The sequence below is a fragment of the Castanea sativa genome, chromosome 8, assembly GCF_040712315.1.
Source record: "Castanea sativa cultivar Marrone di Chiusa Pesio chromosome 8, ASM4071231v1".
NCBI lineage: Eukaryota > Viridiplantae > Streptophyta > Magnoliopsida > Fagales > Fagaceae > Castanea > Castanea sativa.
In genome coordinates this window covers 25,789,580-25,850,527 of record NC_134020.1, presented here as the reverse complement: position 1 = coordinate 25,850,527, position 60,948 = coordinate 25,789,580, and the positions used below count along the sequence as shown (strand labels likewise).

The window sequence follows — 60,948 nt, the reverse complement described above, 5'->3', positions numbered from 1 at the left end:
ATAAATGCGCGCATTTTTGAAATTGAAACCACCAAGTGGCATCTTCTGGAACACGAAACGATCCCCACACGCGTAATTATTTACAAAACGTGCGGGGTAAGTTCTCGTTGGATCAAAACCCTATTTTTCTCCTCAGATGCTGAAAAATAGAGTTTTGAAGGGCTATTGGGGGGAGTAAAAGGACCCAAGCAGGCATTTGGGCCTTTGGGCTCTAGTAAGGAGGGTCGACCTGCTCTAAAATTAAAGAACCTGTTAGTACTGCAAATCGGCCCATACGCCGAGGGTCCGAGGACACATCCGAGAGTGAGTTTCTCCTCGGACAGACCCAAGAGAACTCGGAGATTCACTACGAAGGTCAAGGCAGAATTCCGAAAAGACCGCTGGTTAAGAGGGGGAAACCCTAAACCTTTTAGATACACCGGTGTTAGAAAAATATCATGAGCAAAGGCTGCCACCTCCACATTAAAGACTCTGCACCTATCTCCCTGGCCGCATTAATGGGGAAGTGACCCTTGAACAGTAGAACTGAAACTTTTGGTTACTATTCAAAGGCACTAAGAGAAGAAATATCTAGAGGGGAGGGGATTTGAGCAACACGTGGATAAAGCATCAAGAGAAGAAGTATTTAAAGGGGGTGAAGGCCAAAGAAAGAAAGGGTGGGATCAGTCAGTAACGAAGAAAGAAATTAAGAATTGTAACCTTTAAGAGAGAAAGAGAATTAATACAGAAGTGGTCATCGGCTTACGTCTGAGGAGGTCCATTTGCAATTATCATCTATTATTTACAAGTGTTTTCACACCTTAGCCTATCATCAAGTTCTCAGTACCTCTAACTTAGATTTTAAGCCCACACTCTACAAATTTCATTGTTTAAGGCTCATTGGGCCTGAGCTCATAATTTTCTTTGGGTCCAGGTGCAATTGTGCACTTACAGTAAATATTTTCAAGTGTAAAATGACAAGCAAAATTTTTCATACAAACCACCAAAATTCACCATCGGAGTAGTTGATGACTTGATGCATGTGGTCCAATGACCAAAAATGTTGTTTCAACCACCAATACTTTCAGTTCAATCATTATAATATTATATACAAAAATCGAACTTATACAAATTAATTATTATATTTTTTACTCAACTTGTTTAATAGTTTAACCCATAATTAAATTTTACCTTAACTTATTTACCAGATAAATAAGTTTAAATGAACTTCCTTTTGAGTTGAGTTAATATAATTGTATGGTTGAATTTAATTAAAGAATTTGGGTTACACCATATAAGAAGTTTAGGAGGTGTTTGGTATATGCACTTAAAAACTAAAAATTGTTATTTGAAAACATGTGTGGAAAAACGTGTGGGTGAAAAAATGTGTGTGAAAAAACGTGTAATGTTGTTTAAAAACTGAAAATTGTTTTTTGAGATGGTGTACCAAAAACCCCCTTGCCCTTTCATTTTTCTCATTTGGTTGATGTGATCATTAGTTATGTTTTAAAAATTATAACCCAATGAACCCACGGGGCCAAATCTATTCAACTCAGATTAATTGGTGAAAATGGCCAAATACCTCCATTTTTAGAAATTTGTAGCAATTAAGCACTGTTTCGGAACTAAATAGGAATCTACCACTTTTTAGGTACTCGAGCTCACTAAACTCAAGTTCCTAATTTCATTCCACTGTGGCGCTGCTGACCTGAAATTTGTGAAATTAAAAAAAATAATGTGGTACTCAAGCTTGGTAAACTCGAGTTCCATGCAACACAATACTCGAGCTTGATGAGCTCGAGTTCCTTGTAATATGGAACTCGAGTTTGCTAAGCTCGAGTTCCTTATAACCTTTTTTTTGGATAATCAACAAATAAACATAAACATAAAAATAAGTAGTTTGTTATGTTTTTATTTATTTAAATAGAAGCATTGTAAAATATAGAGATTTTATTTTCAAAATATGAATTTTTAGGTCACTCATACCCCTTGTTCATTCATTTTTAATACACTCATCAATTTCTAACTTCTCAGAAGCGTTATGGTCAAATTGGTTAAAATATTGGGGGTTACAATAAGAAATTAGAACAACATGTAAAAGAAAAATCTTACTCCATTTTTAACCATGGGCACACCGAAAGAAGTTTAAGCTACATCTGGATATGTAAGTTCTTGACTTGCAGCGTTTCTAAGAGGAATGTGAAACATTTTTTTATGTATATCTAAATGTTTGGTTGATGATGTGAAAGTCGCTTTGGCAACTTTTTTTCTTGGCGAGTTGTGGCACCCCATGTTTAGATATTGTTCATTGTTTTCTCATAAAAATTGTTCACTGTTTTTTACATAAACTATTTCTAGCATTCTGCATAAAATTATTTCTTGTTTAGCATTATTTAAAAAATTGTTCACTCTCTTTTCTGTATAAATTATTCTATATTCACTATTTAAAAAATTGTTCACTGTTTTCTCATAAAACACTTCTTGAAACTGTGTTCTCTAAATTTAAAAGTCAAATCTGAATACTTTTTCATATTTAAATTTCACAATAATCGAATTTATTTTTCTGTATTGATAAAATCTGTTTCTACATTAAAAAAAATTGCTCTCTGCACATCATGTTTACTGTATATTCAAATCTGCTTATTGCATTCATAAAATCTATTTTCTACATTAATTAAAACTATTCATTGTTTTCTTGTAAAAATTGCTCACTATTTTCTGCATAAACTATTTCTAACATTCTGCATAAAATTATTTTTTGTTCAGCATTATTTAAAAAATTGTTCACTCTCTTTTCTGCATAAATTATTATTTATTCACTATTTAAAAAATTGTTCACTATTTTCTCATAAAACACCTTCTGAAATGGTGTTCTCTAAATTTAAAAGTCAAATCTGAATGCTTTTTCATGTTTAAATTTCACAATAATCGAATATATTTTTTTGCATTGAATTGTTCACTGTTTTCTGCATAAACTATTTCTAGCATTCTGCATAAAATTATTTTCTATTCAACATTATTTAAAAAATTGTTCACTCCCTTTTTTGCATAAATTATTCTCTGTTCACTACATAAATTGTTTACCGTTTTCTTATAAAACACCTAGTGAAATCGTGTTTTCTAAATTTAAAATCCAAATCTGAATATTTTTTCATGTTTGAATTTTACAATAATCAAATCTATTTTTCTACATTGATAAAATATGTTTCGACATTAATAAAATTTGCACTCTGCACATCATGTTTACTGTTTATTCAAATCTGCTTATTGCATTTATAAAATTTGTTTTTTCATTAATTAAAACTGTTCACTATTTTCTGCATAAACTATTTTTAGCATTCTGCATAAAATTATTTTCTATTCAGCATTATTTAAAAAATTGTTCACTATTTTTTCTGCATAAATTATTCACTGTTCAAAGATTTTGAATAGTGAAGCCAAAGCCCAAAAAGCCATATAAAAAGCCTTAACCCAAAATAAATAGAAACAAATTCACATGCTTAGCTTCTTTTTTTTTTTTTTTTTAATAAATTGTTTACATGTTGATGGATTTTGCCTATGTTTACGTACTCATGCATTTTCCATGTCTGGACTATCTGTACATCTTATGTACGCCTTCACAATTTGCTACGTTAATTGATTTTCCATCGATTTTTTCTGAATTTGTAAATTCAACGAATTCAAACTTTTTTACAAATTAGAATGATCTGTACATTTAATGTAGACAATTTTATCATTGAATTTTCAAGATTTTGTACTTGCATTGAATTTTCACGTCTTCGTACATTCAACGAATTCAAATTTCTCTACTAATCCAAACAATCTATACATCTAAGGTACCAAATTTTTCATTGAATTTTCATGATTTTGTACATTCAACGAATTCGCCAGTTTTAAACAAATTCATTACGATCTATACATCTAATGTGCACAATTTTGCATGGAATTTTCATGATTTGGCATGTTCTTCAATTCTCCATCAAATTTTCACGATTTTGTACATTCAACGAATTCGAAGTTTTATACAATATCATACGATCGATACATATAATGCGCACAATTTTTCATTCAATTTTCACAATTTGGTACACTCTTTGATTTTCCATTAGGTTTTCACAATTTTGTACATTCAACGAATTCAAAGTTTTAAACAAATTCATACAATCTGTACATCTAATGTGCACAATTTTGTATGGAATTTTCATGATCTAGTATGTTCTTCAATTTTCCATTGAATTTTTACAATTTTGTACATTCAACGAATTTGAAGTTTTAAACAAATTCATATGATTGGTACATATAATGCGCACAATTTTTCATTCAATTTTCACAATTTGGTACATTCTTCGATTTTCCATTAGGTTTTCACGAATTTGTACATTCAACGAATTTGAATTCTTTTACTAATCCAAATGATCTGTGCATCTAATGTAAAAAAAATTTCATTGAATTTCACGATTTTGTACGTTCATCAATTTTCCATTGAATTTTCACGATTTTACACATTCAACAAATTTTGAATATCTGAACATCTAATGAACAATTTTCCTTTGAATTTTCACGATCTTTACGTCCATTGAATTTTCATGAATTTGCACTTTCAACAGAATCAAATTTCTCAACTAGTCTAGACTAGCTATACACCTTATGTACACCTTCACTATTTGGTACGTTCGTTGATTTTCCATCGATTTTTTCCGAATTTGTACATTCAACGAATGAATTCAAACAATGATTCCAAATTTGTTCTCAGGACTGGTTGCAAAAAAAAAAAATTTAGTTGAAAGTACAAACAATAAATTCAAATTCTTTTACTAATCTGAATGATCAGTATATCTAATGTACAAAATTTTCTAATGAATTTTCACAATTTGGTATGTTCGTCAATTTTCCATTGAATTTTCACTATTTTACACATTCAACAAATTCGAATTTTTCAACAAAATTTGAATATCTGTACAACTACTGTACAATTTTCGCTTGAATTTTCATAATATGTACTTTCGTTGAATTTTCACAATTTTGTACATTCAATGAATTCAAATTTTTAAACAAATTCATACGATTTGTACATCTAACGTATATACTTTTCCATTGAATTTTCATTATTTTGTACTTTCAATGAAATCAAATTTCTCAACAAGCCTAGACTATCTGTACATCTTATGTACACCTTCACGATTTGATACGTTCATTGATTTTCCATCGATTTTTCCCAAATTTCTACATTCAACTAATTTGAACTTTTTTACAAATTCAAATTATTCGAGGCATTTACCATTAGGTAATTTATACGAATCATTCATTTTTCTTTCATGGAGTTTGTCCATTATTCATATGATTACATATTTAAAAAAAAAACACAAAAACCAGTAAACATGATGTGCTGAGAGCAAATTTTATTAATGTAGAAACGTATTTTATCAATGCAAAAAAATAAATTCGATTATTGTGAAATTTAAATATGAAAAAGTATTTAGATTTGGCTTTTAAATTTAGAGAACACAATTTCAGGAAGTGTTTTATGAGAAAACAGTGAACAATTTTTTAAAATAGTAAATAGAGAATAATTTATGCAGAAAAGATAGTGAACAATTTTTTAAATAATGCTGGACAGAAAATAATTTTATGTGGAAAGCTAGAAATAGTTTATGCAGAAAACAGTGAACAATTTTTATGAGAAAACAATGAACAATATCTAAACATGGGTGCCACAACTCGCCAAGAAAAAAAGTTGCCAAAGCGACTTTCACATTATCAGCCAAATATTTATATAGACATAAAAAAATGTTTCACATTCCTCTTAGAAACAATGCAAGTCCAAAACTTACATATCCAGATGTAGCTTAATCTTCTTTCGGTGTGCCCATGGCTAAAAATGGAGTGAGATTTTTCTTTTACATGTTGTTCTAATTTCTCATTATAACCCCCAATATTTTAATCAATTTGACCATAACGCTTCTGAGAAGTTAAAAATTGATTAGTGTGTTAAAAATGAATGAACAAGGAGTATGAGTGGCCTAAAAATTCATATTTTGAAATTAAAATCTCTATATTTTACAATGTTTCTATTTAAATAAATAAAAACATAAAATAACTACTTATTTTTATGTTTATATTTATTTGTCAATTATTCACAAAAAAAGAAGTTATAAGGAACTCGAGCTTAGCAAACTCGAGTTCCATATTACAAGGAACTCGAGCTCATCAAGCTGAAGTACTGTAGAAAAAAAAAATTAACACAAACATAAAAATAAACATATTCGAGCCTGGTTTGCTCAAGTATTGTGTTGCATGGAACTCAAGTTTATCAAGTTCGAGTACCACATTTATTTTTTTAATTGCACAAATTTCAGATCAACAACGCCACGGTGGGATGAAACTAGGATCTCGAGTTTACTAAACTCAAGTACTATTTAGAACTCGAGTTTAGTGAACTCGAGAACTTAAAAAGTGATAGTTTCTCAATTAATTCCAAAATAGTGCTTAATTGCTATAAATTTCTAAAAATTGTAATATTTGGCCATTTTTAGCCCGATTAATTAGGTGTAACTAGTAGCAAGTGTTTCTTAAAAAAAAAAAAAAAGGATCAAGTAGCAACTGTAGTTTCTAGAGATAAGGATAAAGGCTACGATGGACAATGAAAAGTAATGGACAAGTATCTGTCAGGATTCTTGAGGACAAAGTGACAAACTCTACCTATTGTACCGGTACAGTTTACCCTACCATGTTTTACAAAAAAATATTTACTTTTATATTTTTAAACTTTTACTTTACTTTAAATCTTTTCTTAACTTTTTTTTTTTTAATTAATGGATTAGATTGAAAATTACTTTTTGCAACTATCCGTCTCAACTCTCCATAAAAATCGTATAAGGTGCAATTCTCAAATTTTAAACTAAAAAAAGAGTAAGGGTGGTTTCATAAAGTAGTTTGAGATGAGATTTTTGTAATTTTTTTTAATTTTTTGAAATATATGTGAATAAAAATTTATGTAAAAATGTATATAATATAAAAATGTGAATTTGAGATAGAAACCAGGAGACCCTAAAACACTGTGCCAGCCAGCAGAACTAGTTTACTAAGAGCATCCACAGCAGTGGAGCTAAAAATTTAGTAATTTTGCTCCACTAAAAGTTACTTTATCTATTTTACCTACACACATGCTGCAGCAGTGGATCTATTTTAGCTTTCAACACAATAAAATAATATAAACATCACAATAAAATAATATATCTACCACAATAAAATAATACATCTCACTACAATAAAAACACCACAATAAAAAAGGTAATGTGAACACAAAATAAAAAATTAATTTTTTTTTAGCTCTCATGAACAGTGCACATCTATCTATAGATGTGCACTGTAGCAATGAGCTAAAAAAATATAAATTTAACTCCACTGCTGCATGCTTCTTTTTGGTGTTTTGGTGGAGCTAAAATAGCTATATAACTATTTAGCTCCACTGCTGCAAGTGCTCTAAAATACTGTTAACATTTCCCATAGAATTTAGTCTTTATCCACAACTTCACTGTTATTGGGAGGCCAAAAGACGTTTTAGTCCTTGGCATCCCCACGTTTTGCTTGTTCAGTTGTTTCAAAAAGAAACTAACGTCTAACTTTGGTAGTCAAAAGAAGCGAGGTCACCTGTAAAAATAATAATAATAATAAAAAGTTTACTTTCTCTGTCCCTAGTTTCTGACCGACGTCTTTAGTTTCTTACATTAAAAAAAACGTTTCTGACCGACGTTGTACATATAGTACCACAAAAAGACAATAGTACACATATTCAAAAACCCAAAAAAAAAAAAGCCAACGTCTCTTATAAGTATAAGGGTAATCTGGTCTTTCCAGTCTTCAACCCAGTACTACTTCCTACTAGAACTACACCATTTTGCATAACATACCAAGCTCCTATAAAACCCAACCAAACCCTTCACTCTGTCTCTCACTCCCACACACACACACACACACACACGCACACACACACAGCTTCTGAAAATGGCCTCCACTTCCTTTCTCTTTCTCACTGCCACATTTCTTTTCCTGTGCACCCTCACCAAAGCCAACAACCCAAGTCTCACTCTAACCCTGGTTAACAACTGCCCCTTCACCGTCTGGCCAGCCATCCAGCCCAACTCCGGCCACCCCGTCCTCGAGCGCGGCGGCTTCGCTCTCCACACTCTCACCCATCACTCCTTCCCCGCCCCGACTCAACACTGGTCGGGTCGGATCTGGGCCCGTACCGACTGCAACTACGCCAACAACCGCTTCTCCTGCGCCACCGGCGACTGCGGCAACCGCCTCGAGTGCAACGGCTTAGGCGGCGCCACCCCAGCCACTTTAGCTCAGTTCAGCCTCCACCATAGCCACACTGACCTCTCCTCTTACGCTGTTAGCCTCGTTGACGGCTTTAACGTCCCCATGACTGTGACCCCACATGAGGGTAAAGGCCAATGCCCTGTGGTTGGCTGCCGTGCCAATCTGCTCGCCACGTGTCCTGACAAACTCCAGCTCCGGTCACCGCCGGGTCACGGTCCAGTTGTTGCTTGTAAGAGTGGGTGTGAAGCTTTTGGTACCGATGAACTGTGTTGTAGGAACCACTATAATAGCCCACAGACGTGTAGGGCTTCGACCTTCTCTGAGTTCTTTAAGCACGCTTGTCCTGCTACGTTTACCTATGCACATGACAGTCCGTCTCTCAGGCATGAGTGCTCGTCGCCACGTGAGCTCAAAGTCATTTTCTGCCACTAGACAGTAGAGAGACCACGAGATATGCATGCATGCCCATCTTAATTTCAGTCGCTTTAGTTTTTGAAATGGGAAAGAAAAGAAATATAAAAATAAATATGGTTTGGGTTATTATTGACATTTCGTTGTGTCTTTTATGTAATGGGCTTATATGTGCAGATTGCAAAGCCTCGTTTAGGATCGGAGTGGGGGAATGTAATCTTTTGGGGTTTGTCTAATGCATGAATAAAGTGTATGTGTAATTATTGGTGGCTTCTTTTCTCTCTCTTTTACCTAACGTAAATACAACATCATAGTGCTGAGCGAGTGGCAAATGGGCAAAAACATCTGATATCGTTTATCGCTTAAACACGGGGAATCTAGTTTTAAAATTGTTTTTGTTATAAAAAAAAATGTAGCTGCGGACGGGAACCAACCACAAAGACGTAGACGCGCAAAAAGCTGGGTCTGTCACTATCCAAATCCATCCTTAGCCTCATGCAGTAAAGTTCAAACTTCAGACATAAAGTGTGCGCTATCCAAACCCATTAAAGTTCAAACTTCATACATAAAAGGGTCTAAAAGGGTCCGTTTAGGATGAAAGACGAAAAGTTAGAAGATGAAAAATATTTGATTTTGTTTTCGGTTGGAAGTGAAAAATTGATATGTTAAAATTTTTTTTTTTGCAGAGAAAAATTGAATGATAGAAAATATAATATATATAAATGGACTATTATACTCTTGTCATATAATAATAGGTAAAAGTTAGATTTATTTAAACTTATTACATAATATAAAAATATAAAATTTATAACGTCATATATATAAATTATTATTTTTATTATTATAATGTAAAAATTAAATTAGGTAATGTTGGAAAAAAAAATGTTCAGGGCTAAAAAAAAGATTTCAATAAAAAAAGAGAACAAAAAAAATTTCAAAAAAAAAAAAGAGAACGTTGACCTGTTGAAAAAAAAAGGTGGAAAAAAAAATAGGTGAAAAAAAAATGTAAAAAAAATAGGTGAAAAAAAAAATAGGTGGGAAGAGGCTATTTTTGTAAAAATACTACCATTACACTTTTCTCTCTAAATTTTTTTTTCGATTTAAAAGAAAAAAAATATGAGTCCGAAGAGAAAATTTTCTCTCCAATTCTCTTCTTCCTATTTTCCTTCATCCTAACGAACAATGTAAAACAATATTCTTCATCCTATTTTTCTTCTTCTATTTTCCATCCTTTCCTCTATTTTTCACCCAAATGGATGGACCCAAAGTGTGCGCTGTCCAAATCCATTCTTAGCAGTAAAGTTCAAACTTCAGATTGTGTTTAGATACCGCTTATTTTGTTAAAATTAAAAAATTATTGCCGAAAGTACTGTAAATAAAATAAAAAATCAGTTGAAATAATACAGTGGGCTTATGAATAGTGCCAGCAGTATTTTGCTAAAACTGAAAAATTATTGTTGAAATTACTGTAAATAAAATAAAAAATTAGTTGAAATAATACAATAGGCTTATGAATAGTGCAAAAAAATATAATAGAGCTCATAAAGAGTGATCACCAAAAATAGTGGTCTCATAGCACTTCTCATATATCAGCTACCACTAAAAAATACTTTACTACTGTATTTTAAGGAATAAATTTTTAATTTTTAACAAATTAAACAATATTTAATCCCAAAAAAATGAATTTAAAATATTGTAATAGCAGCTGAACGGGTCTCAATAGTTATGAGTGCTTGTCCGCATGATCAGTTTTTCTGGACTGTGAATAATGTAACGTATGGTAAAGAGCAGAGGCAGGAAACAGAACGTTGGGAGTTTGTGCCTTGTGGTCTTTCGGCCGGTATTTCTCTCTGGTAAGTGGTAACCCTTTCTCTTCTCCCTAAAAATGCAAAAGAGAAAAAGTGAGTGCGCACTGCGCACTGGGAAATCTCTCACTAGCGAATATTTTATGAATATCTTGTGGGAACAGAAATCAGAATATTGCGAGCTTTTGAGTGACAGATCACATGCAGATGGTCAGGCATTTGAAAAGACCTGTCTTTGGTTCTTATCTCGAAATTTACCATCTTTTATTGTTCCACAAGCGTGCTTTTGCTGCGTCTGTTGCTTGTAGTTTGCTTTATAAAAAAGAAAGTCTCGAGAAACAAACTTCACCAAAAATATTTAAGCACCATTAATAAAGCATTCATTTTGTTATTTGTGTGGTTAAAAATCGCTTTTTAGATATGTGAATGCTCTAGGTGGCGGATTCAAATATGAATAAGTGAAAGAATGTTGTCAAATTTATATTATCAAACTAGATGTGTATGTAGCAACTTTTGTGAAGGAGTCAAGGAGGTCTTTCACGAAGCGATGAAATATTGAAATCTCAGATTTTGTGCTAGAAAATGGTTAGGTCTAGCCTCTAGTAGCTTGAGTGAAGAAGATGGTGATGTTGCGCTGCTTTACAGTGATTTTTTTCTTTGCGCTGAATATAGTTTTTCTCCAGCAGCTTAATAAAAGATGGGAAATGCTCAAAGTAAAAAATGCTAATGAATGTGCTTAATAATCTATTTAAAAAAAAATTTTATGAAAAAAAGTTAAAAAAAAGAAGAAGAAGCAATTAGGCTGTGTTTGGTTGAAATATAGCTCAAATTTCAATTTTTATCACTCATTTCTCTCGCACTAAATCCTGATTCAATTTTTATATCTTTTTATCTCTACTTTCTTCTGACTCATCTTTCTTTGCCTCTCCTCTATGTTTCTCCCTTGTCTTTATCTGCTTCTTAGTCTCTTCTTTCTCCTCAATTTTCTCTCTTACTTTAGCGCTCTCTCTCTTGGCTTCTCTTAGATTTTGCTTGAGTTCACTGATCATGGCTCAAATCTCCAAATATAAGCTAGATCAGAGACATGCAAGACCGATTCCACCCCTGTTCTATCCTTTATTTCTTACTTGTGGGTTTTGTTCGTGTTAGGAGAAAAAAATTTTAGATTGATTGTATGGATGAACATGTTTGTGGGTTTGTGTTTGTGTTTGTGTTTGTGTGTATGATCGGTATCATGTGTTTATGGGTTTGATTTTCTAGGTTTGAGAAATTGGTACCCATGTGTTTTTGTGAAGAAAAAAAAAAGCATTTTGAGTGAGTCTGTGAAGGAGAAAGGACAGAAAAAAAAAAATGTTGAATCTGAATTGATAGAGACAAGTCAGGAGGGTGGGTCTTACCAATTTGGTTTCTTTTACAACTTTGCCATCATAACTTATTTTCCATAATTTGAAAAACAACAAAATTTTGTTTTCATTTTCAGTCACTCAAACCCTGAGGAAAAAAACTAAGCCAAATAGATGCAGTTGATGTGAGCTCCACAAAAAGTGAGTTATGGGTGATGAGAATTGAGTGGTTAGGGATGAAAATCGCTCAAACCAAACAAGGCCTTAAAGTTATGAAATGATATCAAAATTTGGATAGTTAATTATTGCCCCTAACACTACTGCACACCTTTGGTGCGATAGTCACTTCACAAGTATAAGTGCTTATGGGGTATGGGGACAAGGGTCGGGGTTAAAGTTTCCAGGAGGAAGTTTTACATACATATACAATTAGATTAGGTTAAAGTAAAATTTTTGTAAAAAAAATAATAATAATAAAAATTAAAAAAAAAAACTATTGCCCCTAGCACCTGTTAACATAATCATAAAATATTAAAGAAACCAACATCGGAACCTGAACTGTGAAGGGATAACCGGATAAGATCTGAATTGTCAAGCACCTTTGTAAGGGTTGATTGTCTGTTTGCAAGAGCACGTCCTTGGTGGTGAGAGCATACTTCTATTAATGGGCCTTGAAGTCCAGCCCATATAGCAAAGAAAATATGAGCCAAGGCCTAACCCGTGTAATGAATTAATTGCGGGCCAAGAGCCCAATAACCTATGAAACAAAGAAAAATGCGCTTATACTTGTTGGCCCCAATATTTTATATCCAATCTATATATCTATATATATAATAATAAGTGAAACTGAGAAAAAATCTAATTAAATTTTAACTAAATTCTCAATGAATTCAATTTTACATCATGTGTCCTATCTAAATTTTTTAAAAATTTGTGCCAAAATAAATAATACATTAACACCAAATACAAAAACCAAGAAGACCACAAAAATAACCTAAACAAGAACATTTCACTTGGACACTTCTATGTAGACTCTCTCTCTCTCTCTCTCTCTTAAATGTTTCTCTATATATAATCTCAACCCTTAACCACTTGATACTATCGGCAAACAACTCTAAACAACACACCGCAAACCCCCCCAATGCACAACAAATAGATTTGTAAGTAAACTTGCAACCCCTCTTCTATTCATATTCATTGACTTATGAAACATTGTCAATTCCTTTTCTCACATATTTTTTTTAGAGCTAACAACTCTTTTGCTTCATAACTAACCATTGAATTTGACAATATCAACATTCAAATGTATAAATGAAACTTAAATCCTGTATGAAGACTAAAATAAGCAACCATACGAATTTTAAAAACATGGCTTTTGGAAACAATACTTCATTATAATGCTATTTGGAGATTTTATTTATTATTAATTTTGTTGTTGTCGTATGCCTTTTTTTGTTTTGGGTTGCATCTCAACAATAAACAAAGCCAGTAATCCAATTATTTGTGGTAAGAATATAAGGGTATGATTGGGCAAGACCAGTAGTTCTTTTTCTTCCAAATCCAATGTACATGACTTATTTTTTGGAGACACTAAGTTGAAAGTGGTATTTCTTGAAATTTTTCATATTGCATGAGATAAGATCTATAATGAAAAAATATATAGTTGAATTTAGTTATACAATTAGTAACAATGACCAGACTTTAATACAAGTTTTTTATAAAGTTAGGTAGATGAGATTTATCGATTAAAAATTTAAAATATATTTAGTTTCTCGATAGGGAAATATAGAGAGATCGTATTTACTTAGATCCAATATGGGGGATGGCACTCAAAAGCGGTAAATATTTATCAATAGCTAAAATATAGCATTCCATATGAGTGTTGTTACTTATCTTTGAAAAGATCATATCCAAAAACAAACAAACCAAAAAAAAAAAAAAGGAAAATTATAAATTCAACCCATTTTTAGATAAATTTGTTTAGTTTACGAGCTTCTATAATAGGGTTTTATTTTTTCATAGTTTGTAATGCTCTTTAAAGTATATACTTAGTTATGTGTGACCTTTAATGAAGTTAAGCATTGCTAGAAACAATGGTATCATATAGCCGAAAATATAGTGGAATAAATGAAAGCGCTCAATGAAAGCTATTTATCTGTCGTAATATGTGAGCGAATTTTGGTTTGGAAGATTCACATATGAATAAATCTGGAAATATTTCATATGAGAATCATATAGCATAATATAATAGTGGGTGAATGCCATGGTTGAGAGAGAAGATACTTTAAAGTTTGATTTGTGATCCAGAGGATAATAGTGGGTGCATGTCATTTGATAATTGTATCTTTGACCTTAAGTTTCGCAAATCAAATGTACATAGCTTAACCTTGACTCTTGAGGCATTGTCATTGTCCATAGTTCAAGGCAAGCTCTGAGTTTTAAATTTTTTAAGACAAAACTTTTTCTCCTATATGCTGTCATTCATGGTCATTTTATATCATGCTGAATTTGATATTAGAATCATGTATGAAGCATAGCTCCTACATGCACCCATGGAATGTGGCTTATAGTGTAGCTTATTCACCTTCTCAAAAAAAGTGAATACTAAGGTCCCTATTCAAGTGGAAGGCAAAGCTTTTTTGTGGGCAGTGGAATTAGTAGGTCAAAAGTAGCTTTAGAATGTGGTAATTGAGGATAATTCCAAAATTTGAGTTGAGGTAGTGACCAATAGATCCAAATTAGTGCACTAGAGAACTGTTAATTTTATTGTTGAAGTCAGATTGCTATATGCAAGATTTGACCGCCTGGAGTTTAATTGGGTGTATAAGAACGCTAACAAAGCTACACGTCTTAGCAAGATGGTCTTTGTCAAACTCTTTTCCAAGTTATTTTGGTGAAGGGATTGGTCCCTTAGGAAATGTTGTCTTGGCATGACTAATTCTATTTTCATGTTTATTATTCTAAATGTTAATTTCAATTTGTTTTTTAATTCATAATCAATAAGCAAACAATTTATATATATATATATATATATATATATATATGTATGTATGTATGTATAGTTTAGAGAAAATCCAATTAAATTTAATTGAATTCTTAATTTTGTACCACGTGTCTCATTTAATTTATTATTTTTTTGCCAAGTGAATTCTTGAGTGTAAAAATCGAAGAATCCAAATCCAATTAGATTTTAAATTGGATTTCAATCAGAGTCTAATTTTCCGCCATGTGTCCATCTAAGTTTTTACTTTTGTGGCAAGTGAATTATTGGATGCAAAAACCAAAAAGTATAAAACCAGTTAAATTCTAAATTATGTATGTATGTATGTATGTATGTATATATGTAAGGTCGCAGTTTGCACCCGAACCCAACAGTATTAAGGGAACATGCTCAAAAAGCCCAATACAATGAAATTTATAGAGAGTGGGCTTGAAATCTAGGTTCTATGGATGTTGGATAGCAAAAATGATAGGCTAGATCCCCAATTCACATGCAACGAACTGTTTATGTAACAGAAATTCTCCTCAGACGTATGCCGATGACAGTTTATATTGTTTTTTCCTCTTCTAAAGATAGATTACAATTGAGGGTGGTGTGTACGGTGTTTTTCTCTTTTTTCTTCGATCCCCCCTCTTGAATGCCTTTCTTTTCCTTTTATATCATCTTCCTTCTTCCCTCCATCCTCCACGTATGGATCAGATCACCGATCAAGATACTTGTCCCATCCACCGCTCTCTTGGAGTCTTCAAACAATAGCTGTAAGGCTGATTACCACTGTTCAGATGTCACTTCCTCATTAATATGACTAGAGAAGTAGGTGCAGAGTCTTTAATGCGGTGGTAGCAGCTTTTTCTAAGATATTTCTCATTCGTTCTTCCTCTCTGTGCTTTTGTGGAACACATCTTCATCCACCAGACCTACTAGAATCTCCTTCTAAACATCATAGCTTATCATAAGATCTTCACTTCATTTAGCCGAGGAGATGTCCCTCCTCAGACTATTTCCATCAGTCTCTTTCGCAACAATTTGCTTGTGGGTTTTTAAGTTCAGTGTCGTTACTACCACTAACCCTCTTCGGACAAACAAATACCCTCAGATCAGGCCCAAAGCCCAAGAACATGCCCTGGAACCCTTTGTCCTCACAATATATATATATATATATATATATATATATATATATATATATATATATAATGAGAAAGCATAACATATTTTAAAAATGTATGGTATAAAAAAAGTGTAAGCTAATACCATTTATAATTTGAACATCTTCCGAATAAAGGTATAATTTGAACCATATAATTATAATTGTTTTTCATTGTACCCGTGCATATGCATGGGGCTACACACTAGTATACACACACACACACAAGACATATACAAAAAATCTAACAGTGGAAACTCTAACATCAATTATACATATACAAAAGATAACAATATTTAATGTGGTTCAGCCAACGACATTAATCGACACTCATAACTCGCACAAATAATACTTATAAACCTCATCAACATAAACTCACAAACATAAAGCCCTAATATACTCAATAACTAACACTCACAAAAAAAAAAAACAACTCTCAACACACAACTATGGGTAATCTTTCAACCTCAAATAATCTACTATCTACTCTTCGAAGAAACCTACCATGTTCTTCTAGGAGCTTTTTTACCTCTCCTAGGAACCTTGGGCAAAGGCCATCAAACTGCTCTTCAAAGAAACTCACTCGTGTTCTTCTAAGAGTTGTTCACCCTCTCCCCACCTAGGAGAAATTTTGAGTATAGTCATCAACCCTTTGCAATAATGCCTATTTATAAGAGTTCAATTCTATTATTTGATGAACTGAATATCATTACTTCTTCAATAAGGAATATTTTTTCTTTTATGACAAGGAGAATATTGTCTTCCACACTAAGTAAATTTCTTGTCTTTTACGCCAAAAAAAACCCAAACCTAAACTAATTAGAAATTTGAGGATATATATATATATATAAAGCTTGGTCAAAGATCAAAAAGTAGTCCTCAACACCCCATTTATGTTTAAACGGAGAAAGCTTATTGAAACATTCATATTTGATTAGGATTGAACAACCATTTAAGCAAATGTCTAATTAATGTGATCAACCGGTACAAGTAAGCATGCAAGAAATATTTCCCCTTCAAATATAATTTAACTAATATGCATCAATGCTATTTTATCAAAATTCAAAAGATTGATATGGTCTTGATTTAAGGAAACCAATATGAAGGGGGGAAAAAAACCTCAGATACCTGTATTCCTTAAATCAAACCCTCTCAATTTTGTTCCCAGTTACTTTCCCTGCTAAAATAGAATCAAGTTTGACACGTCTACCAAACTTTCTATTTTGGCGATAAGAGAGGTTGGGCTACTTTTCTTTCTTTATATTCGTTTGAGTGAAAGCCAATCCAAGCTAACTCTCTTTTAAATGTCAACGTATGGAGTTGCTAAATTACCAAATGTAGGTGGCAACCATCAATTTGCATTTTTTATACAATTTTATTTGGAAGAAGCTAACGGCATATCTGGAGTGGAGCAAACGTTACAAAAAGTGTATTTTGGAAGAATTCAGAAACAAAATTAAATAAATAAAGAGGCTATTTTGGAAGGCAATCTTATTTCTTTTGGCCAAATTAATTTGTATTGTTGCTAAGATGAAAGTCGAAGCGAAGTAATCTATGGTTAGATTGTTTTCACCATTTTCATTTTAAAGTACTCGTAATCTAACTTAAAAGTGTATAAAAAATAATAACAAAAAAAGTTAAGCATATATCCTATTACACAATATCTTGTAACTCAATTAGTACTTTTGTGGTATTTAAAATTAAGATGTCTAGAATTCAAATCCCTCATTCTCCAACTATTGAAGCATAAAATAAATAAATAAAGAAGAAGCATGTAAATATTCCTTAGGTACCGTTTACAAAATGCAATATATTAGATTCTTCGATTAAATTTAAACTAATATTATTTATGTTTCATTAATCTATGCAACCATATCTTTAAATTAAATTGACAAAACTTTTTTTTTTAGAGAGTTTCAACATTTGGCGTTCACTTCTAATGATAGCTTATTATTATCAGACTAAGACACTAATCAGTTTTTGGAGTAAGCGAGGATTGAACCACAGATCTCTTATTCAACTATTAGAAACTTTATTAGTTGAACAAATTGAAACCCACAAATTGAGAAACTTGATGTATAGGGTATGCTTAGAACTATCATATATTAGTCAATGCAACCATGTGAATATTTCTAGGGAATGCTTAGAACTACCAAACAAGTTTGCTAGATAAATCCTTTTCATTAAGTATTAACATGAAAATTTTAGTATAGAATTTAACAACATGTGGCAACAAAAAATGGATAAGAATGATAAATTCTATCAAGGACAATGTTTTCTTTCAAGCCAACTTGAAAGAATCTCCTCCAGCTCACTACGTGACAATTTATAAAGTTTTTCACATTTATTAAACAAGTCACACGATTCATTTAAAAAGCCGTGTGACTAAAATTACATATAAATAGTATTTTTAACTACCATATAGTGAGTTAAAGGAAGTTTCCTTCAAATCTATTCGAAGGTAAATTTTTTCTTTCTTTTATCAATGTCCAACAAATAACTAACTTGGTGTTTTGGCCACAAATTGTTTTACTTGAAAGAAAAAGGCAAAAAGGAGAGAGTTGGAATTCTCAAAATTATATATTGGTTTTATTGGGTGGGGGGGGGGGGTAGGAATGGCAACGGGTTGGGTTTTTGCATACTTGAACCTTACCTGCGGGCTTGGCCCCGCCGGGCCCCACGGGCACCGTTTAGCCCAACCAGATTTGAGTTACAGAAAGGAAGCTTTTCTTACTGAAAGCCCTAAAAGTCCCAGCTATTGTAGCAGACACTAGGATGATATTAAACGCTGTCCCTCCTTGGATTATGGCAACAGAAACCATAAATCAAACCGCTAAAAAAGCCAAATGCTTTAAAACTTGAAATTGTTGCTAAATAACACAAGGGATCAAAATCCACTAACCTCCTAAAGCTTTTTTTTTTGTACATGTTATAATTATCCAAAAAGCAATCTTAACCAAATATAAAGATCACCCACTAAGTAAATTATACAAAACACTGAAAAAAAATTTAGTCAGAAACCAAGGCATCTACGAAGTAAGTTCGATCTGACAGAAAATCATATGAATCAAACCCAATTTCTTCAAAGGACCCACTGTTTATCAAAACCAAACCTATTCAAGAGCTAATTACAGTAATCTAAAGCAAAATCCAGCTTAGAAACACAAATTTTGTAATAAAATATTGCATTTATTGTAATAAAATACATGACGAAACTCAACTCCATTGTAGACTAAAGTGCAAACCAAATGATCAACTTCATTTCATGGGGGTTCAGACTATAAAATTACAATTAGCACCCGAGGTTCTAAAGGGTCTATCTCCCTTGACACAATATTTTGCAAGCCGATTACTGACGTTAATACAACCAAAATTGGATCAATGGACCGGTGATGACAGCAGAGAACAAACTAGTAGTGACAATTGGGGACAAGATTGGCGGTGAGAGGCAGAGAGCTTGGGCGGTGTCGTGACGGTGCTTGAGAGTGAGTGGGACAGATGAGTGTGTGAGCTGTGAGATTGAGAGTGAGTGATAGAGTGCTCTTGTAAGTGCTCTTGAGTGACTGAGTGAGTGACTGAGAGATTGAGCGTGCTCTTGTGTGAGGCGTGAGTTGAAATGAGAGGTGGGTGGGTTAGGATTTACAATTATATATATAAGGGGTTTTTTGTAATTTCAAAGTAACTAAGTCCGGGTTTGGGCGAGTTTTTTATAAAACTTGGACCTAATTTGGGGGTTTTTTTTAGAAACCCATACCCGACCCTATTCTTTATCGGACTGGGTAAAATCAGGCCCATTAGGGTCGGGCCAGGTATCCGCAAGTCAGATATAAATTGCCATTCCTAAGGGGGTTCAACTCGTGGACAATGCTGTAAATTCACTCATAAGACTTCACAAGTCTAATATGTGAAAGGAGCGAAGGATAGTCACTTTTCCTTCTTCCGACATGGTCCCCACAAAGTGAAGCTGAAATCAATCACAAATGTAAATTCATCCAACATGATACCCATAAAGTGAAGCTAAAATCAATCATAAATGTAAATTCATCCAACTTGATACCCACAACTTGATACACTCTCATATGTGGCAAGTTCCTATAGGCTGGAACACCGACTTAACACGAAAAAAGATAAATCATAAATTACACATTCTAACTTTACCTAAAATTTAAATTAGTCATCTAACTTCTCTTTCATTCGATTCAATCATGTCATTAGTCTTCATCGAAATTCAAAAATGCTTCGTTAACTTTCAATTTTATTTAATTCAAAACTACACCATTTTTGGAATACAAAGTAAGGAGAAATTATACTTTTTCACCAGAAACTATACCACATTTTACACTTTGTCCCATTTTACATTTTGCCTATTGAGCTATTGAAACACACAATTGACCCCCTAAAGTTATAACTCTATAACACTTAATTCCTATTGTCTTTTTTGGGGTTCAGTCTAATAGAATTTAACATTAAAAGGTCAATTTACCCCTCCCTTCAAAACAAACAGTAGAGGGTAAAATGGTCTTTTAATACTTACTTTTGTTAGACTTAACCCCAAAACAAACGGCAAGGGTTAAGTGTTATAGAGTTATAATTTTAAGGGATAATTATGCATTTCGATAGATTAATGGAATTTAACATTAAAAAATAAATTTAACCTTCCCTTCAAAACAGACAATAGAGGGTAAAATGGTTTTTTAATTCTAAATTTTATTAACTTAATCCCCCCAAAACAGATGGTTAGTGTTAAGTATTATAGAGTTATAATTTTAAGAGTTCATTTGGTTGGGGTGGAACAAGAAGGATAGAAAATAGAGGAGAGAAAAGTGGAAATAAAATTGATTTTATAGGAATTCGGTTGGAGAGAAGGGGAGGATGGAAAATTGGTGAGGCCCATGTGTTTTATCTCCTGGCCTACCAAAATTCTATTTGCTCAATTTGTGGAGAAAATAAAGGGAGGAGGAATAGTTGCATCAATGACTGAATTATCCTTTTTTTTTTTCATGGGCATGGAACTTGAAACCGATTTTCCACTTTTTTTTTTTCTTTCATGGGCACGGACCTGGTGGTTGCTCTATTTTTTTTTCCTAGCGTGATACAAGTTTTGCTGTTCTTATTTTTTTATTTATTTTTTTTGGGTTTACCTAGACGTTAATATATTTTTAAAACATTTTTTTGACATGATTTTTCTTTTTTAATAGATTTAGGTGATTTTTTTTTTGTTGTTTGCTACTTTTTTGTATTAATTGTTAATTATTTTTTTAACAAAGGCATATAGTAAATTTACACAAATTTATTAATTCTATTTCTCTACTTTTTCACGTCAAATCAAATACAAAGTGAAAAACTAAAATATCTTCCATTATCCAACTGTTCTATTCCCTCACTTTTCTATCGTTTAAACCAAACAGACACCGGGCGATAATCATGCATTTGGTGAGTTCATGGAATACGGTCTAAAATAAGGTCTAATTTAAGGTGAAATTAAAATTAAAAAAAACATGTAATTACCCGAAAAAGTAAAAGTAAAAGAAAAAGAAAAAAAATTCCCCGCAAGCATAAGCATATGCATATAGCCATATAGCAGAGTCCGGAATCCGAACCTTCTAAGTTCTATCCATCTATATAAAAGCACAAAAGTGTCGGCTTTATAATTTTATATAAATCTCTATTTGCTTTCCTCTCTTTCTTTCTTTCTTTCTTTCTCTCTTCCTCGCTCTTCGCTCGCAATCGCAGAGCTCTTGTAAACCTTCTCTCCTCCATGTCGTCCCAAGCAAGCCTCCTCCTCCAAAAGCAACTCAAAGGTATTCACAAATATCAAATTCTTTGTTCCTCCTATCTCTCACACGCGTACAAAATTCGATGTAGGTTTTCAATTTTGATTGATTACGAGCCGTTCATCGGTTTCTGATTGATCTTATTGTGTGGTGCAGATCTTTGTAAGAACCCGGTCGACGGGTTCTCGGCCGGTCTGGTCGACGAGACCAATATCTTCGAATGGAGCGTTACAATTATTGGACCGCCGGATACTCTTTAGTACGTGCTTTATTTCTTTTTATTTTTTATTTCCTGAGCTTGAATTTTGTGTCTTTTTGGATCACTATCTTGGGGGATTTAGGTTTTTTTTGGGGTATTGTGGGCAGGATTTTAATTTTTTTTTGGTTATAGGATTGAATCAAGGGCTGGATTGTGATTTTCTTGGGGGGAAAGTTTGTGTTTTTTTATTAGTTTTGGAATTTGGTTGAATTAATTGGGTGTTTCGTGATTGTGGATTCTTTTTTAATTTGATGTGTTGGTTTTAGGGTTCTAGCCTAATCGTTGAATTGATAGAGCTTTTGAAATTGTTAATTGTAGGAAAAAGAGAAATCTTTAGAGGGAAACTTAGAAGTTGGAACAGCCAATTATAATCTTGTTACTGGATCATAGTTTTAAGGTGCTTTTGTTTCGGATAATTTGTTATGCCTATATATTTGATGTGTTGGTTTAGGGTTTTAGCTTAATCATTGAATTGATAGAGCTTTTGGAATTGTTAATTGTAGGGAAAGGAGAGATCTTTAGAAGGTAACTTAAAACATCCAATTATAATCTTGTTACTGGATCATAATTTTTTGGTGCTTTTGTTTCGGATAATCTTTTATGCTATATTTTCTTGGGATGATATCTTGTTAACTAGATTGGATGCTTTGGGCTAGGAATTGTTGAAAGTTTCATGTTTTGAAATAATCCTTTTCTTGAGTATTGGTTTTTGTAAAGAAGACAGTGGACAAAGATAAGTATTTTTAGTAATGTGAAAAAGCATACCTTTGATTTGTTCCAAGTCCTAGGATTGTATCAATTTCTGCTCAAACAGCACCTTCTCCACCCATATATATCAATTGCTGCTGCTTCATTTGGTTATGTAGTTGGTTACTACTTTTGATTGTAGGATTCATGTGCTTTAAAGATTGGTTGAGGGGTTGATTTTGGAGTATGTGGCTTTTTATATATCTACCTAATGTTTTGCTTTCAAATAGAGCTAATGCATAGGCTAATGTCACACTGTTGAGTTTCAAACTAATGTTTAAAGCTATGAGTTGTGTACTTATTATGATTTTTGAGCATTACATAATTGCAGTGAGGTGGGATTTTTCAATGCTTTATTAATATTCTGTGAGCGTAAATTGTGTTCTTTTGGATCATTCTCTGGGGCTTGAGGTTTTTTTGAGATGTTCTGGGCAGGATTTAAAATTTTTGGTGATAGAATTGAATCAAGGGCTGGATTTGGGGTAAATTTTGTGTTGTTTTGGAATTTACTTGAGTTAATTGTGTGTTTGGTGATTGTGGATTCTTTTTTTTAATTTGATGTGTTGGTTTTGGGGTTTTAACGTAATCATTAAATTGGTAGAGCTTTTGGAATTGTTAATTGTTGGAAAAGTGAAATATCTAGAGGGAAATTTAGAACAACCAATTCTAATCTTGTTATTGGGTCATAAATTTCTAGGTATTTTTGTTTCGGATAATTTTTTATGTTATATTTGCTTGGGATAGTTTCTTGTTAACTAAATTGGATGTTTTGCGCTAGAAATTATTTAAAGTTTCATGTTTTGAAACAATCCTTTTTCTTAAGTATTCTTTTTGTAAAGAAGAGGGTGGATAAGTGAAAAAAGTATTGTTTATTAATGTGAAAAGGCATACCTTTGATTTTTTTGAGTCCATGGAATGTATCAATTTGATGCAGGACAAACCAGAAGTTTGCTACAAGAAAATTAAATAATAGGAAAATAAAGGATAGATCCTAGTAGTTGGCACCTGGGCGTGCTTAGAGTTAGCACCAAGCGAAGAAAAACCACTAGAAGTAGGTTATCACCAAACCAAAACACCAAAAGGAACATTTATTCATCAAAATAACTCTTCCTTGATAGGAGTACAATGCTTAGCTTATATAGGAATACTAAACCCTATTCTAACTGGCATAGAAAACTCTAATTGCGTTATTACAAAAATATTCCTAAATTTGAATAAAATACTAAAAATCCTAATTAAATACTGGGGCTTAAAATAAAATAAAACTGACCAAAGATACAATTGACTAGCAAAATTAAATAATAATAAATTAAAATAAATATCTCTTTGTGTCTCTTGCATTATCCTTCCCTAGTTAGAGAAAACTTGACCTCAAGTTTTGAAGTGCTGAAGGATTAAAATTCTGGCACGTAACCCTTGCTTTAGTTTAGGTGTCACCTTAGGAAGCACAGAGAAAGAGAAACCTTGCATTCACTAACCTCTTATGGAATTACGAAATCAATGTGTGGAATTGGCACAATCTTATCCCGAACCATATGAACCATAGGAAGCACCATGGTGTCAACCTTTTGACTTCATCGAGTTGTAGATCTTCACGCACCATAAAGGATTGGTCAGTGGCACATTCATCAAATTCAACTTTTGACATCATGTGGACCCTCTAATATGACACTATGTTGTGGAACCTTCTCTTCATCAAGTTTAATGAAATTGTCTCTCAACAAGAGGCAATATACCTGACTTTTCAACAAGTTGAAATATACCTGACTTTTCAACAAGTTGAATTAAATCTACTACACATGGTTCAAATAGTTTACCTTGATGTTTAGCCTCTTCAGAAGGTTCTTCCTGCTGTGCATGAGTGTTGAAGCAAAATTAGTGTTGGCACTTGTACTTTGATTTAACACAATTTTGGGGTCTCAACAATAAGGTCTTTCATGTGTGAAGCTTTTTCTTTGAAGTTGTTGGTAACCTTTTAAGACGCCTTGAAACTGAAGTTGAGTGGTTATGTGTTGAACCTTTGCAGACATATATTTGTTTAGGCCTTGTATGACTTTCACTAAGCTTTCTAGGGTCATGAAAGACTGCATTGGAGTGGGCTTAGGATTATAAATTGCACTATCATTCATAATATGCTCTTCAAATTGTGCAATTGGTGGGTTGTCACATTGCCTTAGATTGTCTTTATGATTTTCGAAATTACCATGTTGGTTTGGGGTAGATATTTTGCCCAAAAGTATTGTGATAAATATTGATTGTGAAGTTTTTCTTTCATGTCCTTCCCAAGCAGTAATGGTAAGTTCGTATTTAATAAAGCAATTATATTTGAGGTTCGCCCAGAAAATATGATGAATGCTTGTACAATTTCTAACCTCCATGCTCTCATAGTCAAAGGTGGTTCCTTAATTGAAGCAAGTGATATGTGTCAGAGTATTGATCCTTCCCCACTTCAAAACTCAAGGTTGAGTTTTCTCTGACTAGGGGAGGATGATGCAGGATGCACAAGGATTTATTTATTTATTCTATTGGCCATCAATTTTGTTTTATTATTTTAAGCCCTCGTATTTAATTCAGTTAAATAGTATTTTTATGTAAAACCTAGGGTATTTTTATCATTCAATAAGTAGGGTTTTCTATGTCAGTATGAAATAGGGTTAGAATTCCTATATAAGCTAAGCGTTGTACTCCTATCAAGGGAGATCATTTTGATGAATGGAGTTTCCTTTAGGTTTTTTGGTCTGGTGCCAACTCCTAGTGATTTTTCATTTTTCTTTGCTTGGCGCTGACTCCAAGCCTAGGTGCTAACTCATAAGTTCTATCCTCTATTTTCCTATTATTTATTTTTCTTGTTGTTTGTTTTGCATCACAATTGCTTCTCAAATATCATGTCCTCCCCCCCATAAGAAATGGTAGAGGTTAAAGTCATGGGTTCAACACTTACTAGGTGCATGTGTAAATTTACCAATTAAAAAATAATAATAATTCAATTGCTGCTTGCTCCAGATGGTTTGATTGTAGCATTCAAGGGCCTCTAAGATTGGTTGAGGGGCCGGTTTTGAGGATGTGGCTTTTGAGATATCTACCAAATGTTTTTCTGCCAAATAGAGCAAATGTATAGGCTGGTGTTATGCTGTTGAGATTCAACCTAGTGTTTAAAGCAATGAATTGTTTCCTAATTATGATTTTTACACATTATATAATTGCAGTGAGGGAGGATTTTTCAATGCCATTATGAGCTTCCCATCGAATTACCCAAACAGCCCTCCGACGGTGAAATTTACTTCGGAAATATGGCATCCTAATGGTTGGTTACTTTTCTAACTCTCATCTGTTTGATCTTTTTGCCCCAGTTGATTAGCAGATTACACTGGCTGATTTGGTTTCTGCATGAGTTGCAGTTTATCCCGATGGCCGCGTATGCATATCAATTCTTCATCCTCCTGGTGAGGACCCAAATGGCTATGAGCTTGCAAGTGAGCGCTGGACGCCAGTGCATACAGTATGTATCTCTCTCTTGGTTCCATTGACGAAGTTGGGGATCTGAACTTGGGAAGTCCCCATTTCCAATTCCAGGGTTAGGGAATATTTGGCTAATTCAATATTCTGAAGTAAATGCGGAGCAGTTGGTTATACATCAAAATGTTATTAATAGTTGATTGAGTTTCAAATTTTCAATGCAGATGTGAAGATACTGGTCAGAATTCCCTGTCTTTTCTTTTTTCTTTATTTTTTGGGGGGGGGGGGGGTGGGAGATGGTGGGGGTGGACTAGTGGGTTGAAGACAATAAAGAGGATAAATAATAATAATAAGCCAATAATTTAATATAGTTACACAAAATTAATTATTACTTATAAGAACTAAGAAACTATGAGGTAATAAGCTTCAGTCATATTTATTATGTACTTGACAAGAAGTTGCAAATGTTTGTTGGATTTACTTTTTTTTATTTTAATTTTATTATAACAGTTGATGTCAGAACCTTATGTTTTGAGGCCATTTAGAATATAAATCTACAATGCATAGTAGTTGAATTCTATCACACCTTTACTTAACTTCATATGTTGATACTTACAGAAAAACCTACTGATTTAAAGTTCTTCATCTTAAGTGCATCTCTAAAATTGAACTATCATCACATATCTTTGCACAGTTTTAAAGGTTTCAGGGCTTACACTTTGAGTTTCATCTTGAATGTTCAGGGCACAACATCATGGCTTAGCTTCTTTTGTTTCCCTCAAAAATATTTTCTTGTTAGAATTCTTTTGCTTGTTCTTTATGATTTTGTATAAGAAAATTTATTAGAAGAAAGGGATTGTTGTTCTTTATGAATATAAGTGAGTAAAATATATTTTTTGCCTATAGGAAAATATAGTATTTGTCATGGATGCCATTTTTGTATATCCTCCATGTAGGACTTTATTTTTCATGAACTAAAAGTTCATATTAATCAAATAGGAGAACATCAAGATTTTTAGTATCATTTTGCTTCCTTGATTTTCCTTGAAACAAACACAGCGTTAAGAAAAGGCTCTTTCCTCTGTTTCATGTCATTTGGTTTCTTTTTTGTCTCGTCTATTATTTTCCTTTGTTACATTAGTCTTTGTTGATTAGGAGTTGTTCTATATTGCTTCCAAATTTCTTAAGAGTTTAACTCGATAATACCAGCCTTGAAAATTTTCCAGAAAAAAGAGGTGACTAATAGAATATAGGAGAAGTCCAATGTCTGAAAACCAGTCAACTAAGAAATTTTAACATGATGGTTTCTTCTCATTTAGTCATATTATGAGTTTTATTGTGTATACACCTAGATTATGAGACTTATGGCTTAACCCTGGGCTCAACAGAGGGCAGAAGCTCTATACAGATATCACCCCATAAATCATTGCTTCCCTGCTTAATGGCTGATATTTACCATAACCTTACATTTTCTAATGTATATTTGTTATTGTTTCAGGTTGAAAGTATAGTTTTAAGTATAATATCAATGCTTTCCGGTCCTAATGACGAATCACCTGCAAATGTTGAAGCTGCTGTAAGTGATTGTTGGCTATTGATTTTTCTTGTTCTATTTATAAGTAAGGAACTATAATGTGCAACATGTGAATATGCAAATGCTTCAAGTTAACATAATTGTAATAGTAAATTATGTGGACAGATTATAGGCAAGGTTGCAGACTCTGCTTAATTTTTTTTGTTAGATAAATCCTTTTCGATTCATAATGTCAGTAGCCCTGTGATAGATTGCTTTAGTCAGCAAACAGCTTGACCAAATGAAGAACATGCTAAGGCTCATCATACATGAGGCAGATAATGGATTTGCAGGAAGTCCACGGCCAAGGGAAATTTAATCTAGTTGGTTACAAGCATCTATGGAGGGACTAATTTCTCTTTAGTAGATCTTATACAATGTAGGATGGATATTATTTAACGAATAAGAAGAATGAAAATGGTTTGATTTCTTGGTTTTAGTTATTCAGACGGTGCACTCGTGTAGGTGGTGTAAAACTGATCAAAGAAATCTCATGCTTGGTAGAGGTTCTTGAAGAGAGTTGGTTGTGGACTACTTCTGACTTTGCAAGTTAAATGTTATATTCCAGACACCAGAGATCTAAGTGAGTTTGTGTAATGCAAGAGACTGAAACTTGTACTGATGGTCATTCAGAGAAGTACAGGCTTAAATGATGGAGATTATATAGTTAATGAAGGAGAATAGTCTTTACTGATTTCTTGATTTCAGTTATCTTGATGATGTAAGAAAAGCTTTAAAAGTTCTCAAGACAAGAAGTTCTATGTAATCAGGTGGTAGAATTATCAAAGAATATCGTACTTTAGTACAAGATCCTGAATGGAGTGCTCAAGTGGGGGGTTATTTCCTTGATGCTGAGGAGTCTGAATGTTGGTATGTACTGATTGTGGGGTATACAAGTAATCAAGTGAAAATAGTAATTACAAATTTTGATATATAAGATGTTCTCATGACTGCATCTAGGTTTCAAATGTGCCAAACCAAGCTTTGCCTTGCTCTCATGCTTCATTTGTTAAAGATCTTACAAGCTTGAGCTCAAATCAAGTTTATTTTAAGCTTGAGAACCTGAGCTTGAGGCATCATAAGCTTGTTGAGTTCATGAAGAGCTTGCGGGCCCATAAATTTTCTAAAGTTATTAAATTATAGCCACTCAAGTACCAAATGCCACGAAAATAACAAGCCCATGGGCTAAAGAGGGTTAGGGGCTCACCATGGTTGCAAAGTCTACGTCAAAGTTGAAAATTGAAGAACTTACTTATAAACAAGGTTTTAACAAAAAAAATGTTTGACCCAAAGAATCTTGAGCTTGTTGTTTAGTTAAATAAACAAATAAGCCTGAGCTTTTACAAAGTCAAGATCCTAGTTGCTCATTAGTGGCTCGGTTCATTTCTTCTTGTGTTTTCATAAGTTGAAGCCAGATCTTTACATGTATTATTTGGTTGGATTTTCTGCTTTGATCCTCTTGAGTCCTTAAAACTAGTTGACCATTTGGCATATTGTTGTAATTCTGTTTCTTCTTTCACAAAATTGATAGTTTACTGTGATTTTGAAGTTTGTGGTTATTATGATTATGTAAGTTGCAGCTTCCTCTATTATCATTTTTCCTCCTCAATTGTTCCTTTCAACTCCATCTATTATTGGAAGAACATCATTTTCCAATATAGATGCCCAAAGGGTTTATTTATGAATATAGCCACATATTGTTTGGTACCACAAATTGAATTTCTTAATTTGCTTCTCTTATTACAGAAGGAATGGAGAGATAGGAGAGACGAGTTCAAGAAAAAGGTCAGCAGATGTGTGAGAAAATCACAGGAAATGTTGTGATCCAGCAGGCCACCAATGCTTCTTCTCTGCTTGTGGGTGCCAGAGGGGTCTTAAACTATGTTTGGGGGGACTGGACTGGTTCACCGGGAAATGTGTTCGTCCTTGTACCATGCCATCGAAGTTCTCGCGCCCGTTTATCTAGTTCTTTTGTTTTATCTAAGAATGGTCGAATTGTATGACGTGGAACATTTATGTAATTCAAAAATGCTTTGGTTAGTGTTTGATGACAAGCATTCTTGTTCGAAACTTAATGTCATCTGCTCGAGTAACTTTGGTTTTTTTCTTAGGTTTGGACTTTGGTCCAGACCATATTTGGAATGGTTTTTTGTTTGGTTGTGTATGTTTGTCAACATGGCAAAGTCTGTAGACAAACCAGCAAAACTGAGAGGAACCCCTCCCTATTATTTGGATTTTGTAATGCGCCTGTTCTCTACTGCTGCTTCTCATTTCCAATCTGTAAACTGTGAGTACACAAACAGTGCATGGTTGGAAGTATAATACGAATGTGGGAACATTAAAACGTTTCTATTGATGCCATTCCTAATTTTAAAGACATGAGTGAACTCAGTTGTATGTAAAGAAGAACGACTGGTGTTAAAAAATCCACCCAAAAAAAAAATCTGGCTGGTGTTAAAATAAAAGTCTATTGGTGATCGCATTTGGATTTCTTTGAAGTTTGAACATCATTTGCAAATTGCACATTTAGTTGAATCAGACTGAGGAGTATGGATCTGGTAGTACAAAACCGAAGCGGTAGGAATTTGAACATGTGAGAGGGAAGTGGTGAATTAGTAAGAGAGGCGGAGGGCTTCTGCAACTCCATTGATTTCAATCTGTGGTTTGGCCGACCATGAGAAAATGAAAAGGGGAAGGTCAGCAATCTGATAAATTGAGATTGAGAGAATAGGAATTGTCAAATAGTTAGATTATAAAAATTGAACTTTAAAAAATTAAAAAGAAAAGGGGCAATTTTAGTAACTTAGTAGAGTTTTTGGCTAATGTTAACTAGGTTTAAGACATTTTAAAATCAACCAATTTGGTCCCTAAACCCAATTTGGTCCTTAAAAATCGTTAAGCTCATTAGTCATTCTAACTCTCTTTTGTCTCTCCTCTCTCTCCTCTCTTTTCTCTCGTCTCCAATTATCTCATTCTCTTCCTAACCCTGAACTTTGATCCCCCAAAACCTCATGGCTACCTCTGGCAAGCCACAACTGTTGTGAGCATCTCTCTCTCTCTCTCTCTCTCTCTCTCAACCATGGAAGAGCTCCATGAAGCCCATGTCACCACTAATGGCAATTGAGCTCAACAACATCACCACAACCGTTGGCTATCGCTTTCTCTACCCTATATCTCTATTATTCTCTTCTTTATTTTTCTCATTTATTTTCTCCTGTTGTTTATGGCCAAAACCCTCTTTTGTTTATGGTTTTTGGTTTGGTTAATTTAGGGATTGAGTTTTTGGTTTGATATAGGGATTTAGTGATTTTGAATTGGGTTTGTAAAATGGCGTACTATGAGTTTTTGATTTTGAGGAGATTGGCTATTAGGGTTTGGAAAAGGGGATTATAGGGTTGATTTCAAATGGGTTTGGATGTACAGCTCATATAAATGTTATTTATGCTAGGTGTATATGAATTTGTGTATATGTGTCTAAATTAGTTAGTGTGTGTAAGATTTATTTATGGTGGTGGGCTTTTTAACAATGGTGGTGAGGCGGTGGTTTTGCTGATTTAGAATGAGTTTGGTATACACACGGAGAGAGGAGAGAGAATTAAAACAAGGAGAGAGAGAAGAGATGTGTTAGAATGACTAATAAACCTAATGGAGTTTAGAGACCAAGTTGGTTAGTTTTGAAATGTTTTAGACTTGGTTGTCATTAACTCAAACTTTAGGGTAAGTTACTAAAATTTATCCAAAAGAAAATAGTGATGATGTGTAAATTTAGGAGGTTTTCAAAGCTTACGTGACTCAATATAAAAAAAGTCAACAGAAGTTCGATCATACTCGTTCCATTTGACTTGTCTTATAATACTTTGCCCAACATGAGTTTTTCTCACCCTGAAGAGGTGATAGGGCAGAGATAGGTTTTGATCACCTTGCCTGTCTCGCCCCACCCAGAATGTGTGTACACGAATATAATTTCTTAAAACATAATTTTTTATACATATTTTATTTATAATGTATTTTTTGTACATATTTTATTACCATTCTAAAACATTTTTTTTCTCTCTTTGCACTCTTGCAACCATCCCTTCCCTTTTTGTTTCACCTTTGATCTGAGTCATTATACTTTGGGGAAATTAACATTCCAATTTGTTATTTCTTAAGTATCAAACAGAAACTTGATCATGCTTGGCTCCTCGGACCACATACCTCGTGGAAATTGATATGTTATTAAATGTTAAACGGAACCTGAGTTATGTCGGGTCCTTGGACCTTCTACTTTGGAAAAATTAACATTCTAATTCATTATTTCTTAAGTATCAAACAGAAACTTGGTCATGTTTGGCTCCTCGGACCACATACCTCGTGGAAATTGATATGTTATTAAATGTTAAACAGAACCTGAGTTACGTCGGGTCCTCGGACCTTCTACTTTGGGGAAATTAACATTCTAATTCATTATTTCTTAAGTATCAAACAGAAACTTGGTCATGCTTGGCTCCTCGGACCACATACCTCGTGGAAATTGATATATTATTAAATGTTAAACAGAACTTGAGTTACGTCGGGTTCTCGGACTTTCTACTTTGGTGAAATTAACATTCCAATTCATTATTTCTTAAGTATCAAACAGAAACTTGGTCATGCTTGGCTTCTCGGACCACATACCTAGTAGAAATTGATATGTTATTAAGTGCTAAATAGAATCTTCGTTGTATCGGGTCCTTAGACCTTCTACTTTGGAGAAATTAACATTACCGTTCATTCTAATAAGTATCAAACAGAAAATTGGTCATGCATGGCTCCTTGAACCACATGCCTCGTGAAAATTGATATCTTGTTAAGTGTTAAACAGAACCTTGATTACGTTTGGTTCTCGGACCATCTACCTTGGGAAAATTAACATTTCACTTTATTTTTCTAGATATTTGACAGAGATTTGGATAAGCCTTGATTTCTGGGCCATACACCATGGTAAGTTTACTGGTTTTCTTTATGTCCAAGTTAAACATAAAATCAAGCCTTAGACTGTTTTTCTCCTATCTTGAGTGTAGATATATCCATACATATTAAACTGTATCCTGTTGCACTTTGGATGTTGTAGTTTTAATGCATAGTGTATCCTTTGATAATTTAAGTTGATGAAGTTAGCATAGTTTTCATTTTAGATTATTAATACTAGCTGAGACATTAATAAGATTTCTTTGTATGACGGGGTATTAAGTCAATTGAGTTACGCATATAATTTACACTAAGGTAAAATAGGTAAATATTTCAGTAAAGGAGAATGGCAGTGAACTAAAGAGCAATCTTTTGAATTTGTCATTAATTCTGTCAATAGGTACATTGGAAATGAAGTTCTAACAAGGATCAAAATAAAAATTCTAAAACAAAAAAGAAATTACATAAAATAAAAAGTCCTAAATGGCCTATACCTAGAGTTTTGTGGGAGGATCCTCTCTGGACTTGTTGGCAGCTTCTTTTGTTTTGACCTCCTCCTCTATTTGCTTAAGCTCCACTTCGAACGAGGTTTGGACTTGTTTTCCTTTGTCCTTTGCCACTAGTGGAGGAACATTTGGCTCGGCATGCTCGCTTATGCGCTTCCCGACCCCATCACCTTGTTCCTTCTCTTTATCAAAACCGGTAAGTTCTTTAGGAGATGGAAGAGGTTCTTAAATTGGAGATGGCTGTGCCGAAGGCACCGCTTCGGAGGTAGTAGAAGGGGGAGGAAGGTCTCAATCACTCGGATATCCTGTGGAATCCAAATGTTCTCAGACTTCCCCAACTCAGTATCGGTTGGAACTCCTGCCACGTTTAGTTATTCTGCCCAAACCTGTTGACAGTCTCCCTAGACAATTCTGCTAGCTCCTCGGTCAGACGGGTTCCGGTTGCCTTGACCCTTTCATTGTAAGCAGCCTTCTTGGCAGCCTCCATGGTTTCCTTGAGAGTACGAGCCTCTTTCTTGGCTTGAGCAAGCTTCTTTTTTAAGTCAGAGTTTTCTTACTGAGCTTTGGATAGGTCCTCGTCTTTCTGGCGTAGGAGTTTGCGTTGCCCCTCCACTTGAGCCTTAGTGGTTTTAAGGCTAGCCTTGGCACCGTTTCTTTCTCTCTTCTCGTCTGCCAATTTTTTGGTCAGATTTTCGTTGTCTGCCACGGCTCGGCTTAGGGCCTTCTCGGTCTCAACCCTGATCTGGAGCTCAGCCGCGGCCTGTTTCCGAGAGTCCTCTACCCATTTCTCGGTGACAAAAACCTCTTGGATGGCTTGCGTTGAAGTGTTAAATAGGTACATTATGGTAGAAACAACATAAAAAGCATGTATGAAAGACTTTACGCAGAGAAATAATAAAAACAGCAAGGTAGAAGTAATTGTAGGACACTTACCAAAGCCAAGTACCTTTTAAGGGAGAGGAAGAGGTGTGGCTGACTCATCTTCTCCAAAGCCTCCATGTCCTTCGGAAGAAGAATTGGCTGCTCCAGAGCGTTAGCTAGGTGGTGGGCATGTCCTTGCTGAAACGCCTTGATGCTGGAGTGGCTGGGAATTAGAGCCCCATCTAGTTCCAGTGTAGGGGACCAATTGGCCTGCGTACGGCGCATCTCGGCCTGGTCATGGCTTTCTCCACTCTCCACTGAAGGGGCGCGTGTTCTACCCTTAGCAACTTTTTGTTGTGGTTGTTGCTTCAACTTTTTCTGTTTTGCCATTTCTGCCTCCTCAGCCTCGTTTTTCCTTTTCTTTTTGGGGTCGGGGGCAGGAATCTTTGGGTCGGAAAAAGGAGGAGGCGGTGGCAACTTGGGAGGGGGTTGAGATTCAGTTGTATCCTTTTTGGCAGCTTGTGTACCCCTCTTGGACATCAGTGATCTTAAACTAGCCATATCTTCTTCCCCGAAGCTGGTCTTAACCTGCGCAGTCACCAAGCCCTTTACACCAGAATTCTCGGAAGATTCATTTTCTTCGTCCAAGATAGTGACAATGTGGCTCTCTATGGGTCTCTCGGCCTCCTCAAGTTGGAATTGATCTATTTCTTCTTCGAGTGACTGTTGCGAAGAAGTTGACTCTTCTCGGATGGCTGTTACCTAAGAATGGGCCGAAAGAGGAACCGCTATGATTGGGCGTGCGTAGAGGATAACCGAGGGATTGTCTGGTAATTTGTGTGTATCGAGAAAGCCCAGTCTCGCAATGTTTATCCTCCTAAGTCTCTTGTCACCCGTAATGATCGCGTTGCTGATGTCTTGGAAGTCCTCTGACAGAGGATCGTATCCCAGTATGAGGTGGGCTGCCCTCACTTGTAGGTCTGCGCTCACAAACACCTCGGATCGTAGAACATGATTAAGGTCCGCGACACTGCAATGAATTAGACGGGGTCGTACGTGTTGTTTGTCTGCAAAAATATCCGAGAATATAAGTATGGTTAGATCAGCGAAGAATACCAAATAAAGAAGTAATAACAGGCTATGTAACTAGGAATGATAAAGTTAATAGAATCAAAGTTACAGGTTAGGGAATCTAACTCCTATGGAGTTACACCTGGGTCTCCCTATTAGACTGGGCAATGAGGATCGTCGTACCACATTCTAGAAGCAATAAGGTAGTCATCCTTCATGCTTTTATTGGATTTGGGAAGGCAAGATATGAGCCTCACAACCCTAGACCTAGATTTGAGGCAATATCCTACATCTTTAAGTTTATGACACTCGTACATATAGACGACGTCGTGCCATGTGAGATTTAGACCCATTTGCTCATTTAGAGCATTGACACAGCCTAAAACTCTAAATACGTTGGGTGTGCATTGATCTGGGTATAGTCTATGGTTACGGAGGTATTCATTGGTTACGTTTTTCATAGGAAGTGTCATTCCACCCTCCAAAAAGGCGATGATGGGAATAACAATTTCTCCTTCTTTCCTATCGTTGGCTATGGCTTCAGGGGAACAATATCTCAAACCTACATCTTAGGGAATACGGTATTTGGCCCTAAAACCCCCCATACCGGCATCAGTATCTACCAGACATTTGAATCTACCCATTTGGTGAAGGTAAGAGTGAAAATTTAGTGAGGGGAAGGATATAATTAATGGTCGAGGACAATGGCTGAGGAGAAATGAGTTAAAATAATTAAGAACTTACGGTAAAGAGGCAGATACTCCTTCGCGAGCTTCTTGAGAGGAAAGAGGTTAGAAAATTTTGAGATTTGATTGATTTCTGGAGTAAGAGGTTAAATTTCAGTTTCCTAGGTGTTTTGGTGTGTGGGAGGCGGCATTGAATGGGACTTATTCCGCCCAAATTTGAGAAAGAATCCAGACCGTTAGATGCGCATCTCACCATTGAACGTGGAGGACAAGGTGTAACTTACAGCCATTAATGCGGGCGTTACGAATTTCGAAGCGTCAGAAATAATTCAAAAGAAGTGAAGTGACTCTTTCACGCGTGGCGGTTCGCGAAGCATGTGGAAATTGGCGTTGGATCAAAACTCCAATTTTCTCTTCGGATGGGGCGAAAAATGAAGTTTTGAGGGGGCTATTGTGGGAGTAGAATGGTCAAAATACGCATTTGGGCCTTGGGCCTGACTTGGTAGTGTGAGCTTGTCTAAGCAGAGCCTTTGAGGCCCACAAGCTAACTCTTGCCAGAAAGGTTGTTGTGGTTGTCCGAGGAGGAGCATCTCCTCGGCTAAATCAGGTGAGGTTCCTAGGACACGTTATGGTGTTGGGAGAGGGAATCCTGGAAGGTCTGTTGGATAAAAATATGTTTCACAGTTATGAAAAGGAGGAGTCTATGAGAAATATCAAGGGAAAATGCTGCTACCACCGCATTAAAGACCCTGCACCTACCTTTCTAGTCGCATTAATGGAGAAATGACATCTGAACAGTATTAATTAGCCTTACAGCTGTTATTTGAGGACTTCCAGAGGGCGGTGAATGGAGGAAAGGATCTGGATCGTTGATTTGTGTTACACGTGGAAGGTAGAGGGAAGAGGAAGAGTGATATAAAAGGAAAGAGAGAAGGAAAGAAAGGGGGGACTTTTCATTTGTATGTTATTATTAAAAGAAAAAAAGGCAATATAAGCTGTCATTGGTTTACGTCCGAGGAGAATATCTATTATTCTTATCCATCGATTGTGTGTATGGTGGCAATCTAGCCCTCTATCTGTTGTCCAATATCCATAAGACCTAGGTTTCAAGCTTACACTCTACAAATTTTTGTTGTATAAGGCTTTTTGGACCTGAGTCCGTCTGGTGATTAGACCGGGTACAAATTGTCCACCTACACTCACCATTCAAAGTAAGAAGAGATGTACACAACTTACTGATCTAACTGACATCATGGAACAAACACGTATTATTGAAAATATAATTTACTAATTAAGCCACATAATTTTGAGAAGAAATTATGCCACATATTAAAGACTATAGTGATTCAAATGACAATTGCGTATTCTCAAAAACAAAATTTGTCTTTTTTTGGGGTTGGGGGTGTTTATGATAATTGGAATTTGGAAGTACAAGCCGCCAAGAGAAATAAAAAAATGTTGATCAGGCATGGAGCTCGATTTTTCTGGCAAAGATAGCTCTTTTTTGAACTTGATCAGTCTTGTTTGGGTGGGTTCACATAGCTCCCAATCCTTACCACGATCCCGTCAATATCACGCACATACCCAACTTTCTGACCCCATTCTTTTTTCTCTGGCTCGCTCACCACCACTGCACCATTTTCCACAGCCCTCTGTTCCAAAAATCAACTGTTACATTTCATTACATTACAAAATATATGCATAGTTGGCCTTCAATGCATGCCTCATCCGCCAGTGACTCAGCCATAAATGATTTTAGCTATATATATATATAGACAAAACTTATTACAGTACTTAACGACCTGATTTTGATGAACATTCTTGTCCATAGACTATAGTTACACGAACAAATACAAAATTGATCGTATTATATAGTTTGTATCTCTTAAACGATCATCAATCGATCTGATTTTTGGTACACAGTTTGTTAGGGAACATGCCATGCAAATACAATTTCATGAACCAAATTACAACCACTAGAGCTATAGTTTCATGCAAATCACACAAACTACTACAACAACCATGCATACCTTGTAGGCAGCATCAACATCTGCGTACGCAAAGCAAACCTCAATCGGCTGTCTCTCGCCTCTGGACCCAGGGGTCTGAACCCTACCGGTTAGATCATCGGTCTCATGTTGGTGCAGCGGAGTGAACGCTATTGTGGTCTGCCCACTTTCAAGCTCACCCCATCTACCAAAAAATTTAATCATCAACCAAACCCATTAACATATTTTGGATCAGTAATCATTATATATATTAGCGGGGTTTAGATTAATTTGGTTCATACCTGATTGATTCGTCTAAGCGACGAACATTGTGGCCAAAGGCTTTGGCATAGAAAGCTACAGATTTGGCAACGTCTTTCACATACACCACCGTGTAGGCAAATGCTGGGCTAACGTTAGACGCCATTGATGTTGTTCTTTTTACCTTTAATTTGCTGAATACCATGCAATAATATTGTTCAACTGGCTGATATGAATATGATGGTACAAATTTGATGTTTGAGCGCTTCTTATTCTGGCGTTTCTCGAGGCTTTTACACGTGGCAAGCGATTGTAGAAGGTGAAATTTACACGTGGACTATGCGTGTTCTGAGAAGGTCATTGATGTCCACCTGGCATCAGTGCACTTGGTCCAAATAGATAGAGCTCAGATTTTCCCGTTACATCCAAAATACGAACAGACTTTAATATAGATTTTTTTTCCCATATACTAATCCTTTTGCTAATTTGCTTATTTAAGTTTTTGCTTGTTTGGATCTTACGTTTTATTTAACAATCAAAGCTTTTTTATTCGAAATTAAATGGTTTGGATTTAGTTAATAACTTATTTGCTTAAAAGTCATTTTCTGTATGAAGTAAAAAAGCTATCTAACTTCCCAAAAAAACATATATACATTAACAAAACAAACTTTTTTTTTTTTTATACAACTAAACAAACTAACCAGTGTAAGAATCTCTCTACATTTAATCCTTATTAATATTATTTTATGTTTAAATTGTTTTTTTTTTATATTTTTTATATTTTTTATATACAAGATAGAATTTCTACTCTAGTCTAATCTAAGTATATATGTATGTGAAGCTCCCTCCTGGAGACTTGAACCCCGGCCCTTACCCCACACCACACAAGCATTTATACTTGCAGAGTGACCACCGCACCAAGGGAGAGCGGTGATTATGTTTAAATTGTTAAACATAGAAGGTGAATGTCTATATTTAAAGCTACAATTTCACATAAAATAAACCACATGAGATTTTTTGTTACATTAAAAACCCCCAAAAGCGGTGAGTTTCAATTAGCTTAACTTTTTTTTATACACAATTAACTTAACTAATAAAGCCTCTAATGGTTGAATATGAGATATAAGGTTCAACCCTTACTTACACTAAAAACTGATTGATGTCTTGGTTGATAATATAAAGCTATCATTGGGAGCAAACGTCATAGGTTGAATGAAAAAAAAAAAAAAACCCAAAGATTAAGTGTTACATTTTATTGTTGAAGTATTAATTAATTATTTAAAAGGCCTACTATAATGCATTTGAAGAACGTATAAGATACATCAATCTTTTTAATCTCTTAAAAAATCTTACACTTAGGACAAAATATAGTTACAAACTTAAAAAATCTTACGCTTAAGACTACAACTTTCTTAAAAAAAAAAATTAACATTACTACATATTTTGAAAATATAACTGTTGGATTGCATGTTTTTTACGTTCTTACTTCTTAGTGCACATGTCAAATTTTGTTCAAATTGGATATTATTTACTATATGATCTGTACGGGCGTCACCCCCCGTCAAGCCCAATCGCCCTAAGGCCTATGAAGACTAACTCTTATAAGAGCCCCGCACTGACGGTTACGCACGTGCCGTCCGAGAGGTTTGAGCTCGGAGTGCTCAAAACAGTCTGTGGCATGCCCCTGCCGAGCACAGAACTTACATGCGGGGCTGGTCCCAACGCCACTATCATTTTCTCATTCCCGTCACCAAACATTGATTTAGGTGAAACGGTATTGGACCTCCCATCCATTGCCTAGGGAACGCCCCTGCCGAGCATCAAACCCAGCGGTGGAGCAAGTTCCAATGCCACTCTCATTTCCTCCCACTCCCAACTAAACCCCCACTTATGGGTAATAGTATTGGACCCCTCCTTCCACCCACCAGGGGAGTAATCATGATCGTTCCACTAAGTCTAGCTATAAATAGGAAGGGAAGATTCAGTTGAAAGGGTTGACAATTCCATAATGAAAAGACTAGAGAAAGTAATACCAATCCTCTCCAAGGAAGAAAGGGGAGTGTTAGTGAGAAAAGAGGGGAGACTCAAGAAACGGGGCAGTCGAGCATAGCACCACCCGTGGTAGGAAATCCATAAGCCCACTATACAAATAGATTGTGAGCCCAAACTCCTCTTAGGCCTAGTAGCCTTATTTTGGAACGCAAATGATCTATAAGCTTATATTTTATGTATAATTTTAAACTATAAAACTTGCAATTTAAACAATTTATTGATGACATAGCTATTGATCTTTAATTTTTTATAGAAATTTTGCTATGGATATAAGAAGAAAATGTAATTTAATAGTTTTTTTTTTTTTTGAGAAACACACACACATACAGGGGAATGAGATGAGATAAGGGAATACACTCACACACCAATACCAAAACTACATGCATGTAATTTAATAGGTGATTGTCAAAATTCACTTCTAATAAAAAAATATTGAGCAAGGTTGTAACTTTAAACTACAACCAGTTTTAATTGTAGCTAAATTTTCTCCTTACACTTATACAATAATCTTTTAAATCAATTGTAAGGCCACACTTTGGTTCCTAAGCCCAAAGGATAGATAAATCTCAATCCAACGAGCTTGATACAATGAATTTCTAGAGAGTGGGTTCAAAAGCTAGGCTTTAGTGAGTTAGACAATATGTAAAGTGGATCCAGATGATAAGAAAATGGAGATAAACTGGTTTAAACTAAAGAAAAATTACCCTCGGCACAGTTCGAAGACATCAATTCATATATATGTATGTTCCTTCTCAAATTTGATTACAAGTTCAAATCTAGATTGCAACAGTATTTTCCTCTCAATTTCTCCCTCCCCCTCTCTCAGGGACTCTCTTAGTTTTATACCCCTTTCTCCTCCTTATTTCCACCTTTCACGTGTAAATCTAGATTGCTAGTGCTGATACTTGTCCCATCAGCCCCTTCCTGAAGTCTTTCTGCTATAGCTGTAAGGATGAAAATCACTATTCAAACATCATTTCCTCATCAATGCGGTCAGAGAGTTGGATACAGAGCATTTAATGCAGTGGTAGCAGTTTTCTCTTAGATATTTTATAGTCGTTCCTTTGCTCTGTGCTCCCATGAAACATATCCTCATCAATAGAACCTCCTGGAAGATCATTCTAGTCAACAAGACGTACCATCTGACCTTTGCTTCGCCTAGCCGAGGAGACACCCGTCCTCAGCCTACCACCCTTAGCCTCCTCGGTCACAACTTGCTTGTGGACTCCTAGGTCTGACATCTTCATTACCGCTAGTTTGTCCTCGGACCAATGAACACCTTCGAACAAAGCCCATGGCCTAATATGCATTTTTAGGCCTTTTATCCCTACATCAATATTAAGCAAATCTTCTTTATGTGTTCCGATTATTTATTTTGAGTACTTTCTAAGTCTATTTCTCTTCTTTTAAACCAATTTTTGCTCCTGTACAAATTTTGATGAAATATATATTAAAACTCAAATCTATTAGATTTCTTGGCAGAAAAATCTTTGTTCTACTAGATTAACTTACAGCCATTAACCATATGATCACTTCAATATTTTGGTGCCCCTTACCTCCATGTTCCTATTGGTCTGAAGCCAGTAAGCATGGACGGAGCCATTCATGGACTATGGGGGCCAACGGCTTCCCCCCTAATTTTTTTTATAAAAAAATATAACTATATAACTACATATTTAGGTACTAATTTTAGCAAATTTGTTCAATAAAATTACATTTTGTTCCTTTTAATGATATCATTGATCATTATAAGAGAAATGCTACAGCTAAAAATGTTTTTATAACATTTTTACAAACTATTAAGGTGGCAAATTCTTACTGATTTGCAACTAACTCCACCACTTGCATCATTTTTTTTACTTACTAATAACTACTAATCATAACAACAATTTGTAAAAAGGTTTGTAAATCTAGTATTTTCCTCCTTTTAAAGGCCATAAAAAAATCTATAGATCTAAAATCTAAAAAATATATATACACACACAACCCCTGGCCCAACAATAAAAATTATCGATAGGCGATAGCAAAGTTAAAAAAAAAAAAAAAAAATTGAGACTAATCAACCAATTTTATAAAAAACAAACAACTTAACCTTTTAAAAAAATTTAAACAAAATATTTTTTTACTTGCCAACAAAAGACACACTCCACACAAAAAAAAAAAAAAAATAAAATAAAACTTTTGCTAGCTAAGCTGTAGAGCCACAAACTGAAGTCACCGCATGCAGCTAACAATAGAATCACCCACTAACTCCAAGTCCTAGCTCCATCCCTGCCAGTAAGCCACTCCGTTCAAATGGGATTCTGGGCCATTATGGAAGCCCATCAATTGTTTCAATATAGGTGATGAAGGGTTTATTTTGAAGAACATGAAACTCTGCCCCATTTTGTTTTTAAGAATCCTAAAATTCCAATAGTAAGAGTTCTTCATATGAAAGATGCTGGTTATATTATAGCAGATATGGTTATGGTTACGTGGAGAAGCAGTGGTTCTGGAGAAGATAGAGCAAGCAAAAGCTGATAAAATCAGTGTGTGTGTGTGTGTCAGTGTGTGTGTGAGAGAGAGAGAGTGTGTGAGGCAGAGAATGAATGTAAAGCAATAGGGGAAATCTCTGTTTGCTAACTTAAGCTTTTAAATGTAATTTGGTTTGAGGAATTGTCTGGGTGTTTTTAAATTAGACTTCTATATGTATATACAAAAGGCTGAAGAGAATGTACAGTATGAAACTCATTTGGGTGTTGCACAAGAGACTTCTCAGTATTGATCAAGAAATATTAATGGACCTTGTTAATAGAATAGATCTCTTGCTTATTTATGCTCAAATTTTAGTTTGCCAAAGAACTTCTATTTCATGCTTCTCATTGGAAGCCCTGCACCCACTCCACCCACACCCATCTAAAAAATAGTATGAAAATGTTTAAATAAGACAAGGAAAAGACAGGAGTTTAGCAAAATCTTTAAACACTGTATTTTTACCCCCACAAGCAAGTAGCATAAAAAAAATTTCTATTGAACATAGAAGTTTACAAAATTAAGAAACCAATACATACACTGTTTGATCTGAAAGTACATCATATCGTAAATTTTTGTTGGAAACTAATACTAGCACTAAGAAGATTGTCGAGTTCATGGAAACTAATACTAGCACTCAGAAGATTCTCAATGAACTCGACGGCTGCGTAGATTATAACGTCTTGTATTTGAAGTGGTCATGATTGAATTTTCTCCAACTTCTTCTGCAACTATGAAGTCAGGGTCTTCAAAATTGCTTACATCTTCCGGTAAGTCAGTGTCAATCCATGTTGACCAGTTTACATCACTATCCATGTCCCATGCCAACTCCTTGTATCTTTGCATGCCATTAATCTTCTCAATTAATGTTAGTAGCATCTGATGGTTCAGCACTTCATAGTCTCTGCATGATTTACAAAGCACTCAATTAAATTTGAAATCTAGAAATCGATCTTCTTAGTTCTTACCCAAATTTTATTTTTTTCATTATTTCAGCATACCTGTATGTGTATATGGCATGTAGAATCTGAATTGAAGCAAGAAGCAAAAAGAGTGACCTGACCAAATTTATTATCCATGATTTTTGTTCAATATTATCATTCGTTGCAAGCCGAAGTATTGCAACTTCAATGATGAATGTAGCACAAAGTCCTGCAAGAAAAATTAATTTTATGGTAATATTGGTTTCCAAATTTAAAAATGATAATATATATATATATATATATATATATATATATATATATATATATATATATATATATATATATATAAAGAAGGAAAAGTAGTCAGACATACCGATATATAGCCAGGGTCTGACTTTGTACGTTTGCTTCGTGCTAGTGAACATGTAGATGATAAAGATTGATATACAGTACACAAAGAAAGCTTTGATTAATCGCGATTCAAGCAGCATGGCATTGTGCAAAGCAAACAGCTTATCTACAGCAATAAACATGCTTGCTTGCTTTGATTCAAAAGATTCCTAAAAGAAGAGATGGAGATTCCATATGTCAAAATAATAAAATACTAATCCAAGCAACTACTTTGCTTCTAAAAAAAAAAAAAGGGTACAGTTCATAAGAAAATGCTAACCTGAGCAGCCAAAATTGACTTCGAATTTTCCATCAAGTTGTCATGAACTCTCTGAATCTGTTCTTGCTGCTGAAGAAGCTCTTCCTGTTGTCTGTGGCCATATTCAGCAAACTGTTGCAGAGTACTCCTGTAATTCATTAGTAAGCTGAAAAATATTCACTGAGATTCAATGATTTTAATTTAATTTATCATTTAGTTTCCTATTTTACCTGCTCTCCTCTAGTGCTTTGGATTGAAATTTAGTTAAAATTTGAAGACCCTCAAGTGCTGTGGATTGCCCATCTAAAAGTTGTTGCTGCTTGTCTAAGGAAACCCCTGCCATATTCCCAATGTCATCTGCTTTGCTTTGCAGACTTCTCATCTTCATAGACATTGCATCGCCAACTTTAGTTATCCCCTTCTCTAATTCAATGGCCTCATTTCTTAAATTATCTATTTCTTGGCCCAAAATGTTGTAAGAATCTTTAAGAGTTGCCATCCCATCCACCAAACTTCTTCTCATTTCCACTTGTCCTTCTTGCAATTCTGATTGAGAAGCTGCAAGCTCCTTTGATTGCTCATATAAAACTTCTGAATGCTTGAGAACAACATCTATATGATCTCCTACATCCTTAGTTGTTGAAGCTACTAGTTGAATTCGAGAATCAATGGAACTCAAAGAATCATAAATTTCATTTGAGTTCTGCAATACAGATTCTGTTTTGCCTTCTATAATTTCTAATTTCTCTTCAGCCAGTTGGGCTGAAGTTTTCAATTCATTTACCAATCTCTCTGTTTGTTGCTTGAATGCGTGAACCCTGAAATTAGCATCCAAAAAAAAAAAAACCTATGTTGTTAGGTTCATTTAGACAAGGAAAAGAAATTATTTAAACTATGTGAAGAAATAATACTTACTGTAACTGATGGCAGATGGAGTTAGTCTCAAGATAGAATTCAAGATAAACCTTATGCTCATCTTCATTTAAGTTCTTTAAGCATTTAACCATGGCAGATTTTGGGTCACAGAAAGGAAAAGGTGGCCTGCCACAGTCCTTTTGAAAACAATCACCAAGATGCCAAGCAAATCTAGACCGTTTCTCTTCCACCGCAAAAATCTCTGAGCATCCGGCAAAGAGATGCTGGTAAGCATTTTGCCAACAAGAGTTTGTACCAACCAATTTCTTCTTGGCACTTTCCACTAGCCTTTTTCCATTCGGATCATTAAAACCTTCCATGGAGAATTCAGCAAGGCCAGAATTATCCTTTGTACCAGAAGCTTTCTCATCAAACTGATTCTCTGCAGGAGGAGAGGACCAACCCCATGACTGACACTTCAATGAAAATGAGGTTAAGATTAACAGAAGAAGAAGATGACGATGATGACCCATTTGAGCTTTACACTGAATGTTTAAAGACTCTAGTTGTTCGCCCAAATTATACAACCTGCGTAACACAGTTCAATTATATAAACTTAGGCTTCCACTACAAACTACATCCACAAACACATACATTGATATGTCCTCACTCCGCATATATATTAGCTGGATAGAGACTAACATACTTGGGGGGCAAGAAAAGAAAGCAGAAAAATGTTCAAACCGAAAAGGACTGGTTGAAAGATAAAGTAGTTTAAAAAATTTTATGTAGAAAGGCAACAAGTGGGCCTAAAATTATTAAAATACTGATTATTTATAAATATTTTCTTTCTTTATTTTTCTAATTAACATCAGAACATGTACTCGTTAAAATACCAGAAATGACAGAAAAGCTTAGGCATGCAAATCAAAAGAGTTCAGAGCCTGCAGAGAACCCAAAAACAAACACACGGGAAATTACACAATTTTCCAATGGTTTGGGTCGACTTTATAGTCAATACCAAATAAGGGTTCCAATTTATTGTTGTAAATATTTATTCCAGTCTTCTACTCCCATTAGTATTAAATAAATTAAACAAATGAAAAAAAATAAAAAAAATCAATTAACACGCACCGCCCTCATATTTTTTCATCTGAATTGTTTATATATTTATTCATTGCATATTCGCACTCAAATTGATAATCTCAAATCGAACATCAAAAAGTTTGTGCCACTCAAGAAAACAATACACTAATTTTATTAAAAGACAATTTTGTGAGATGAAACAAAATGAAAATTGGGGTTGCTGATTAATGTACCTAGTGCACTAACATTGTATAAATTCAAATAAGAATATAAGAACTGCAGGAAAGAAAAAAAAAAAACACAAAATATCAAAAAGAGAGAGAAAGAGAGAGACCTTGGTTGGGAATGGGAATGGGAAATGGAATGTTGTTATGATGAGGACAGAGTAAAACCTCTGTGAATTGTGTTTGGTCGAATTTTTTTTAGCCCTCGTGTTAAAAGCGAATCAATGAGACATAACTCTTCCAAACAAGGAAAAATTGCTAAACCATATCATCAATGATCAAACGGTGCATTTACCTCCAAAAGGCGCGTAACGGTTCGTGTTCAGTTCGGTAGTTGTTGACTTGTTGTTTGATATAGGGGTGAGCAGTGACCGAACCTCACCGACCAAAGCGCACTGAACTTTGGGCCGACCGAAGGAGCCGATGCCGGTGAACGGAACTTGATGACCCTTCCGACGCCGGTGCGGTGACACAGTCGGAGCTGATTTTCGATTCATTGTAAATTACTAGAAAGAAATCCTCCTTATGCCCCCATCTCAGAAGGTAATATTTTTTAGGTAGATTACACCTTAGCGTCGCCATTGATGCTTCAGTTTTCCGCATTTGCAGAAGAGAGAGTCAGAGTTAGAGCTGGTGAAGAGAAAAGTAGAAAACAATCATCTAAACAGAATAAATGACAGTGCCACGTTTTGTGGTTATTGTGAAAAAATATAATATAAAATATAAAAATATCTCCGATAAGATTTATTCATTGCAAAACATTTATTTAGTCAAAAAAATTATTATCTTATTGTTATAGTTGGAACTAATTGTCTTTGAGTAATAAGTCTAATGACTAACAATTTTTTTTTAATTATTATTTTTTTATGTATTTCAAACCGATAAAACTAATGAAATCGACTGCAAAAAATCACTACCGACGTAGGTCGAAAATCGATACTTGTCGGTGTGCATCGGTTCTAGTTATGGAAAAACCAATCCATATTGGTTCGGCGATAAATCTAAAAAAAAAAAAGGCACCGACGGGATCGCACACATCACTACTTTGATATACCTTACCATACCGGCCGGTATTTGTCGTACTAGTCAGTGCACTGGTACACCAAAAAAAAAAAAAAAAAAGCTACCCCGAATACAAGATGTATCGGGAAAATGGGCATTTCGACCGATAAATCAAAATCAGACCGGCACAAATTTTAAGAAGTTTTCCTTATTCTTCTCTTGCTGGGCACCAGACCAGAATCGCCATCCTCTTCTTCTTCTTCTTCTTCTTATATTCTCTAGACTAGCGTAATCGTCTTCTTCTAATTCTTTCTGCCGGACCAACAGCCACCATCGCCATTTGCATCAGCTTGCTTTCTCTTTATGCATTGGCTTTAACTTGCTTTTCTGTTTTGATTTTTTTTTTTTTGGGTGAAAAGACGAATACATTAAAACACAATCTAACAAACAGAATTCAGATCAGAGCCAAGTCTGATAAAGTACAACCCAGAACCATCAAATTCCAATCTACTCCTAATGTCCTCAGGCGGACAAGGAAAAAATACAAAGCTTCTATCCTGCTCAGCACCCATCCTAGCAAGAGCATCTGCACAGCAGTTAGCTTGGCGATAGATGTGATTAACTTGAATCTGATCAAACCTGGACATGAGCAGCTTGCAGTCATCCAAAATGGGAGAAAGAACATTATTCTCATAACTAACATTATGAAAAATATCAACAATCACTTTTGCATCTAACACAACTACAAGAGAAGAGATATTTAAATTTCTGCACAAAGTAAGCCCATCCCGCAACCCCCATAACTCTGCCTCGAAGCTGTTAGTAATCCCTTCTGCACACTTTTCTTCTATCAGTTGCCCAAGAAAGTCCATACAAAGGATAAATAGGTATGGGGATAAGGGGTCCCCTTGTCTAATCCCTCTTAATGGATAAATTGGGTCTAAGGCTTCTCCATTAACCATAATGGAAGTTGACACGGATGAGACACAAATCATTATGAGGTCAATGAGATCCTCTGGGAGATTTGCTCTCATTAACATTACTCTTATAAAATTTCATTCAAGCTTGTCGTACGCCTTCTCCAAGTCTAATTTCAAAGCCATGTACCCTACTCTCCTTCTCTTTCTACTAATGGTGTGAATGACTTCCTGAGCTATAATTGCATTATCAATACCCTTCCTCCCCGGCACAAAGGCTGCTTGAAGAGGGGAAATCAGCTTCTCCAAATAAGGTCTCAATCTAGTCACAATGATTTTTGTCACTAGCTTGTACACCGAGTTGCAGAGGCTTATGGGTCTATAGTTACCCAAAGTTTCTGGGCCTTGGATCCTGGGAATGTGAGCAATAAGTGTTCTATTCAAATAGTCAGGCATTCTTCTTTTTATAAAAATCTTCTTAACCTCATCTGTCACCGACCTTCCCACTGTCAGCCAAAATCTCTGAAAGAAGCCTATCAGGCCCCTGGGCTTTAAAAGCCTTTAAGGACCACAAGGCTATTTTGACCTCTAAATCCGATACCCCCTCGCTAATATTGATCTTTTCCTCCTCTGTGAGGCTAGCTTGCCATTGGGTGGAGTAGGGTTTTGACAAAGAGACATTAGGGAAGGATGTTGTGTAAATATCATTGAATCTGTTTCTAATAAACGCTTTAACTTCAGCCTTCTCATAAATCCACTCCCCCATTGCATCTTTGATGGCCAAAATTTGATTTCGCTTCCTACAGATCAACGTTGAGGCATAATAAAATGCTGTATTTCGCTCCCCTTGAATCATATAATTAACCCATGATTTCATCGCCCACCCTTTTCTTGCCTTAGAATCATGTCCAACTCTTTTAGCAAGTCTTTTTCAAGATTGAGAAGGAATGAAGAGGGCTTCACTGACACTGCCCACTGAATACCATTCAACCTAGCCTTGATATTCTTTTTTTTTTTTTGCAAAAATATTCCTAAAGTGCTCCTTGTTCCAATGGCCAGCATCCATGGTGAATTTCTCCACGGCTTCCACAAGGCTATGAGTTTGTCCCCAAGCTTGTGAGACAACCTTTGGAAAGGTGAGATTCGTCAACCAGCAAGTTTGGAACTTGAAAGGCCTATTTCTGACTTCCCGAGCTTCAGGGGTTAAATCAAGTAGAATCGGACAATGGTTTGAATGACATTTTGTGAGGTGGACAACCTTAGCTTCAAGGAATAAAAGGCACCAGCTTAAATTGACAAAAAACCTATCTATCATTTCTTGAATAAGGTCTTGAATTTCCCTTTTGTTAGTCCAAGTAAACCAAGGACCAGAGAAGCCAATATCCATCATGTTACAATTATCTAAACAATCTTTAAAAAGGAGGGAACTATTAATACTAACAGCCCTACCCCCAAATTTATCATCATCCAACAAAGGTTCATTAAAATCGCCCGCCAACACCCAAGGCATATTATGCAATTGTGCTACTCTATTTAAATTATCCCACAAAATGTGCCTTTCGGCACTCCTAGGACAAGCATATATAGCCGTAAATAACCAACAATAATTAGAATTCAATACCTTGATGATGGTGTGAATTTCTTGCTTTGTGCTGGCCAATGAGGTGACTTCCACTCTGTCAGAGTTCCACAACATCCAAAGACCACCCATGTATCCAATAGTATCTGTGTGGATAGCACCATCGAAAGGCAGCCCGCCCGAAATCTCCCTTGCTCTATCACCACCAACTTTTGTCTCCATCAAAACTAGAATAGCCAGATTGTGATCGCGAACTAGCTCTCGAACATGGGTTTGGAAAGAGGGCTTTAAAGCACCCCTGCAGTTCCATATTATTATATTCATGATGGATATAAATTAAGGGGAGGAACACTCATCCAAAGGTGGTAGCAACTTCGCTTCCTCCCTCAAATTCCATTTGATCCACTTCAGCATCTCTTTCGCCTGACCTTCTTTTGGACACTGAGTCAGGTTGTGTTGAAGTACACCCGTTTCCATTTTTTGTGACAGCATGACCAAATTGAACACCATTAATGGCTGAGACACTTGAATGAGCTTCGACACCAATATCCTTTGTTCCAACAAGTACTCCCACAGCTTCACTTCGCACAATGTTTGCAATGGCGACACCTGATGTAGCAGCTCCCAAACCAGTTCCCAATCCTTCCCCCGCAACGGCACATCCACCAGAAAAATCCACCGTGGACTTCACACCTCCGATCGTGCTGATTCCAATAGGTGTAGATCGCCTTCCTTCACACTCTCCTTTGTCAAGGAAAACACAACCTTCCATGCTATCCAAAATATCTCGTAAAGCCGCCCTACCACTCATGTTGGGCTTGCTCAAATCCCTACTAAAACCACCTCCGGAGCTTCCCCTACTACTCCCTCCAAATTTAAAACCCGCCTCTGGCCACGGCAGACTTGAGAGCTGAACCTCATCATTAGTTCTCGGCTTTGATCATCTGTTGCCGCCCTTGATTGGCTTTTCATCCCCAGTTGTCTGTTCACATGGCCTTGGCAAAATTAGAAACCCTTCAAGAGCTCGTGAATGCAGCATCTAAGAAGTGATTGAAAGACCTTCTTTGGAGACCTTAATTCGTTCAGCCACATGCTTACCCTTACCCGAGGAACTTGATGTCTTCAGCTTGGATGGACTGCTTACTTCTAGCCCCATGATAACATATGGTCCAATATCATTGTTTGGGCTTCGGCTTGGGGTGTGGGCCTGATTACTAAAGGCTTTTCCTATTGTTGTGATAGCACCCACCACTTGGGCTTCGGTTAACACTCTAGGGGGAGAGTGTTTTCTCTTTGCCTCTCTCATAGGCCCATCTAAGGACTTCACATTCCCTGAAGCTACCCATTTCCTATTCTCTGCATTTTTCATTCCATTATCCTGTCTCAAAATACCGTTATTCTCCACAGAATGGGTCCCTCCACTCCTCCGCTGTTTTGTCCCTATTCTCTTACGTTCAATCATAATCCACGGCACGTACGTACCTTCCTGCTCCTTGTCAAGCACACACTCATGCACGTCACTGCTAGGCCCCTCCATATCTCTTGTCTCCTCAGGAGCATGCTTATTGCATGCTTGACCACCCACGGCACCAACAACCACCGTTCTAGCCTTCCTAGCAGCCGAGCTAGGTAGAACAGTGTATGGGCAGAACTCCTTCCTGTGGCCGATTCTTCCATAAGAGAAGTATAGCTTCTAGACACCTTTATAGTAGACCGGTTGCTTGAACTTTTTGATTAACACCGCCGTAATTAAAGGTTTCTCAATATCTATTTGGACACATAATCTAGCAAACCGCCCTCTAGTTCTATAGTAGTGTGCGTATCAACCCTTAGAACATTGCCAATGGACTTTCCAATATGAAGGAGAGCTTCAATGTTGTAGTACTCTATAGGGAGCTCATTGAGTCTCACCCAAACCGTTATAGAAGTAACGTTCACCGTGGCTGGCCGGAAATTTGGCTCCCAAGGTCTAATGGACAAGAAGTCCTCTCCTATAAACCATGACCCTCTTTTCAGAATATTTTCATAGTCCTCTCTCAAGGAAAAACGAGTAAGAAAGAACCCATGTCCCAAACCCACGCAATCCAGCCTCCCTGTCAGTTTCCACAATGCTAACAACCTATTGTGAATGAAGTTAAAACCAACTATCCTTCCATAGACCTTAACAATGAGTGCTTTAGACTATGGGGTTCTTATCTGCTGTTTGAGCTCTTGAGAGAATTTGACAGCAACTAGCCCTTCACGGATAGTCTCTACCTCCTCATCCGAGTCTACTTCTTCATCCATATTGTCTCCAAAACAAAAAGCCTGCGTATAGGCACCTGGTATTTCACCAACCAACTTATCTTTAAAAGAGGCTGAGCCAAGCCCCTTGTCCATTGCTTGGTAGGTTTGTACCTGCTTCTTGTCCACCTTGAAAACCCATATGACTCACATCTTTAACCTTCTTCTTGTTCTGGGCCACTTCCTCTTGTTCTTCCCGTGAGAGAGAGCAAAGGAGAAAGTCACTCATTCTTTTTGTCCCCCATGTAAGTTTTCTGTTTTGATTTTAACAAGAGCTAAAGAGCTCTTTCCTTTGTGTGGGCCCCGTTTAGCAGTTTGACCTTGAGCATATTGGGCCGAAAAATGGGTTGGGCATGGGCTGGACTCTTTGCAAATTATAGAATCATTGATTATATGTATAGATATATAATAGAAACATGGGTATTTTGTTTATTTAGTTTTTTTTTTTTTTTTATAGAATTTTAACTTGGGTGTCTGCTTTTGATTATTGCACTCTTTATCATCAGATTAAAATACTAATTAGTTTTGGTATATGCATAGATTTAACTCCAAATCTTTTATTTGACCATAAAAAACATGGGCTTGCTTTTATAGAGGATGATCTACTATTTGGACTTGATTATTTTTAATTCATATAATATATAAATATTTAATGGTAATCCATTGACAACTTTCTTCATATAGATCATCAAGTAATTTATTTCTTTTACTTTTTTGGTTACCTTTTCTTCATATATATATATAAAAGGTGATGATGCTGAAAATCATCAGTGAGTTACACGGTTCTTACGTACTCTTGAACAAGACCTGTGGAACAAAAAAAAAAAAAAACCCTACAGAGAGTACCGGTGTGATATCGGCCAAATACCATTCGAATGTTAAGTTAGAGAACTTTCACAACTCTAGAGTGCCAGAGCTGGGTGAATTAGGCGTATCCTATTTTCTGAGGGTTTTGGGTTTTTATAGTAGTGTATGACCGCCTTTGGTTTCTTGGTGAAGAAGATGTTTTCCTTATAGGAAAGATCCTCATTAATAAACGTATTTTACGGGATCTTTTCCATATGAAGATTTTGTTGACTATGGTTAATCGGGGAGTGCAAGACATTTCTATTTGAAGTTTCTTGAAGACCACTTAAACCATGTGGATGCCACGTGGCTTTGGCACCGTCCACTTTGCATCTGTTTGCTTTCTCATCCGTCCAAAATGGAGAATCCGTCCTACTTGGACATGTTCCGTCGTATTTCTTCCTTCCCTTTGATCATCCACTACCTAGTACCGTCGCTTATGGCAAGTTCTGTTAAACGAGACCGTCTACTTTAATCTTATACTCTTCATAAAGTTGGATTTAAGTTATACCGATATAATTTTAAACAATATTACACCACTCAGCATTTCTTTATTGGATGCAAATTTTAATAAATCTATCATTAGAATAGATTTTCTTCTTATACTTTACACGCTTACAAAATTTCATGATGATCTAAGATTGATAATTATGTCATTAATTAAGTGTATAAATCTTAATTTTTTAAATTTAAAAATTGTGCATAAAAGATGGCTTTCTAAATTGAATAGCAAATGACATCCAATTAGCACAAAACTTGTTGTGCATGTTAAGACCATATAATCCAACGGTATAATTTTTGAAACATTAAATAACAATTTATTTAGCAATATAACACTGCTTAAAGTTACACCAGTTATTGAGATATAGAAAAATTGGTCAATTTTACCCCAAAAATCTCTCACATTAGTTGAGCTAACATTGTTTAAATATCCACTGCTATTACAATAACTATGTAAATATATATGGCTATTGTTTATTTTGTATTTCATATTTTATTATCTCTTTCTCTCTCTCTCTCACACACACACGCGCGCGCGCGCTAGATATGCTCTCCAAACACAAAATCCCCACACATACTCATCATGAAATACTTCTACACAAATTTGCCCCCCAAACAAAAAATTCACACACAAACTCAACATCAAATACTTCAACTACAAAAACCCATAGTCAAGACCAAACCCACAAAGAAAAACCCATATCTCAACTATACTATTGCAACGAACACAACCATTGCCACTACCAGAGCTCCGACCAACTCCACTTCACTCCAAAGCCATCACAAACATCTAGCAAGAAAGTGACTTGGGCAATTGAGATGTGTGTGTGTGTGTTTTTTTTTTATAAAATATTTGACTTTGGTATTTGTTTTGGGTTAGATTTGATTTGGGTATTTGATATTTGAGAACTTTGTGGTTTGTTGGGATTAATGATAAAATGCATAGGTTTTGTTTGGGCATTGCATTGAGCTTTTGACTGGCTTTGTGTGTGTGTGTGTGTGTGTGTGTGTGTGTTTGCTAGTTTGGCTTCAATCTTGGTGATTTGGTTGAGGAACAAAAGTATATAATTTACGAAAATAATAAAAAAAATATTTTAATAAAGTGTAGTATGAAATAAATAATCTGATGTGAGATGTTTTCAAAAGTAGTTATGTAAAATAAAAATAAAATAAGTTATTATGATAAAATAGACAATTTCTTATAGAGACTGATGTGAATGAGTTTAAGCCGTATTCCACGATAGAACACAACCTAACTAGGGCTATCCATGGAATACTAGTACCGACCCACCTGCAAAAATCGTCCAATTCGGCCTGAGAACTGGCCGACTCGATGTCGGTGATAGTCGATGGCGGGTCTCCGCCTCCAGAACCCGTAAACGGCGGGTTGGTTGGTGAGTTTTCTCCCCCAAACTTGAAGAAACCCGATTGAACCGAGATAAGGAGCATTTTCCGGCAAAATTTTTTAGATTCGGCGAGATCTTAGCTAGATCCTTGAAATTTCCACCGGATTTGGCGAGATCTCACTAGATCTAGCGAGATCTCGTCGAATCTGGTGAGATTTCGCCAAATTTGGTGAGATTTTGCTAAATCTAGCAAATTTCTGACAATATCCTGACGAAAATATCACTGAAATTTCGCCGATTTCGCCGTTGACTTGCTAGAGTTTGGCCGATTTTTCGATCTTGGTCTTTGACCGAACCGACCTCCATCTGTTGAAGGTCAGATCAACCCAATCCGATCAACCACTCCGATCGATGGCGGGTTAAAATTCTGAATATTCGATCTGGTCGAGTTGGTTTCGAGTTGGACATAAATCCGACTGGTGGACAGACCTAAACCTAAACCTAACCACCTTGAAAAAAAACAAAAACAAAAACAAAAACAAAAACAGAAACAAAAACACGACCTAACCTTTTTGCAAATTTGACTGTTAAAGCATTCACAGCAGTGGTGGCATATTGCTATATTGCTATATTTTAGCTTCTCAACCATAAAAAGTGTGCTCCAGCAGTGGAGCTATAGCAAAATTTTTTTTGCTTCCAGCTACAGTACACATCTAAAGATAGATGTGTACTGTAGCTCAAAGGTAAAAATAAATATATTATTATATTAAATTTCTCTCTCTTCTATCCTTTAAAAAATATTTTTTCTTCTTTCTTTTTCGGTCTCTGGCTTCTCTTCTTTCATCGTTTTTCCTTCTCTTTTTTTTTTTTTCTCTCCCTCATCTACTCTCTGCTTCGCCACTGATTCTTGCTGAATCGTCGAGCTTCGCCGCCGATTCTTGCTGAATCGTCGAGCTTCGCCGCCGATAAGGTTTGGATCGTCGAGCCTCGCCGCCGATAAGTTCTGGATCGTTGAGCCTCGCCGCCGATAAGTTCTGGATCGTCGACCTTCATCGCCGACCCATCTCGCCCAGTCCTCCATTTCGCCGCTGATCCTCATTCTCATCGCCCACGTTACTGTCCCACGCCGCCGACCCATCTCGCCCAGTCCGTCTCACCGCCGACCTGTTCGTGGGTTTCTCTGAGGCTGTGTTGGTGTGGTGGTTTTTCTCTGTGATTTGTGTGGGTTTGTTGGTGTGGGTTTCTTTGTAATTTGTATAGTGATTTTTGGCCAATTTGGATTTTTGGCAGTGGTTGTGGGTGGTTGTTGACTTGTTAGTTTTTGTTGGATGGTTGTGTGCGGTTGATCTTGGTTGGTTGGCAGTGGTGGTGGATCGGTTGTGGTGTTTTTTTTGTTTGGTGAGATGTATTATTTTATTGTAGTAGAAATATTATTTTATTGTGATGTTTATGTTATTTTATTGTGTTGAAAGCTAAAATAGATCCACTGCTGTAGCATGTTTTGTAAAGTGAATAGGTAAAATAAATAAAGTAACTTTTTATGGAGCTAAATTGCTAAAATTTTAGCTCCATTGCTGTGGATGCTCTTAAAAATTTAAAATTCCATCTTTCAATAATAAAAAATTGACTAATCAAAATAAAATATTTGCGGCCAATTTTTCCACCGAACACGTATCAAAGTGTAGGCGGGCTCAGAGAGTCACGTGCGGGCCCGCCCGCTCCCTTCTCTCACCTTCTACCATTTTTACAGTCTCCGAACGAATGACGAATCTTTGTCTATAAGAAATGATCCCAATTCATAACAAAAAGCGCAATAATAAATTCAACACCGAAAAAGCCGATATGGCAACACTCTCTCTGTTTCTCAGAGTGCCAAATCTACCAAACCCTAGCTCCATGTGATGTGATCCTCCCAATATAGCAGTCGCTCTTTACAATTTCGGGACTACGTGAAGATTTCCAGGTCTGATTATCCTACTTCGTCAATTTCTACTTCGTTTTGTTACTAGTTTGATCGTTTTGTTACTAGTTTGAAGAATTTGCTTGGTTTGTTTGTTATTTGGATCGAATTATTCTTGAAATAAATCGTGTAATTATGAATGCATTAGCATCGTGATCGCGAATTAACAGTGACATTGGAGCTTGTTGTTAATCTTACTCCGCTGCTTGTGCATAGAATGCAAATAAATTAGTGTTTTTTTTTTCACTAAAAAATGGTTAGGCTTTTGGTGTGTTGATTATAATATATATGTAATTTGAGATGATTATACGTTTAAATAACTATTTAGCTGTGTGATTACTAAATGTTTCCGATGATTTCTGGTTTTCTTTCTCTTTCTTTGAAGCAAAGGAAAAATTTTTTTAATAGGAAATATCTTAAGTTTTTCATTTCTGAAGTATTTTTATTGTCTCTTGCAGTGAAAATAAAGAATTTTTATTTTGTTTTAATCTAGTTGCTACACTGAAAATTTATTCTTAATCAAAAGTTATGCCAATAATCCACACAACCAAGAGGATAATTATGCGCATAAAGAATTATATATTGACATATTTGGTTTTATCTCTGCAAACTTTGTAAGTGCTTTAAGGGTAGTTGACGAATCAAATCATTATATTCAATTCAAACCATTTAGAGAATTGTTCTTTCTCATGTGAGTTAATTGTCAGTTTAGCTTGTTTAGTTATGTTCATGCAAATATATGAATTGAGTTTGCGGGAAGGAAAATGATGCACGCTTTCCCTTAATACTCTTTGATATTATTGCATGTTATATCGCCACATTGGTCAAAGATGAGTGAGGGCCTACTGTATATGTAAGTTTAACCAATTATTCTATTTTGCAGATACTGATTTTGTCAATCCTTTTTTCAGGCTGATAATTGTACTCGCTTCGTTAACCAAGATTAAAAGGCTAGATATTTAGCATCCTGAGATCGGCGGCTCTGTGATTTTACTGATATCAATGTATCACAATTAAAGTAACTCCTCGTGATGATTCCAGGGGTTCTGGCAGTTTAAGTAAATAAATGGTCAAAGTTACTCTGTAGAGTACTGTTGGATTGAGAATCGCGAGCTCGTTTCAGTTCTTCTAAATGGGTGACTCTTTGAATAGTTCTCGATTGAGCGGAAGCTCTGAAGCAACTAGTGCCATACCTGAGAAAAAGGTGTATAAAGGAAGTTTAGTTGCTTCTTGCCATAGAGCTCCTCCACTGAATGCTTTTAGGCACATAGCTTCAGTAAGCCATGGTATACTTGGAAGTGATGCAGTCGGTCATGCAGCAGTGTTTTTACTCAAAGTTGCTGCATTGGAGACAGTACGGAGGTTCTCAATGGCCAAATGTCCATTTGCATGGCGTGGTCTTCAGACTCTGCAAATCCTTTGCTATCCACCATTTAAGTGGATTCAAAGATGGGCTCCCTTCAAGAATTTGGTGGGAGGTATGCAGGTATGTCCATTGCATGGCTTTCTATTTCTTGTCTTCTCCAAATTCTTTTAAATTTGCTGCTCTTCAGGTTTTTTTAATATTTTAAATATCATGCTTGCAGGCACTGTCGAGGCCTATTCTAGTCCTTTCAATTGCAACAGTTTTCTCTGATCAATCTGAATGTAGCAGTGGAACCTCAGATGGTGTCGGTGATTCTCATACACATTCAGAACAGCATTTGGAGCAGTCCTCTGAACAGTCTAATCTAGATACAAATCTAGATACAAGGTATATAATTAAGCAGGATGGTGCTTATAAGTTTGAAATTTTGTCTATTAAGAAACTAAAAGATGACTGTTGATGATAGGCAATCTGATTTAGTTCAATTGCTATACTACTTTAAAGTTTATTAGGATCAGCTTAATTTGATTGACTGGAATTGCAGATTTCTGATGATGTTTGAGGTTCCTACCTGAACTGTTAAGATAGGTGACTTGAGTGACAACGCCCTTTTCATATTATCATAGATTGTGAAGTTTTCGTGTTTGCATTGAGAAATTGTTCATTCCATTTTCAAATTTGGTCAACTCTTGGGATCTCATGTTATTAGAAAGTTGGGATTTCAATGTCAACTCATGAGATTTTGAATATAGAAGTCAATGATTGGATCTAGAGCTGGCTGAACTTGACCAGACTTTTCATAGTTCTAAGGATTTGATTTGACTTGGTAATATATTACATGGTGTTGGATTAGATACCTAAATCCATTTGAACTTTTTATAGCATATTTCATAATAGAGTGACTAAATTTTACATTGGCCGTCAATCAACCACAACCCCCCTCCTTTTTTGAGTCTTGGGATTGGCTATGAACAAAATAAGTGACATTAAGTATAGACGTGCTGAGTTACGCAGCATGTCTGATTGGTGTCCTGTTTTTTCTACCTTTTTTTGTTCTAATCTTTTTGTTATGCTCAATCATTGTAATTTACGATCTTGATGTATTTCTATCCATGTACACTCTTGGTGTACTTGGGTCTTTTTGATTAATGATATTTTGTTATTTATCAAAAAAAAAAAAAAGTATAGACATGCTGAGTTATATTTATGTATACACACATATATATTTATACACACACTAGTCGGTAACCCATGCAATGCACCAGAAAGTTTAACATAGTAGAAAAAATTTTCTAGTATGTTAAACTTTCTGGTGCATTGCATGGGTTACGGACTAGTGTGTATATATATATGTGTGTGTGTATATACATAAATATCTTTACAATTTATTTTCTGAGTTATTTATTATAGTTTTCATTTAATTTCCAGGACTTCTGATGGATCTTCTCAAAGTTTGGAATCTGAAACTTGGGTGATACAACTCTATAAAGAGCTTGAAATTCAAGGGATTACTTTGCCAGAAAGGTGATTGGGTGATTTTCATATTTAAACAATTATCATATGACACTTAATGTTTCTGTTTTTAACAAACACAGAGCAGAAGGATTATGATGTAAGCACTATCGTATTAAAATTCCTGTCTTTTATTATATAATTCTAATATATTGTATAATACTTCAGTGAGCATTTTATTTTTTGCATATGGGATTGATATTATTTTGGCAAAAGTACGTTTTAGTCCCTCCAAGAATGGGCCCAATATCATTTTAATCTCTTATCTAAAAAGTTACAATTTACACCCTCCACTACATATTCACTATCAATGTCGTCCATCCGTCCATCTAGATTCATCACATTTGAGTTATTAACCTTCTCCAAAAACGACATTATTTAGAAATTTTTATATATATATATATATATATATATTTGTATTTATATTAGTAGTTTAACTGAAAAAGTCTCTTATGCTTCATCTCTTTGACGTAAAATAACCTCTTAGGTATGAATCTGGGAAATAGCATGATGTTTTTTAAGTTAGCATATTTATATTTGAATTTCTTGGCTTCTCTTGCTGCAGTGGGCCATGACATAATTGTGTTTATGCAGAATTAATGAAGATGAGCTCCATAGATTTTACAGTGCCGCTAATGGTGATTTTACATGCTTGCTCTCATCAATTAAGAAGACAATCCGTTGGAGGGAGACTTATGGAATTCTTTCAGCACAAGAACTTGAGGTTTGGTCGGATATGGTTTTTTGGCATGGATATGATGTGAGGCATCAACCATGTCTCATAGTACGGCTCGGACTTGCTTGTGCCACCTTGAAATCTCATGACAAACCTCGCTTTGCTCAAGCAGTCAGTATGTTTTCTTTCCCTCTCTGGTGAATGTTTTGGTTACCATGTATTTCCTATGGTTTCTCCCATTTTCTCCCAATTGAAACATAAGGAAGTGACCACATGTCAAAGTAACCTCTATTGTGTCTAATAATATCTTAATATATAGGAAGAGACTATATAGGACCGTGTCCCATCAAGATTAATAGGGCATCACTCATTTTTTTAATGTGATGATGTCTTTATGACTATCTAAGCTCTTTGATAAGTTAAGAATGTCTTATATAAGAATTATAGTGAAGAATTATAGATAAGATGCTTTTTAAAGGGAAAAAAAAAGAAAAGGAATTTGGTTTTTTTTTAGCTCATCTTTTTTATTATCGTTTATTTT

At 35.4% G+C, this 60,948-nt stretch overlaps 5 protein-coding genes across 7 annotated transcripts in view; 3 read left to right on the top strand and 2 right to left on the bottom strand.

Moving 5' to 3' along the window:
• The first annotated feature begins 7,912 nt into the window (after positions 1-7,912).
• LOC142608046 (osmotin-like protein) lies at positions 7,913-8,989 on the top strand. Its single transcript, XM_075779748.1, has one exon. The coding sequence runs from the start codon at positions 7,984-7,986 to the stop codon at positions 8,734-8,736; it is 753 nt and encodes a 250-aa protein (XP_075635863.1). The 5' UTR covers positions 7,913-7,983; the 3' UTR covers positions 8,737-8,989.
• Positions 8,990-21,604: 12,615 nt separating this feature from the next.
• Positions 21,605-30,059, top strand: LOC142606623 (ubiquitin-conjugating enzyme E2 7). The gene is made up of 6 exons (XM_075777937.1): positions 21,605-21,809; positions 21,939-22,041; positions 25,995-26,092; positions 26,187-26,287; positions 27,743-27,820; positions 29,564-30,059. Exons 1-6 carry the CDS (start codon positions 21,767-21,769, stop codon positions 29,639-29,641), a joined length of 501 nt encoding a protein of 166 aa, XP_075634052.1. The 5' UTR covers positions 21,605-21,766; the 3' UTR covers positions 29,642-30,059.
• Positions 30,060-37,384: 7,325 nt separating this feature from the next.
• Positions 37,385-38,285, bottom strand: LOC142606975 (uncharacterized). The gene is made up of 3 exons (XM_075778363.1): positions 38,161-38,285; positions 37,901-38,063; positions 37,385-37,522 (listed from the first exon to the last, which is right to left on the bottom strand). The coding sequence occupies exons 1-3, from the start codon at positions 38,283-38,285 to the stop codon at positions 37,385-37,387; spliced, it is 426 nt and encodes a 141-aa protein (XP_075634478.1).
• Positions 38,286-43,152: 4,867 nt separating this feature from the next.
• On the bottom strand, positions 43,153-47,078 carry LOC142607116 (protein GAMETE EXPRESSED 1-like). Of its 2 annotated transcripts, none has more exons than XM_075778541.1 (7): positions 46,530-47,078; positions 45,170-45,697; positions 44,485-45,072; positions 44,276-44,402; positions 43,979-44,165; positions 43,684-43,834; positions 43,153-43,586 (listed from the first exon to the last, which is right to left on the bottom strand). In XM_075778541.1, exons 2-7 carry the CDS (start codon positions 45,640-45,642, stop codon positions 43,331-43,333), a joined length of 1,782 nt encoding a protein of 593 aa, XP_075634656.1. In that variant the 5' UTR covers positions 45,643-45,697; positions 46,530-47,078; the 3' UTR covers positions 43,153-43,330. The 2 variants fall into 2 exon arrangements, with proteins under 2 accessions (XP_075634656.1, XP_075634653.1); XM_075778538.1 differs by having other exon boundaries at positions 46,715-47,078.
• Positions 47,079-56,482: 9,404 nt separating this feature from the next.
• The window catches only part of LOC142607723 (uncharacterized), an 8,988-nt gene continuing 4,522 nt past the window's right edge, over positions 56,483-60,948 (top strand). Inside the window, exons 1-5 of one of the 2 annotated variants that reach the window (XM_075779320.1) lie at positions 56,483-56,856; positions 57,765-58,339; positions 58,440-58,606; positions 59,648-59,743; positions 60,326-60,582. In XM_075779320.1, the coding sequence (XP_075635435.1) occupies positions 57,986-58,339; positions 58,440-58,606; positions 59,648-59,743; positions 60,326-60,582 (874 nt within the window). In that variant the 5' untranslated portion in view covers positions 56,483-56,856; positions 57,765-57,985. Of the gene's footprint in view, positions 56,857-57,764; positions 58,340-58,439; positions 58,607-59,646; positions 59,744-60,325; positions 60,583-60,948 lie in introns of both variants that reach the window. The other variant, XM_075779322.1, reaches the window with a different exon arrangement.

What these genes read in the sequence shown, in the direction of transcription:
- LOC142608046 (XM_075779748.1), top strand. Translation starts at nt 7,984, where the DNA reads ATGGCCTCCACTTCCTTTCTCTTTCTCACTGCCACATTTCTTTTCCTG.
- LOC142606623 (XM_075777937.1), top strand. Translation starts at nt 21,767, where the DNA reads ATGTCGTCCCAAGCAAGCCTCCTCCTCCAAAAGCAACTCAAAG. An exon ending in GGAAATATGGCATCCTAATG is followed by an intron (nt 26,093 to 26,186) that starts GTTGGTTACTTT and finishes CATGAGTTGCAG; the next exon opens with TTTATCCCGATGGCCGCGTA. An exon ending in CTGCAAATGTTGAAGCTGCT is followed by an intron (nt 27,821 to 29,563) that starts GTAAGTGATTGT and finishes CTCTTATTACAG; the next exon opens with AAGGAATGGAGAGATAGGAG.
- LOC142606975 (XM_075778363.1), bottom strand. Translation starts at nt 38,285, where the DNA reads ATGGCGTCTAACGTTAGCCCAGCATTTGCCTACACGGTGGTGTATGTG. An exon ending in CGCTTAGACGAATCAATCAG is followed by an intron (nt 38,064 to 38,160) that starts GTATGAACCAAA and finishes ATTTTTTGGTAG; the next exon opens with ATGGGGTGAGCTTGAAAGTG. An exon ending in ATGTTGATGCTGCCTACAAG is followed by an intron (nt 37,523 to 37,900) that starts GTATGCATGGTT and finishes TTTTTGGAACAG; the next exon opens with AGGGCTGTGGAAAATGGTGC.
- LOC142607116 (XM_075778541.1), bottom strand. Translation starts at nt 45,642, where the DNA reads ATGGGTCATCATCGTCATCTTCTTCTTCTGTTAATCTTAACCTCATTT. An exon ending in TCCATCTGCCATCAGTTACA is followed by an intron (nt 45,073 to 45,169) that starts GTAAGTATTATT and finishes TGCTAATTTCAG; the next exon opens with GGTTCACGCATTCAAGCAAC. An exon ending in AGTCAATTTTGGCTGCTCAG is followed by an intron (nt 44,166 to 44,275) that starts GTTAGCATTTTC and finishes CTCTTCTTTTAG; the next exon opens with GAATCTTTTGAATCAAAGCA.